General features: G+C 36.2%; 3 protein-coding genes across 4 annotated transcripts; 1 reads left to right on the top strand and 2 right to left on the bottom strand.

Moving 5' to 3' along the window:
* Positions 1-4057: 4057 nt before the first annotated feature.
* Positions 4058-18414, bottom strand: LOC138692271 (uncharacterized; the record flags this gene model as incomplete). Its single annotated transcript, XM_069815432.1, is given in 3 exon segments — positions 4058-4668; positions 15729-15780; positions 18280-18414. Coding segments are annotated over 2 exon segments (629 nt in total), but the record flags the coding sequence as incomplete, so codon positions are not given.
* Positions 18415-40715: 22301 nt separating this feature from the next.
* LOC138692270 (zinc finger protein 239-like) lies at positions 40716-54965 on the top strand. 2 transcript variants are annotated; one of them, XM_069815430.1, is made up of 5 exons: positions 40716-40864; positions 43594-43719; positions 45763-45897; positions 46984-47054; positions 53987-54965. In XM_069815430.1, the coding sequence occupies exons 2-5, from the start codon at positions 43594-43596 to the stop codon at positions 54735-54737; spliced, it is 1083 nt and encodes a 360-aa protein (XP_069671531.1). In that variant the 5' UTR covers positions 40716-40864; the 3' UTR covers positions 54738-54965. The 2 variants fall into 2 exon arrangements, with proteins under 2 accessions (XP_069671531.1, XP_069671532.1); XM_069815431.1 differs by lacking the exon at positions 40716-40864 and adding an exon at positions 40876-41017.
* Positions 54966-61200: 6235 nt separating this feature from the next.
* Positions 61201-68441, bottom strand: LOC138692269 (uncharacterized). Its single transcript, XM_069815429.1, has 3 exons — positions 68311-68441; positions 66505-66982; positions 61201-62725 (listed from the first exon to the last, which is right to left on the bottom strand). The coding sequence occupies exons 1-3, from the start codon at positions 68387-68389 to the stop codon at positions 62620-62622; spliced, it is 663 nt and encodes a 220-aa protein (XP_069671530.1). The 5' UTR covers positions 68390-68441; the 3' UTR covers positions 61201-62619.
* Between the last annotated feature and the right edge of the window lie 570 nt (positions 68442-69011).

Below are 69011 nucleotides of genomic sequence, written 5' to 3'. Positions count from 1 at the left end.
TGCGCCCTTATCTAAAATTCTTCATGAAACAAAGACGCAAATAATACAGCAATCAGAGTGCTAAAAGAACTAAAAAGCGTTGTCACGGTAAAACAAAGTATACAAATGCAGTACACACAAGGTGATTTGTAAAGAATCATAAAAGTGAGCAATTCTATGACCCTAAGTAGTATTCAAAACGAACCAATCTATACTAAAAATAAATCCGTAGCCGAAATTTTTCTGGTAATTTTCGATTTTACAAAAATAATTGGTCCTAACCTATATAATTAACCACCCTGAAACCGAAAATCGCATTTTTCAAATTTTTGTTTGCATGTCTGTCTGTATGTTTGTTACCTTTTCACGCGATAATGGCTGAACAGATTTATATGAAAATTGGAATATAAATTAAGTTCGTTGTAACTTAGATTTTAGGCTATATGCCATTCAAAATACTTTATTTAAAAGGGGGGTTATAAGGGGGCCTGAATTAAATAAATCGAAATATCTCGCTTATTATTGATTTTTGTGAAAAATGTTATATAACAAAAGTTTCTTTAAAAACGATTTCCGATAAGTTTTATTCTTTACAAAATTTTGATAGGACTGATATTTAATGAGATAAATGAGTTTTAAAATTAAAATAACACCAACTAAGACGGTGCAATGAAATAACAAATGACTTCGTCTATAAGGGGCCTTGGGCAACAACAATCGAAAAAGGGGCCGTGGACAGCAAAAATCGAAAGCTATTAAACTATTCCTATGCTCAGAAAATTTGATAGGCTTTTTTGTACATTCGTTTTCTGTATTTCTTAAAATAATATTTATGTACACACTCATTTTAATCTCAGAGAATTAATGAACAACGAGAGTGTATTGATTTAGTATGCAGTAATAGTACGTTAGCTAAGCAATCCATTATTTTATAATTCAAATTTTAACTATGCTCAATCGAATCGTGTTAAAATACATAAAATAGACTATATATGCAATAAATGCAATGCAAAATAAAATTGGGTAATAAGCCAAGCAGATTATGTTGCGCTGTTGTAAAGGTTGTTGCTTCTGAGATTCAAGAGCCCCCACAACAAATTAAAAACTTTCTTATCGGAGTACATCCGTTATCAACGCACTTTTTATATAATATAATATAATCTATACTAATAATAAATCTGTAGCCGAAATTTTTCTGGTAATTTTCGATTTTCCAAAAATAATTGGTCCTAACATATATAATTAACCACCCTGAAACCGAAAATCGCATTTTTGAAATTTTTGTTTGCATGACTGTCTGTATGTTTGTTACCTTTTCACGCGATAATGACTGAACCGATTTATATGAAAATTGGAACATAAATTAAGTTCGTTGTAACTTAGATTTTAGGCTATATGGCATTCAAAATACTTTATTTAAAAGGGGGGTTATAAGGGGGCCTGAATTAAATAAATCGAAATATCTCTCTTATTATTGATTTTTGTGAAAAATGTTACATAACAAAAGTTTCTTTAAAAATGATTTCCGATAAGTTTTATTCTTTACAAAAGTTTGATAGGACTGATATTTCATGGGATAAATGAGTTTTAAAATTAAAATAACGCCATCTAAGACGGTGCAATGAATTAAGAACAAATGACTTCGTCTATAAGGGGCCTTGGACAACAACAATCGAAACAGGGGCCTTGGACATCAACAATCGAAAGCTATTAAACATAGCCTATAGAGAATGTTTCTGTGTTTGTATGAAGTAGTATCAGAAGCTAAATTAACCGAAATGTATAATTAATTATTATTTCACCATTGGAAAGTGTAGTTTCTCTAGAGGGACATATTGCTATAATGTTATTACAGTAACGTCTGAGTAAATCGAGGACAGGTAAGATTAAAATAGCTTCTTATGCACAGAAAATTTGATAGGCTATTTTGTACATTCGTTTTCTATATTTCTTAAAATAATATTTATGTACACTCATTTCAATCTCAGAGAATTAACGAACAACGAGAGTGTATTGATGTAGTATGCAGTAATAGTACGTTAGCTTAGCAATCCATTATTTTATAATTCAAATTTTAACTATGCTCAATTCAATCGTGTTAAAATACATAAAATATATATGTAATAAATGCAATGTAAAAAAATTGGGTAATGAGCGAAGCAGATTATCTTGCGCTGTTGTAAAAGTTGTTCCCTGGATCAAACGTCCTATTTTAATTATGTAATTACTTTAAATTTATTTCTAACAGGTGCAGCGGAGCGCACGGGTTCGGCTAGTATAATATAATAATAAATATGTAGCCGAAAATTTTCTGGTAATTTTCCCTTTTCCAAAAATAATTGGTGTTAACATGTATAAGTATTCATCCTGAGACCGAAAATCACTTTTTTGAAATTTTTGTTTGCATGTCTGTCTGTCTGGATGTTTGTTACCTTTTCAAGCGATAATGGCTGAACGGATTTCGATGAAAATTGAAATATAAGTTAAGTTCGTTGTAATTTAGATTTTAGGCTATATGGCATTCAAAATACTTCATTTAACGGGGCCTGAATTAAATCGAAATATTTCGCTTATTATTGTTTTTTTTTTTTTTTTTTTTTGTGAAAAATGTTACACAACAAAAGTTTCTTTAAAAATTATTTCCGATAAGTTTTATTCTATGCAAAATTTGGTAGGTCTGATAGACTTTTAAAATAATAATACAATACGTTTTCACCGCCGCCTCAGATTGTAGCGTTGTTGTTTCTGCAGTAATTCCCATGTGCAAAATATAAAATTTTTGAGTAGGAAGAAAAAAACACATTTATTCATTCCATGGCAATGGTACATAGGAGATCGTGAATTCTTACATTTTCGAAAGAAATAAATATAATTACATATCACTGTTTATGCTGTATCACTATTTAAGTTATTTGAAGGGTTCAGAACCATAGTGGGCCAAGCGCCATTTACTGAAGACGTAGAAAACAAGGGTTAAAATTAAGTTATTACCATAATTCAATGGAACCATATAGCAAGTAATATAAAGTTTACACATTAAAACTAAATGATATGTCAATCTTCATTAAACTATAGTTGTGTGTAATAACAAATAAGAAACATGTTAAAGGAATTGTCATTGCACCAAATGAGTGTCTCTGGACCAAAATGATCGCAATTTAATTATTTAAATACAATTTCAATTAAGTAACATATTAAACGATTTATCCTTCTAACAAACACGAATGTTCCCTGGATCAAACGTCCTATTTTAATTACGTAATTATTTTATATCTATTTCTAACAGGTGCAGCGGAGCGTACGGGTACGGCTAGTAAAATAATAAAACTAAGACCACCAGAGATAAATTGTGTATCACATTTCAAAACAATAAAATTTTGTAAAATATTCGGATGTATAAAGTCCGAAAAGTCAACAATGTAAAATCAAATATAAAACAACAAATGTAACCTCCGAATGTAAAGGGTCCGGAGGATAAGTAAAACGGGTCAATAAGAAACTAAATCACTTTGTCCAGTCCTGTATTCGATAAAAATCTCAGAACTGCATTTGTAGAATTAAAATCATTTCCAAGAGCGTCACGTACAGTGTGCCGAATTGTATATTGTCGACGGTCACGGTAATATTTCCTGCAATGCAATAAAATATGTAAGTGGTACACAGCATAAATCACACTCTGGCTGAGGCTCGCCACTTAGGATATACGAAACTATGAAGCACGAACGAATTCTAATGTTATAAGCAATGAGGCCACGAACCAATATAACTTGCGTGATCACACCAAAAATTTGTTGTGAACAGGGACTAATTTCGAAATGTCGATTCATTTGACGAGGAAAAAAATTGCATGTCCTTCATTAAATACTTTTCTGATCATAGACCCATAGTATCCATTTGTAAACCATACCAAAAATAAAATACTGAAACCAATAATAGGTGAAGTTTAATTCCCGGAATTGGTGACGTATTCTACGTGCTGGTGTATCTGTCATACAGTTCAGCTTCAGCCATTTTCTTTAAAGAATGGTATTAGCATTTGTTGTCACATATTGACATCCTGACACTCACCTGACACTGAGCATTTGCAGCCTGATAATGGGATTCTATCTCTCTAATGTCTTCCACTGATTCTAGAATTGTCTCTATCTTTCTTTCCAGGGTTAGGAGGTTCTCTCGCATGCTATCAAATTGGGATGTGGTCAGATTTTCTTGTGCCTTTAATTTCGAATCCAGAGTCGAGTGCAGCTTAGTTTCCAAGAAGTGCATTTCTTCCTGTAACTTGGCTGTCCCATTATCCATTTTGTCGCTCAGTTCTTTCAATTTACTTTCTTGATCTTTAAACTGCTCACGGAGACTGAATTCCTGGATCTGAAACTTAGAAACCAAGAGATCCGACTTATCGTCTCGATCTTTGACAACAGTCATGAACAGACTGTCGAGTTTATTGTCCATGAATTCCAACTTAGTTTCCTGTCTTCTCTGCCAAGCGTCGTTGCTTAAGCTCACGTTGATGAAAGCATCGATTATAGAATAACAGTCTTCCTGTTCCCTTTCGTGTACAAGGGAATTCTTCAATTCATCTTCTCCTGATGTTTTTCCTGGCGTAAAATTTCCCTGTTTCAGCGCTGATGACAAGAAATGTAGAAGCAAGAGTTGCGGAACGGCAACATCTTGTTGCGTCTGCATCAACTGTAACAGAGACAGTAGCAAGTTAGAACGATATCAAATTTGACAGTTATTGAGAGTTTGTAAATTAATGGTTCAGTGGCAAGTGCCATACATACATTACACATTCACACTGCGGGGATAATTTCATCTCAAAAGATATCCAAGGGCTGAAAATGTAACTCAAAGACTACGATAACTATTAAAGTTAAATGACAGGATTTTATGATAGATAACTAAGTAGCCTAGTCACAGTGGCGGCTCTTGCATATTTTTTAAGAGGAGGAAAGAAATTAACAAAACTAAATGACACCTTCTTGAATGAAACATGCTACAAATTTGCATACATGTAAGACCAGGTAGTGTTGGGGTTGGCCTACCCTTCTGTATAGCAATAATCTTTTCTTGTAAACTGAGTTTCCTAAATTGTCCAAAATATATTATGATTTCACTTCCATTCATTGTTGAATAATTGCGCAAATTAACAATTACAAGGAAATTCACAACCTCGTAGCATTTTTCGAGCACACTACAGCATCACACGTGTTGGAAGAGACTAGCTACTAACTCGTAACCGGAACCGTTTTACGGAAATGGAAATATGAATGGGAAATACTTAATCTGTTAGGAAAGCGAGAACACTGCACCCACCCACGTGGTCTGTGTTGCCACATGTACATTTTACAAGTTCAGTATCACATACTTTTGATGAATGTCAGTTCTTGTAAAGTCATACTATCATTATTGTTCAAAGCTGCCGGTGGCCGATTAATTTTTTATGTTAAAAATGATGTAGTTTGGAGTACCTAATTTCAGTTTCAAATATATTTGTACAAAACTGACAACTTGGCTGTTGCCCTGTCTAGTAAAAAATGAATAGAAGTGAATTTCAGGGGCCAAGTACGTAGAACTACTTCCTCTTTATTTTACATAAACTCGACTTTAACTTTCAAATATCCACGAAAGTTTCAAACCATGAATATTAGCCTATATAAAGTGCAATTAATAATATTTTTGATTTATAATTTAAAAAAAAGTTTACATGGTGTCTTTCATAGCGTTGCGTTAAAACTGTTTTTGTTGTGTCTTCTCCTAGATGTGTTATAGTTCGGTTGAATGTAAGATCGTTAGATGGCAGCGGTAGCGAGCTTGCTGCACGACCAGTCGGTTTCTATTTCCCGCCCATGCGCTGATTCAGAGGATCTCCCCCCTCTCCGTTCATTTACGTGCTTTAAAACTCTGCTTCTTTCTCTGGCCGCTAGTGCGCTGTTGTCTATGTGTGTTAACTGCAGTAGAGGAGGAATGGAGTGCCTTTCCTCTACACAGACAATCTCGCATCTTTCTCACAGTTTTCTACAGCACATGAGCGCGCGTCGTTTAAAACTCAATCAACCGAGTTTTTCTTATAGCTGTGAGCTTAAAAATTATCGAATCTTCCTCGAATTTCAAGGCACATATTTTATTTGGTATTTACTTTCAAAAGAAGAAAATGTGAGGAGGACGTTCCTCCCTTCCCTCCCCCGAGGAACCGCCACTGCCTAGTCATCTTATGCAGAACGCTTAGTAACATGTGAGACCAATTCATTGGAGCAAAGGAGGCACAAAAACAATACATTTCCCCCATTTGATCTTGGGTCCAAGTTAGTCATGGTAGTCATGTGGAGCTACTTACCGTTACAGTAATTGCTCAAAATGCCTCTTTCAGTCTGAATGCAAGTCTAATGTCTCGTGTCGTAGACTGTCGTATTCCTTCAAAAATACAGGTGTTAGTTAGTGGGATTTAAAAAGGGAGCGTCAGCTACTCTGGCTATTTGCGCCCTTATCTAAAATTCTTCGAAAACATAAACAATACAATAGACTGAATGCTAACACGAAACTAAAACACGTCACAGCAAAAACGACGTATGCAAATGCAGTATCAACAAGGTGATTCTTAAGAAATTATAATAGTTAGCAGTTCTCAGACGCTAGATAGTATTAAAAATCAATAAAATAATAAAATAAATACCACCATAGATAATTATTTGGCGCACTTCAAACAATAAATTGTTATAAAATTTCCGGATGTAATGTCCGAAATGTAAATTATGTTAAAAAAAAATATATATATAGCAGAACAAATGCAACCTCCCGATGTAAAGGGTCCAGAGGATATCTATAAAAGGTCAATAAAAAAAATAAACTACCATGTCAAGTGCTGTATTTCATAAAAATCTTAGAACTGCATTTGTACAATTAAAATCATCTCCAAGAGCATCACGTAGAGTCGGGCGAATTCCATATTGTCGACGGTCACGGTCATATTTAATACAATGCAATAGAATGTGTTCGACCGTAAGTGGTACATGGCATAGATCACACTCCGGCTGAGGCTCACCACATAGGAGATGGCCATGCGTCAGATGACAGTGGCCAATCCTCAACCGGGTGAATGAAACTTCGTGTCATGATGCTCTTGTGGACGAATACCAAACTCGAACAGTATCCTTTATATTTCGTAATTTGTTTCTCTCTTGTGCAGATCATTCTCCTTCCCATTGCCACCATAATGTATATTTCAGGTAATTTTGAATATCTTGCCACCACTCACGCCAATACACCTCAGATCATTCATAGCACCGTCCCTTGCTGCAGCATCCGCTGCCTCGTTACCAAGAATGCCAACATGGCCTGGAATCCACACTACTCCAAGCTTAGAATCATAGCTTAGGAGAGTATGGAAAAGTTCCTGGGTTCTCAACACAAGCGGATCATTTGAATTCAAAGACTACAGAGACTGAATGGCGCTTAAAGAGTCGGAGCAGAAAGGAATCTGCCCCGGGATTGTTTAATTAAAAACAATAAAGCTCTGTAAAAAGCGTAGAGTTCAGAAGTGAAAACACTTGGTTATTGGCTCAATTTATATTTAAATATCTGTCCATTAGCAACAAAGGAACAACCGACACGATTATTTACCCGGGATCCGTCAGTAAAAGTTAAAGAATAATTTGGAAATCGTGGTAAAGGTTCACTGAAACTAAGTCTATAAATAAAAGCTGGTGTAAAATTCTTTAAACTCCTACAGGTGTATTTCAGAAAAATTTGCAGTGATTTGCGATGCGCTGGCGAAGTACTTCAGTATTAGGAATGGGTTATGAATAAAAATTGCTTTGATACGTCCCAACAAATAAAAGTTCTATGAATTTAGGTGTGGAGAACGCGCAGGCCAGCCATATCATACCTAGTAAACAGGTTGTTGACAAAGTTTGTGTGTGCAGTTCAGTTGTATGGGAATAAGGACACAGGCGATACATGTGTACACGGAATTTTTCATTATTATTGTGTTTCCTATTCACTTATTAAGAATATCCCACATGTTACGGAACAACCTGTATAAGTATCAAACGAACTCGAGGTTCTGAGCTGTGTTTGGACATGGGTTTGCGTTCCCCCTTGGGCTGATTATCTGGTTGGGTTTTGAATTGAAACTTCTCTATACAGGGTACGAGTCCACACTGTGAAACAAAATTTTGTGACGAACGTTTTAAGATTGTTACTGCTGTACTGTGTACGTTTATGAGATAAACTCCTCACAGTACAATAGTGATAGCTTTGATACCTGAAGAATTAACTTATCTCCAAACCTTATGCAGGAGATTCTCTTGGAACCGAATCCGTTAAATAAGTTACAAAATTAAAAATGTAACGCGGATTCGTTTCACACCACTTTTAAAATCAAGCGCACCCTATATAAGAGAAAATAAAATGTCATATGCCATTGAAGAACGTGTGCTTATTAGAGTTCGAACATCAGAAGGGATATCAAGATATTACAAACTTCATCCTACGTCACAGGCATCCAACAATACGTAGAAGTTAAGCGTGTAAACTAAAATAATCGAATTCGTTAAAATCGGATAAGATGCCAGAATATGTTTGGTTCGTGTTTGCCGAGTCTTTGTAGAACCGAGGATGTGTTTGCGTTTGTTCAATCTTTCCCCTTCCTTCCATAATGTTAGGTGCCTTTTTCCTTGTTCCTCCTCTCCCTGCGCCTTTATGTTTAAGCTACATAAGGATGTCAGGCAGATATCTTGCGAAGTTACGCATACAGTAATATGTACAGACACACGAAAACACACCCCAAAGAAATTCTGAACACACAACTCTATTTCAGAACACACACACTCTTTGACTCTACACTATACCACACGAACGAACCCTCACAGGAAACATAACAAGAGGCGCCAAGACCAACAACGACCAGTTCTGAGGATGGCCCATAAATAGGTCGAAACATGTAAACGAGGTACGTTGAAATTTAACACAAAAAAGTCTTATCATACATATTCCGAAAACAAATAATTTGTTAACGAGTTCGATATTATTAGCTAAAATAATATAAAGTATGAAAATGAATATTGTATTTACAAACATGTTGGATATTATAACTGAAAATGAAACTATTAATTTCAGTGAATCATATAACTTGTTTTCTATGCGGATGACGTGAATATGTTAGGAGAAAATCCACGAACAATTAGGGAAAACACGGAAATTTGACTTGGAGTAAAGCGATAGGTTTGGAAGTAAACCTTGAAAAGACAAAGTATAAGATTATGTCTCGTGACCAGAATATTGTACAGTTACCCTTAAAAAGAATGAGACGATTCTTGGTCGTCGGAAGTTAAAGTTCTACAGCGCGGTTCACTCGATATCGACGTAGGGATACATAACATGACAGATAGTACAAGAATTGTTACAAGGACCACAACAAGGACAAGGACCAGAATAAGGATCACGAAGAAGACTGCCATTTAAGGCCAAGATTTCACAACATAGCTCGAGTCACAAAATATCATTGCTTCACTGTACCGAATGGCAAATGCCTGCTAAGGGATCTACATTCTGGACTGCTGCTGTCACTGTCTTGTCTCGGTAGCTCATATAGTAGCGTGTTGGTTCCGCTGTATAATCGAAACGTCTCGTGTTCGATCCCGGGTAAAACTTTTTTTTATTGAGGTGTAATTAATTTGTTCAGAGTTCCTCGACTGTCTAATTTGTTGAAAAATATGAATAATTTATGCCCAATTTCTGGGTTTTACAAGTTGGCTGAACCTCGTCAAAAAAAAAAAAACTTACTTGGAAGTTAAAAGTATTCTTCCCCAAACAAAAATCATAAGAAACAAAAAGAGACCTGTCAACTTAAAATCTTGTCCACATGCCATCAGCTTCTATTACAGATCTAAGTCGATCCGGCATGGATGTCACGAGATTGTGAAATAAGTTCTGATCCCCGGCGAGATCTTCCCAGGTGTCAACAACTTGATCCCACAATTCGTCTCGATTTCGAGGGCATCGGTGGGCATAGGGAATATCCTTCTCTTTTTCAATTCCACCCATAAATTTTCGATGACATTCAAATCAGGTGACTTCGGAGGCCAATTAATGATTTCGATCTCGGGTCTCCTTTGAAACCATCTTTGAATGCTTGCAGCATAGTGCACGGGATGGCTATCCTGCTGGAAGAGCAATGTTCCTTCGGGAAAACGTTCTCGGGCGGAGGGAAGGAATATATTTTCCAGAATGTGCTCGTAAGTTCCCGCATTAAACCGGCCATAGATGCTTCTATAACGCCAGGTCCATCGTAAGACATCCACCCCCAACACGATATGCTAAAGCGCCCCGATCTTTCACGTCGGTGCACATAGCGCTGGTCATGTCGGAGACCATCCTCACGATAGACACGGACAGGACCTTCGTAATCACTCGAGAAGGTTGTTTCGTCGGAGAAAATTACATTTCTCCAATCGAAATCCACTCGATTGGTAGCGAAGGCAAGACGGTCGACAGCTTGTGCTTCCCCCAATATTTCCATTTGCGCAGCCCTCCGGCTCCTAAAACCGTGGTTCCTCAACCTGCTGATCACAGTCTGTGAAGAGCCGGGAAAGTTAGATACTGCTCTTATTTCGTTAGCAGTCAGAAAGGGGTCCTGTCGAACTGTCTCGAATAAGAGAGCATCCTCTTCCAATGAAGAAATCCGCGGACGCCCAGGAATAGGGCGATTTTCGACCTCCCCTAAATTTTGGTAACGATAACACACCTCGCGGCTGTACTTCCAGGAACACCGACCAAACGGCCAGCAGATCTAGCCCCATATCCAGCCTCAACTAGAGCTATAACTCGCTGTCTCATGTCACGTCGGTTCGCCATTACGATGAGAAATGAGGGATGACGATTATACTTTAGTGTAGACAATGACTATTTAACGTGATATAGAATTATTGAAATAAGAGGCATCTTGCATAGTAAGAGTTAATAAATCAACCCTAAATTAAATATCTAAATAACAGGATATAACAGGAAGTCCAACTGTTGCGAAACTAATCAAATTAAATCTAAGCTGAAGTAGCACAGCCATTGATAAATGTTTTGTACACAGAATTAGACTGAATTCCTATTCGACAGAACCTATAATCAATGGCTTGCCTGAACATGATAAACAAATCCTAAGTGTTTCCAATGTCACCGAACAATTTCAAAATATTAATTTAAAAACTAGGAAAGGATCGCAAATGTTGTATCTAATGATTATTTACATTTATGTCTACAAAATGAATCTTGGAAAAACGTATATGATACTGGTACTACTGATATTAAGAGTTAATGTATTGCATTTTTCACTTAATTTCATAATCACTTCAGTGGATTTTCTCCACTCAATGTTGTGAAAAAATTCAAAAGTAGATAACGCAGGGACTTCAAAATCTCATGTATTAAAAAGAAGAATCTATATGTAATGAGTTGCAATGTAATGATCCTCATGTTCTTAAATACTGCAAGGAGTACAGTGTAATTTATCAAAAATTATGAAAGAGGGAAATATAATATATTTGAATAGAAAACTACAAAATTCATATAATGCAATTAAATCTATTCGGAATATTATTAAATTTAAACTTGTAGATATCCTAAGAAAGAAAATATTTTTTCACTAAAACCAAAGATTATAAAGTAGAGGATCCCAAATCTATTTGCAAATTCTTTTAACGTATTATAGTATATAGTACAGAAATATTATTGACAACTTAAACATTCAAGATTTTGCAAAAGGTACTGCAATTGGTTACTTAACAGATGCATTTAATAATTAGTATTAATATATGTAATTAGTCAATAACTGCAACAGTGCTTTTCCATTCAATCATAACATGAATAAAATTGAATGCATACTAAATTAAACACTATTGCAAACACGTAGATAACATAGTTACAATTAACTGAAGGTGTGAGAATGAAATAATCTAAAGCCATACTTTTAACAAAAATTGTTTTGTGCGAGTGCATTTCTTACACATATGGGAAAGCTATTAATAAAATATTGTAATAATTACTCAACAAATTACATAGCCTAAGGACTCTAAACCTTTGTAAAAGTTTGTCTATTATTATATATATTTTTATAATTTCATTTTAATTGTTAGTTTTTAATATATATGCATTTACATTGTATATGTGTGTGTATAAATGCATTCATTAGATTAACGTTTATAATATTATAACTTGTAATTTTGTATTGTTTGCGATCATTAACACTTAATCTCAGGACTTTGTAAAACTCTATTTCAACGTTATTTGGACAAAAAAAAATCGTTGTATAGACTAAGAATCGAACTCGCACTCTTCTACACAACACGCAGAAGTCTTACCGTCTGAGCTATTGAAACGACATGAAAGCTTTCCTTTCTGTGTGGAGTGTCGATCTAGTCATGAAGGTCCATTGTCGATTTAACTACACGATTTACGTATATATTTATCTTTCATTTACGTAATATTATCATATTTTTTGCAGTTTTTGAAGTCAATTTCGGAACGATGCTAGTAACAAACCAAATAGTCTGAATTTAAGTAACTCAATATTCGTTATCTTGTGTATCAGTGCTCTGGTCTCCGATCATGCGCAGTGTCTCACATCTGAGACTTAGGAATATTCAATCGTCTCATCCTTTTTCAGGGAAACTGTACGAAATGGAAATATAAAAAATGGAGATTTATCCTTCGAAGAGATGGAAAAATTCAAATATCTTGAAGCAACAGTATTATAAACGACACTCGGGAGGAAATTAAACGAAGAATAAATATGGGAAATGCCTGTTATTATTCGGTTGAGAAGCTTTTGTCATCTAGTCTGCTGTCAAAAAATCTGAAAGTTAGAATTTATAAAACAATTATATTACCGGTTGTTCTCTCTCACTTTGAGAGAGGAACAGAGATTAAGGGTATTTGAGAATAAGATTCTTAGGAAAATATTTGGGGCCAAGAGGGATGAAGTTATGGAAGAATGGAGAAAGTTTCACAACGCAGAACTCCACGCATTGTATTCTTCACCTGACATAATTAGGAACATTAAATCCAGACGTTTGAGATCGGCAGGGCATGTAGCACGTATGGGCGAATCCAGAAGTGCATATATAGAGTGTTAGTTGGGAGGCCGGAGGGAAAAATACCTTTGGGGAGGCCGAGACGTAGATGGGAGAATATTATTAAAATGTATTTGAGGGAGGTGGGATATGATTATAGAGACTGGATTAATCTTGCTCAGGATAGGATCAATGGCGGGCTTATGTGAGGGCGGGTTCCTTAAAAGCCATTTGTAAGTAAGTAAGAAAGAGCGATATCATAACATTTGAAATTATGCAGTGTCTCTCAAGATGAACAATAGATGTATATTTTGTATTACATATGTAACATGTATAACATGGTTGGAATGACAATAAATTCCTCGGCACTTTCCTTGCAGTTTTCCTTGTCGGACATTTTAGGGAAATGGACGAATTTATTTGTGGATATTTTTAAACGTAGGACATTTTTAAGAAGAGGACTTGCTGACAGTGGACCTTTTCAGGTAAGGACATTTTTATGGCATGGACGAATTTTCTATGTGGAAATCTCTAATCGTTGGGCATTTTCGTAGAGACAACCTATTGCAAAGTGAACCATATCTCACTTAATCCTCATCGACCAGATAATTTTTTTTTTCAAATGCATAATTGATAGAGAAGTAGTGTCAAAACCACTAGGTTTGTTGCCTACGCATATAAACTGAACAACATGAGAGGAAACCAAGTGGGAGAAAACTACTAAATCAAGATTCAGTGGTGATGCCATCAGAATGAGAATAAAGAAAAACTAGTCAAAAACTAAAAGCCTAAGGATTAATGATAGATTTAGGTGTCCTGAATTTTGTGAACTGCCGAGATCATATTTGCCTAATGATGAGGTGAATGGGTTATTGCTGGAGTGAAGTTTCTGGTAGAATTGTCCGGTAGCTTGGAGCAAATGAGAGTGGAGATAGTCGGCCTGTAGATCTTCATGGATTTGTGTAATAGTGGTGAACCAATCGCAGGCAGGAATGATGCGGAGAGCTCTGTTTTGCGCTGTTTGGAGTGGCTTGAGGGTAGTACGAGGTGCATAGAACCAGGCGGGAGAAGCATAAGTCAGAATAGGAAGAATTAATTGCCGATAAAGATTTGTTTTCTGTTTTAGACTTAGCACTGGAGATCTTAGTAACGAAGAGATTTGAAAGGTCCGAGCAGTAGCTTTAGCAGTAGTGGATTTGATAGACCAGATAACGTGCCATGAAAACTCATCGCGTGACTCATGTGACCTTCGCCATCTGTTGAGAAAACATGACACTACGCTGCCGCGTAAGAATTGTAACTAAACCCCATTTCAGTTTTGTTGATAGGCTTTCCCCACTACTCACACTCTCTACCATCAGTGAAGGGGAAGATGCTACTGTCCATTTCACAAACATTCGACTAATTGACTTTCAACACAGTGACAAATTTCATTATTTAAGATTTGTACCAGTAATCTTTATTTCGGAAGTCTACACTAAGCGTTTGTATTTAATTTTCATTGCTGTTAAAATCAACTGGCACATTAAAAAGCTACTGACAGCAGAAGATAAATGTTTTCTTCACCGCTAGTTGCTGCTCTACGGCAGACAGAATGGGACAGTCTACACTGTGTCGTTCCCCTCTAAATGCATACTAGAAGCTAACATTCCTTCATTTAATAATATTATTAGTTGAAAATATTGTATGAACGGCACTAAAATATACCCAAACATGTAATTGTCAAACATCTGTATGGCTGTATTTTATTATTTACTTAGTACTTTATTTAATATTTTATTTTCTCGTGTGTCCAGCTTGGGGGGTGCAGGTATAAGAGGTAACAGCTACCATCTCTGTCGCTGACGGACTAGGTGCAAGTAGAAGGGGAAAGAAATGCCTTCGCATCCTCTCAACTTGTATGAAATGTCGTTTACATGTAATTTTGTTCCCAAGATACTGGTTATCAAATAGAGAGTACATTTTTCGACCGCTCTATATTGTTGCCGAGCAACTATGATTTATTTTAATATTATGTGAACAATATAATTATACTTTCTACTGGTAGGTGGCATAGTAAAGACAATCATGATTTAACAACATATTGTGATTTAGTTACATGCATATTTCTGTGGATGTTTAATCATACTGTTGTATTAAAAAATTAGCTGTACTTACACAACTAAATAAAACTTTGCAAAATATTTTCTGTAGTCCTTACGTAGTTAAAGCACGAAAGGAGGGGATGAGAGGTCAACGAACTTTGGCGCAAATCCAAAGGAGCACGACAAAGTCGCAGTTCAGAAGCAAACTTCGGTTTTCGACAAACTTGAACCGAATACAGCGCAACCCTAGTGCTTATTGGACAAAAGGATTATTTCTTGAAAACAATGGTTTAATAGTTTATATCCTCTAATTTCATGAGAATTTTTTATGAAAGCAGCAGTTCAATATTTTTGTTGTTAAATAAATGTTTACTGTCTTAAAGTTAGATTAATCACTTTGTATCTGAACAGAGAAAATAAGAAATTTCGTATAAACGGATTTCATAAAAAAAAAAACTATTAAAGTTTTATTCAATGTTGTGTAAATTAAATCTATTCTTTAAATAATATTATCTGCTTACTTTCTTCAATAAGCCACAAAAATATTATTTAAATCCATTTTCTTATTTGAAACAGAGAAGACTTATTATGAAACAATACTTACTGTGTTGTTTATGGCCATGACAGTGCAGTGGTCGAAGACAATTTGCGTAAAACTGAAAACACAAATCATACAAATTTGAGTATATAATCGCCGAACAACCATAATGTAGTAAAAACGTTGGGTATTCTGAGTGAATCTACGGACCAGTCTGGGTATGTTTTACACTGAAATTCAAAGGTATCAGACCTAAGATTTTACGATCGTTTAAGCGAACATTCCAACCACGAGCTAGGTTAGACCCAAAGATATAAAAAAATTGACAAACTTTGGAAAAGTTCTCAATAATACCTTAATTGGGCCGGTTAAAAAGTGTCAGGGAAAATGATTAAGTAGATGAAGCATAAATTGTTCTCATTACTAACAATATCAGTGGTTTCCAGCTAAACCCAGTGTTGATTTACAATCAGTAGAGTGGTATGAAATATTGAATTCTATAAAGCGGGTATATTTTGTAAAATTGGCAACACTGACTATGATCTTTGCCATCTATTCATAAAAGTAATAACTAAAGAAACCACACATCAACAAATTACCGATCACTATCGATTAGTCAATTTAGAATTGAGGGGAACAAACGGAGAATTTAATGTCTCGATAAGGAACCCAACATAAGAATAGTTGTAAAAAATCAAAGCTAAAATTCAAACGTTAATGTAACATGTATTGTGATATCCAGGAGGAAACAAAAGAATTTTCAAAGGATTACCATTAGGATGCAGGCAGCTTGGAATACCAAGATTTCGAAATTCAGCTAAATTAGAAAAAAGACATGGTTATCGGAAAAAGACCTGTACAGATAGAACACGATGGCATTTTATGTTACTTCAGCAGCGAAAAACTTTCATAGGTTGGGAAAAAAATTAATAATAATAATAATAATAATAATAATAATAATAATAATAATAATAATAATAATCTATACTAATAATAAATCTGTAGCCGAAATTTTTCTGGTAATTTTCCATTTTCCAAAAATAATTGGTCCTAACATATATAATTAACCACCCTGAAACCGAAAATCGCTTTTTTGAAATTTTTGTTTGTATGTCTGTCTGTATGTTTGTTACCTTTTCACGCGATAATGGCTGAACGGATTTCGATGAAAATTGGAATATAAATTAAGTTCGTTGTAACTTAGATTATAGGCTATATGACATTCTAAATACATTATTTAAAAGGGGGGTTATAAGGGGGCCTGAATTAAATAAATCGAAATATCTCGCTTATTATTGATTTTTATGAAAAATGTTACATAACAAACATTTCTTTAAAAATCATTTCCGATAAGTTTTACTCTTTGAAAAATTTGGATAGGACTGATATTTAATGAGATAAATGAATTTTAAAATTAAAATAACTGCCATCTAAGGTGGTGTAATGAAATAAAGAACAAATGACTTCGTCTATAAGGGGCCTTGGTTAACAACAATCGAAAGCTATGAATCATAGCCTATGGAAAATGTTTCTGTGTTCGTATGAAGCAATATCGGAAGCTAAATTAACCGATTTGTATAATTAATTATTATTTCGCCATTGGAAAGTGTAGTTTCTCTAGAGGGACATAATGCTATAATGTTATTACAGTAACTTGTGAGTGAATTGAGGACAGGTAAGATTAAAATAGCTTCTTATGCACAGAAAACTTGATAGGTTATTCTGTGTATTCATTTCCTGTATTTCTTATAATAATGTTTATGAACATATCCATTTTTATCTCAGAGAATTAACGAACAACGAGAGTGTATTGATTTAGTATGCAGTAATAGTACGTTAGCTTAGCAATCCATTATTTTATAATTCAAATTTTAAGTATGCTCAATTGAATCGTGTTAAAATACATAAAATACATATGCAATAAATGCAATGCAAAAAAAATTGGGTAATGAGCCAAGCAGATTATGTTGCGCTGTTGTAGAAGTTGTTCCTCCTGAGATGCAAGAGCTCCCACAACAAATTAAAAACTTTCTAATTCGAGTACATCCGTTATCAACACACTTTTCCATAATATAATATAATATAATATAATATAATATAATATAATATAATATAATATAATATAATATAAACATAATAATAAATCTGTAGCCAAAGTTTTTCTGTTAATTTTCGCTTTTCCAAAAACAATTGGTAATAACAATTAAGAAACATGTTAAAGGAATTGTCATTGCGCCAAATGAGTGGTCTCTGGATCAAAATGATCGCATTTTAATATTTTAAATACAATTTAAATTAAGTAACATATTAAACGATTTATCCTTCTATCAAACACGAATTTTCCCTGGATCAAATGTCCTATTTTAATTATGTAATTACTTTATATTTATTTCTAACGGGTGCAGCGGAGCGCACGGGTACGGCTAGTAATAATAATAATAACAGTATATACAATCGAAGGAAAGCACTCAAGTACCCCAATAAATGCCTATAAAATTATTTCACTGTCACATAGACCTATTTTACAAAAGATGCATTTGTGATTTATGGGATTCCGTTTTGTTCTTGACGTGAACTTTAAGTTGAACTGGTAGTTTTTGGGTACGATATTACTCACCCAACGGATTCCTCCGACAAGAAACAAGAGAGATCTACAAGTACTTTCTCTGGAGCTCAGACCGGAGTGGTGGGATGAATAAGAGATCTTCTCGAGCTGAATGAAGTCATGCTATCAGGCGGTTCGTCTTATCAGTGGAGGGGTTAAGACCACACCCATTAGTGCTATGCTTTTTATTAAGCTTCCAAGAAGTGTTCAATTCCATTCCCTTGTAGTAGAAAAGACTTTAGTTCTCTTAGTGCTGCCAACCCCAGAAATTTATTCCGAGTTCTAGGAGAGTGACATCTGGAGTTATAGGGATAATTTATCCCAAATCCCCAAATTCATTTTTTTTTTCAGAGATTTCTTTATTTTCTCTTTAAAACTAAATATAATTTATTGCATTTCAACTTCTATTTTGTGACTTTCCACTTTAAGGGGAGTTGGTCATTATCGCATGCAAAATAATGGTAAAAATAGCCTATCTTCTAGCAGTCATAAATGTAATAGTCTACTATTTATCAGTGGTCTTTCATTTTTGTTAGCTATGTGTGTATACATATTAAGCTTTAAAATGAAAAAGAATGGTGACTCTAGAGTAAATCTGTATCCTACAATTATTATTTTTTAATTAAGCACATTTTTTTTATAAATTCACTACATGTCTGTGATTAGGTACACTCTATTCACTTATTATAGCACATATTGAATTGAAAATTTGACCACTTACTGCTAATATATACTAAAACATACCGTACTAAAATTATTCATATATCTGTAATATTATGGGCATAGGGCTTATAGTAATCATCACCGTCAATAAATTAAAAAACATCGAAGATTAGTATAAACCCTATGCCCATAATACTACAGATATTTTAATAATTTTAGTAGGGTATGCTTACGAGCCCTTCGTCCAGCTTCCAAAAGTTTACGCCGCACTATTGTGACGTGAATATTCGCCCCAGTGGTAGCCATTAACTCGTGGGTTAAGTCGACAGCAGTTAGTGTAGGATTTAATTTACTTTTCCTGACAATTAAAAGATCATCTGCAGGTGAAGTCTTCCTTTTCCGGCCACAGTTTCCTTTTTTCTGGGGTGTGATGGATCCAGTCTCCCTGTATCGTTTTATGATCGAATTAACAGTAGCCAAACCGATGTAACATTCTGCAGCAATTTGCCTCTGTGTCATAGAAGAATGCTCTGCTAATGTTATAATTTTAGACCGTTTTCGTGGAGTTGTATCCATTTGTGAAGACGATGCTTATAAGTACAAAACGACAGGCAAAATGTCACATATTATAAAAAAAAATAATGACAGACCTTCAACAATGAAATTACACGTACTACAGATGTCAATTAAAGCGGTGTGAGCAGCTGTGAGGCCAACAATGACAGAAAATGTAAAAATATGTCGTGTTCGGGTTAATTTGCACGCTACTGTAGGTTAATAACTACGTTACATATCTGCCATTTGAATAATACTTACAAATGGCTTTTAAGGAACCCGCAGGTTCATTCCCGCCCTCACATAAGCCCGTCATCGGTTCCTATCCTGTGCAAGATCAATCTTTATCATATCCCACCTCCCTCAAATCCATTTTAATATTATCCTCCCATCCACGTCTAGACCTCCCCAAAGGTTTTTTCCCCTCCGGTCTCCCAACTAACACTTTTTGTATGGATTCGTAACAAGCTGATATTACGGTGATGGGTTGTTAGCCCTTCGCCAAACCCCCAAGCTGGAGGACCACCCCTTATCGGCTGTCCACGACTGCTTATTCAATATATTTGCAGCTACCCTCCATATCTGGAGGCCGTCTCCTCTATCCACAACCTGAGGACGCGCCATGCCGTGGTAATAGGGACCCACAATAAATAATAATAATAATAATAATAATAATAATAATAATAATAATAATAATAATAATAACAATGCACTTAGTTAATACAGTACGTAAGAACGTTCAATATAAGTATAAATTCACCGAGTTTATTTAAGTTGCAATAAATACTCGACATTCATTGAATCTTCAAAGCTCAGATAATTTCCTTACATATCTTACCATTACACGCAATGTGTCGAAACATTCATTCATTCATTCATTCATTTACTCCATTATGTTTATTAATGATATATTTATTTTTCATATATTTAATTTTACTATTTTTTCACTTTTAATTTATTTTTGTATTTCTTAATTAATATATTCATTTACTTATTTATTCATTCCTTCATTTATTTGCTTATTTCATTAGGCTACCTATGTCTGTGCGTGCGTGCGTGTGTGTGTGTCTACCTGTAAAACCCAACCTTAAGTCCGCAAATATCAATTTCCTCTTTTTTACTGTATTGATTTTTATTTTATTGACCAAATATACACTCTAAGACAAATTCTGGAGAAAACAGGAGAGAGTAGGATAGAAACACACCATTTACTTATAGACTTTAGTACTGCTTATGACAGTGTGAATAGAGCTGGACTCTATAATGCTATGGAAGAACTTGGATTTCCCCATAAGCTCATAAGATTAGTGAAGGCCACCATGGAAAATAGTCAATGTTGTGTGAAAATACAAACGGACCTCTCTGATAAGTTTACTACCAAGGATGGACTCAGACAAGGTGATTCTCTTGCATGCCTATTGTTTAATATATCATTAGAAAAGATAGTGCGGGAAGCAAAAATACAAACAAGAGGTACCATCTTTTATAAGTCTGTCCAAATATTAGCCTTTGCGGATGATATTGGCATAATAGCGAGGTCAGAAAGAGATCTAATGAAAACCTTCAGAAATCTAAGAGATGCAGCTGGGAATATGGGATTAAAAATTAATGGAAACAAAACCAAATACATGGTAGTCAAAAACAAAAATAATAATAAAACTTCTAAGTACATTGAGATTGTTGATGCCAAATTTGAGACAGTCCAGAGCTTTGTATATCTTGGATCACTAGTTAATAGTAACAATGATATCTCAGAGGAAATAAGTAGAAGAATACAAAGCGCCAATAGATGTTATTATGGGCTGTAAAAACAAGTTAAATCAAGATTGCTATCTCGTGGCACAAAATGTAGACTATATAAGACCCTAATAAAACCAGTGTTGACCTATGCATCAGAGACGTGGCCTCTTAGCGAAAGGGATAAATTTAGATTGGCCGCATTCGAAAGGAAGATATTGCGAAGGATTTTTGGACCTGTAAGAGATGGTGAAACTTGGAGAATAAGATATAACAACGAATTATACCAGCTTTATGAGTCTCCCGATACAATAACATCCATTAAGATTGCTCGTCTGAGATGGGCAGGGCATGTTAAGAGAATGGATGAATGTGAAATACCTAGGAAGGTGATGGAACATGGGATTGCTGGAGGAAGAAGAGTTGGAAGGCCAAAGCTACGATGGATAGACTGTGTTATGGATGACATTAAGAGGCTTGGAGTGAAGAACTGGTGGACGGTGGCTAAAGATCGAGACCGATGGAGAAGAATTCTTAAGGAAGCCGAGGCCCGATCCGGGCTGTAGCGCTATGGATGATGATGATGATTTTTATTTTATTGGGTTATTTTACGACGCTGTATCAACATTTAGGTTATTTAGCGTCTGAATGATGTGAAGGTGACAATGCCGGTGAAATGAGTCCGGGGTCCAACACCGAAAGCTACCCAGCATTTGCTCGTATTGGGTTGAGGGAAAACCCCGGAAAAAACCTCAACCAGATAACTTGCCCCGACCGGGATTCGAACCCGGGCCACCTGGTTTCGCGGCCAGACGCGCTGACCGTTCCTCCACAGGTGTGGACAATACTGTATTGAAAAGAGGAGAAAATACTGAATATATAAAATAATCATGTTTCTAGGACAAAAATTGCATTTTATTGAATTCTCAAAACTTCATTTTTAAATTAGACATTTTGAGTAAATTGCATTCAAAGTTGAACTTACAAAATTGGACGCTAATATAACATGTTTCAACATCGTTGGCAGCCTTGGAGCTGTATTTTAAATGAAGTAATCAAACAGATGGCCTCAAGATCTCAAAATCGATTTTTGTTTTTGTCCTTCGCTTTATTTTGCTCTACTGAAAAATTATATGTCCCGCGCCGTGGCGTAGTGGTCTAAGGTATCCTGCCTAGGACTCGCGTTACGGAATGCGCGCTGGTTCGAGTCCTCATGGGGGAAGAAATTTTCTCATGAAATTTCGGCCAGTGTATGGGGCTGGTGCCCACGCAGCATCGTGATGCAAATGGGGAGCTACGATAGGTAAAGAAATCCGGTTACGAAAGCCAGCTATAACGGCTGGGGGGGGGATCATTGTGCTAACCACACGATACCGCCATTCTGGTTGGATGATCGTCCACCTCTGCTTCGGCATGTGGGCGTGAGGCCAGCAGCCGGCTGGTCTTTCTGGGCCCTTCACGGGCTGTAGCGCCACGGATTATTATTATTATTATTATTATTATTATTATTATTATTATTATTATTATTATTATGAAAAATTATATCTGTCGATTCAAGATGGGGTTTTCCAGGTACACTCACATTTACTTATTTATTATTATGCAATTTATTTATATAAAACAGTAAAGCATTGCAAACTCTTGCAAGTAATATAGTAGAAAAATGGAAAAAAATTGCAATATAAATGTGTCAGTTTCATATTAATCTATTAATGAAATTAGAAAGGAAAAGAGTTCGGCCGGCACCGCGGATCGTGTCCCGGTATAGCTCAGATGGAAAGAGCGCTCAGCGCGCATAGATGAGAGGTCCAGGGTTCGATTCCCGCGTGCCGAAATGAAGTTTATTTCAAATTAATAGATATTTACAATACGGCTACTTATAGTCAATGTTTATTCAATGAGGACGGCGAGGCCCAATATATGTTTGTGTAAGTTTCATACTGTACATATTAAATGAAGCTATTAAAATATAAATATTTTAAAATATATTTTGAACTAGCCGTACCCGTGCGCTCCGCTGCACCTGTTAGAAATAAATGTAAAGTAATTACATAATTAAAATAGGACATTTGATCCAGGGAACATTCGTGTTTGATGTTACTTAATTTAAATTGCATCCAAATAATTAAAATGCGATCATTTTGGTCCAGAGACACTCATTGGTGCAATGACAATTCCTTTAACATGTTTCTTAATTTTTATTACATGCAACCATAGCTTAATGAACATTGACATCATTTAGATTTAATGTGTATACTTTATTTTACTTGTTATAGGTTTCTATTGAATTATGGTAATAACTTAATTTTAACCCTTGTTTTCTACGTATTCAGTAAATGGCGTTTGGCCCACTATGGTTCTGAACCCTTCAAATAACTTAAATTATATTATATAATATTACATTACATATATTATATTATATTATTTTATATTATATTATATTATATTATATTATATTATATTATATTATATTATATTATATTATATTATATTATATTACATTACATTATATCAGAAGTTACTGTAATAACATTATAGCATTATGTCCATCCAGAGAAACTACACTTTCCAATGGTGAAATAATAATTAATTATATAAATCGGTTAATTTAGCTTCCGATATTACTTCATACAAACACAGAAACATTCTCTGTAGGCTATCTTTCATAGCTTTCGATTGTTGCTGTCCAAGGCCCCTTATAGACGAATTCATTTGTTTTTTATTTCATTACACGGCCTTAGATGGCAGTTATTTTAATTTTAAAACTCATTTATGTCATTAAATATCAGTCCTATCAAAATTTTTGAGGGAATAAAACTTATCGGAAATTATTTTTAAAGAAACGTTTGTTATGTAACATTTTTCAAAAAAATTAATAATAAGCGAGATATTTCGATTTATTTAATTCAGGCCCCCTTATAACCCCCCTTTTAAATAATGTATTTTGAGTGCCATATAGCCTAAAATCTAAGTTACAACGAACATGATTTATATTCCAATTTTCATCGAAATCCGTTCATCCATTATCGCGTGAAAAGGTAACAAACATATAGACAGACATACAAACAAAAATTTCAAAAAAGCGATTTTCGGTTTCAGGGTGGTTAATCATATATGTTAGGACCAATTATATTTGGAAAATCGAAAATTACCAGAGAAATTTCGGCTGCAGATTTATTATTAGTATAGATTAATTCAAGCTAATTGATATGTTTGTAATTGGGTTCCAAACCATCGAAAAGTATCCTATTGATTTTTTTGTATGGGAGATACATTGAAGTATTTGGGTTTACGACAGATAAGCGCATTGCAAAAACTATTAGCAATATGTTTGGGAAAATTCATATTCTTGATGAATAGAACTCCCCAAATCTAAATAAAAACTGAAGTCTAAAACATTAATACCTCTGATATAATATCGATTTGATAATTCTTTTCAGCTCCTGTAACATGTAATTACGTTACATGTATTATTTATAGGACTATTAAAACACAATTTATTAAATTACTATTATAAAGTCCACACCTGTGGAGTAACTGTTAGTGCGTCTGGCTGCGAAATCAGGTGGCCCGGGTTCGAATCCCGGTCGGGGAAAGTTACCTGGTAGAAATTTTTTCCGGGGTTTTCCCTCAACCCAATACGAGTAAATGCTGGGTAACTTTCGGTGCTGGACCCCGGACTCATTTCACCGGCATTATCACCTTCATTTCATTCAGACGCTAAATAACCTAGATGTTGATACAGCGTCGTAAAATAAACCCAATAAAATAAAAAAAAAACTATGATAAAAGTCCCGAGTTTCGACACGCTGCCTGTAAGAACGAAAATATATCCCGAAATTATGAGGTTCTGTTTTAGGTATCATATTTAATAAATCTCCCTTATAGACCACAGAAATGCCCCTGACCCGTGACCTTGGTACTCAATAAATATGGAGCAGCAGTGCAAGATCCGAACCTCTTGACCCGATTATCTTTGCGCAGTATTGCTGTTTACAGGGTCCAATTTTTCGGCGTTATAATCAGGGTATTCCCCTATTTCTTTAATAGTATTATGCCGAGTTGATATCATGTGATTGTTTACAGTGTAGACATAAGATTGAGACTATGGGAATAACTTCTGCGGGACGAAAGACAATATTTTCAGTACGATTTACGTTGTCATAACCGTTATCATCACCATCATAATCATCATTATCATATATGACAACGGCACTTATACCGGGTGCGGAAAAACGACTGTTCGAAAAGCTTATTTAGTTTCCTAGGAGCCTAAATTTCTAAGTGAGAAATATTAGGTTGGTGCATTATTCTGTAGAGATTTTTCATAAGTTTATCAAAAACATCAGATACACATAAGAGACAAATTAATCATCAACAATATATTCTCCTTCACTATTTACAACAGACTGCCAACGCTGGAGTAGTTTTTCGATTCCACGCCTGTAAAAATCGCGTGGTTTTGAGTTAAAGAAGTCGTCAAGCCATGTTCGGAGCGCATTTTCATCCGGAAAGTAAGTTCCTTGAAGGTTGTTCGATAGAGAGCGGAAAATGTGAAAATCTGAGGGCGCAAGATCAGGTGAATAAGGTGGGTGCGGAATGACTTCCCAACCCAACCCCAGGATAGTGTTTTGCGTAAAGTTAGCTGAGTGCAGGCCGGCGTTATCGTGGAGTAGCATCACTTCACGCAGTTTTGTTGGTCGTTTTTCTTGGATTGCGTGTGCAAGACGTCTCAGTTGGTGGCAATAAATGTCGCCAGTTATTGACGTGGATCATTATGGATTAATGTGTTTAAACGATCTTTATCAAACCCTGAGGATCTTCTTCAACGTGGAGTGTCCCTAATGTCAAAACAACCCGAAAAACCATTTTCTTGTTGTGCTCTCTCCGATAGCATTGTCCCCATATACGACGCAAATGTTTCTGGCTGCTTTCGCCCCTCTATTGAACTCAAAAAGAAGAATATGTCGGAAATGTTCCACTTTCTCCAATTGATACTCCATTTCTTAGCATCCACGGCTCCACTCACTACCAAAACTTCAATATGTAAACTCAAGCATAATAACTGAACTTCAAATAAATAAAGACAATCGATAAATAAACTCATAGCAACCGAAGTACCAACACGCGAAACAAAAACGTTACGAACTTATGCACAAACTCAATAAATTAATAGTGGCACTTTGTAACTTTGGAGTGATCATATGATGTACTGATAAGACTGTTATGGCAAAAGAAAGTAAAATAAAAACCGTAGCCTATGCCAGGTTTGCCACCCATTTCAATTTCGTCCTTTTTTCCGCACTTCTACAATGCCAGACAGAACGCTAATTGCCCCGATTTTTTTCTGGCTTTTATAAATTAATTCATTAAAGCCGGGTTCGAGTCCCGGTGCCGGAGAGAATTTTTCTCCGCTCCACCCATCCCTTATAATATGATAATGTAGAATTCCTGCACGGAAATATCATATGTACTTCGGTGCATCACAATAATAATGGATTTCAAACAATTGGTACAAATTCATGTATGAGTATGTTAAAAAGTTAAGTGAACAATTTCCTCTAAATTCACTTAATTACACGGAATGCAGCTACAACAATTCCATTGCACAAGGCAAATTTTTTGCGAGGATTTATGTAGTTGCATGAATTTTGTAAAAACTGAAATTATAAACTGCCTTTCATTAGAAAAGTTTGCACTCTGCTAACACAAATCTTGAATGGTTTACACGTAAATAATTCGATTTCCCAAGTGCTTTAAATTCTCAAATGCTCATAAAAATAGACGTACTTTAATGTAAACTAAAATCGGAGCAATTGATTCTATACGTGGATATAATACATGCCTAGATTATGGTTAAGATACTTTGAAAGCAATAAAGGTCCATGGAGCAAATTACATAATTGTTTGTCTCTGGAAACCTTATTAATTTTATCTTTTGCACAGTGATTTAGAATGTTACAGAAGATTTTCACAATTTGCACAAACATAATTTTTCATTTGCACATTTCTGCGACACTTTTTAGCTTAAACACTGCATTATACGTCTTATTCTATCTTCCCTTATCATAAAAATGTCCTTCATGCCTATGACATTGGTATTGACTAAATATGACGCAACAGTACAAGACCGGAAACTCTTGACCCGATGTTTTGCATAGTAGTGTTATTTACATTACACAGGCTCCAATTTATCGCCGTTATACTCATAGTAAGGGTATTCCCCTTTCCTTTTTATTGGTCTTATGCTGACACAGAAAACTTCTTGTGACTGTATACAGAGCAGTCATAAGATTGAGACTATGAGCTTAATTTCTGCGGTATGGAAAACAATACTTTGATAGTACAGATCTGTCGCCATCATCATCATCGTCATCATCATCATCATCATCACCTAGCGGATATAGAAAAAGACTGTTACATAGACTAATGTTTGTGAAGTTAGTGGGGTTTAAAAAGGGCGCGTCAGCTGCTATGGCTATTTGCGCCCTTATCTAAAATATTTCATTAAACACAAACACAATACAATAACCAGAATACTTACAATAACTAAAAAACGAGGCAAACAAATGCAGTTTCAACAAAGTGGTGCATAAAAACAATAAAAGTGAGAAGTTCTGAGACGCTAAGTAGTATTTAAAAAGAAACAACAAAACAATAAAACAAAAGCCATCAGAAATAAATTGTATGGCGCATTTATAAAATGCACGGATGTAAAAGATCAGAATGTCAAGTTATGTTTGTGGAAATTGCAACACCAAGAACCATACATGTGACTGAAATGAAATTGATACCACAGATTAGTACGTATGATTAGAATTACAGAACTGTACCTGATCTGTGACCTCAGATTTCAGTATGGTGTGAAGTCTCCATGCGCTGCAAACAGAGCCTCTAAGCGTCATGGCATGGAATCAAAGAGGGCCTGGATATGTTCCTGGGGAATCTTCCTCGACGCAGTTTGTATGCGAGTCCACAAAGCGTCAAGAGTGGATGCTGGAGGACCATGACGAACAAGTTGCCGACCAACCATATCCCAGACATGTTCGATGAACGACATGTCTGGCGAACGTGCAGGCCACGGAAGCAGTGATACCCGGCATTGTTCGAAGAGGGCTTGCACAATCTTCGCCACATGTGGCCGGGCATTGTGCTGCTGAAATATGGCATGTGGAGTTGCCTGAAGGAGAGACACTACCTCGGGCTCTAAAACCTCCCTAATGTAGCGGTTGCTGTTCAGATTTCCCTGAATACGTAGGAGGCGAGATCGCATATTGTATCCAATGGCGCCCCAAACCATCACGCTAGGCGTTTGTCCGCTATGACGCTCAACAATGTAGGCTCTCAGATTGCGTTCACCACGGTAGCGTCTAACACGTATGCGGTCAACATTGTTAGTTAGTTAGTGAGGTTTAAAAAGGGCGCGTTAGCTACTATGACTATTTAATTTATTTATTTATTTAAATCCACCAGGCTTCCAATTACAGGTGGCTTACATAGATACATACACAAAATACATAATAAGAAAAAAAAACAACACAAACGAAAGAAAGAAAATACATAACGGTAATAGATGCTAGAATATAGTATTGCAGTTAATATAATGCCAAATGTCAATATAATAATGCAAAATTATTTAAAAACTAGAGTAAAAACATTATAATACACTTCTTCATAATTTAAATATTTAAGGAAATACAATTCTTTTTAATATTGTATGAAATCTTTTAACTGTTAAACTGAAATCTAATTGAGAATCACAGTTTAAAGACAGAGAGTTGTAAGTATTACACATAACAAACAATGGAGAGTTCTTGAAGAAAACAGTTCTAGGAATGGGAATAACAAAAGGTTGCCTATGACGTAATTGTTTTTATGCTCGACCATGCCGAAATGTAGTAATTATACACCTGGTAGCAATCTTTAATGCATGTCATTAAAGTACACCTACTCATTAAAGTTCAGGTGTTTTCAGCCAATGACAACTCAGCTTACAGGTGTTCAGCCAATAACGACTCAGCTTTGTACCGTTATAAAACCGCAAGTATAGATTATTCTCGGATATGCAATCGAAAGACAATTAGCGAAAAGTCACGGAGGCTGGAAATCCAATACTGTCGCAGAAGGTTATGTTCTGTTACTATAATAATTACCGTTAATTGTAAATAATATTCAAATAAATTCAATTTGTCATCTCGTTTTCAATGTCGAATTCAATAATCAAAGTTATACCAAGTTTAACGGATTACACAAGGTCAATGACATTATTGTTCCTCGGAAAAAATCAATACTTTCGCGTCTGCGCACATCTCACAATTCACGACCTAGAACAAGGTCACTTCCGATCTTGTCAGATACAAATAAAATGTATACATCTGAATACTGTAATTTAAAGTTAGAAATATGGTCGAGCATAAAAAGTCGTATGAAACTCGCCTATAATGGTAATTAAGAAGCTCGTATGAAAATTATGAAACTCGCTTGCGCTCGTTTCATAAACATCCATGCTCGCTTCTTAACTACTATCATTACAGGCTCGTTGCATAATGTACTATTTTTTTACATTGAACTGAAGGAATTTAAGAAAATCACCGTTATTCAATATACCGTTATCAGTCTTATAGAGTAAAATTAGACTATTTATTAATCGTCGAGATTTTAAAGTTTTATAATTAAATTCAAAAAGTAACTGATTATACGAAATTTGCTTGTCATAAGACTACACGTGATGTTTTTTAAAATATAAATAACGTAAAAATCCTTTCTGTATCCTTTCTATTTGCATCTGATGGGACTGGAACTGAGGTGACCATATTACAGACGCATACTCTAGCTTACTCCTAACTAGAGTTTTATATAGAGTATATTTTTTAATTCCTTTGTACTCGTATTTCTGATTATAAATCCAAACTTTCTATATGCATCAATTACCACGTGATTTAAGTGCATTTTAAAACATGAGTTTGGTGTAAAATAAATACCCAAATTCTTAAATGATTCTACTCTAGGTAAACATTAAAAAAAAACAAAAAACACAAACAATACGACAAGCTGAATTCTAACATGAGCTAAAAAAAACGTTGTCATATTAAAAACGAAGTATACAAGGTGATTCATAAGAAATCATTAAGAATGAGAAATTATCAGACCCAAAGATGTGTCTAAAAGACACGATAAAATAACAAAACAAACACCACCAAAGACAAATTATACGGCGCATTTCAAAACAATAAAATTTTGTAAAATATTCGGATGTAGAAGGCCCGAAATGTCAAGTATTAAAAAAACCAAATATAAAACAACAAATGCAACCTCCGGAGTTAGTTAGTTAGTTAGTTAGTTAGTTAGTTAGTTAGTTAGTTAGTTAGTTAGTTAGTTAGTTAGTTAGTTAGTTAGTTAGTTAGTTAGTGGAGTTTAAAAAGGGCGCGTCAGCTACCATGGCTATTTGCGCCCTTATCTAAAATCATTCACTAAACACGAACACAATACAATAACCAGAATGCTTAAAAGCACTAAAAAGCGTTGTCACGGTTAAAACGAGGCAAACAAATGCAGTTTCAACAAGGTGAAGCATAAAAACCATAAAAGTGAGAAGTTCTCAGATCCTAAGTAGTATTTAAAAAGAAACAACAAAACAATACAACAAATGCCACCAGAAATAAATTGTCTGGCGCATTTATAAAATGCACGGATGTAAAAGGTCCGAATGTCAAGTTTGTTAAAATCATATACAGTAGAACCCCGATTATCCGTCACCCTATTAACCGATTGTTGGATTATCCGTCTGTCATTGTCTCCTATTTTTGGTACAGAAAAAAATATTGGGTACTACACAATACATTAGTACCTATTTTTTTTATAGAGAGTGATATTACAAGCCTTTGCCCTTACACATTATGATCTACTGTTCGAGTGTCCTGTTTAATTTCTCTGCAAAAGTCTTCCTGAGGTGCCAAAAGAATACATGTTGTGCTAAGTATCGAAGAGAAGTGCATATAATTGAGTGGTTTTGGAAAAGAGGAACTGAGGTTCATCTCACATCGGAATACGAGATTGGAGTTACAACTGTGCGAGATTTAATAACAAAAAAGGATAAAGTGTATAAATTACTTAAATCTATAACATGAGACCTAGGTCTATACTTTTCCTATCTTTCTACAGAAATCCATCATAAGAAGTATCGTTGACCCTTAGAAATCCGTCATTGACATTCATTCATTCATTCATTCATTCATTCATTCATTCATAGTGTTCTGTCACTGGAAACCCAACATTCTTCTGTCTTTCCTATCTTCTGCCTTTCTCTTAGTCTCCGTATAGCCTATGATCCACATATCTTAATGCCGTCTATTATTTGATCTCTTCTTCTGCCACGAACTCTTCACCCGTTCACCATTCCTTCCAGTGAATCCTTTAGTAGACAGTTTCTTCTCAGGCAGTGACCCAACCAATTCCTTTTTCTCTTCCTGACCAGTTTCAGCATTATTCTTTCTTCACCAACTCTTTCCAACAGAGCTATTATACTTAAAACTTCTGATCCACTACCTAATGTGTTAAAACACATGACCACGGAGAAAATTACCGAAACTACATTATGCAACACTTAATTTATGAAAGTCTTCTATAGTACGGATTATCCGATTTTTTCGATTAACCGTTCAGCCAACCCCCTTCATTACCACGGATAATAGAGGTTCTACTGTATTAAAAAAATGTAACCTCCGGATGTAAAGAGTCCGGAGGATAAGTAAAACGGGTCATTGAAAAACTACATCACCCCGTCAACTCCTGCATTCGATAAAAATCTCAGAACTGCACTTGTACAATTAAAATCATTTCCTAGAGCGTCACGTAGAGTCGGCCGAATTCCATATTGCCGACGGACACGGTCATATTTTCTGCAATGCAATAAAAAATGTTCCACCGTAAGAGGAACACGGCATAGATCACACTCCGGCTGAGGCTCGCCACGTAGCAGATGGCCATGTGTCAGATGACAGTGGCCAATCCTCAACCGGGTGAGTGAAACGTCTTCGTGTCGTGACGCTCTTGTGGACGAATCCCAATCTCGAACAGTATTCTTTATTCTTCGTAATTTATTTCCCTCTTGTGCAGACCATTCGCCTTCCCATTGCCACCATAATGTATGTTTCAAGTAATTTTTAATATCTTGCCACCTCTCACGCCAATACACCTCAGACCCATTTATAGCACCGTCCCTGGCTGCAGCATCCGCTGCCTCGTTTCCGGGAATGCCAACATGACCCGGAGTCCACACTACTCCAATGCAATAAAATATGTTGCAACGTAAGTGGTACACTACGGCTGAGGATCGTCATGTAGGAGATAGCCATGTGTCAGATGACAGTGGCCAATCCTCAACCGGGTGAGTAAGACTTCTTCGTGTCGCGACGCTCGTGTGTGTGTGGAGCCAGTGAATAATAATAATAATAATAATAATGATTTATTTAACCTGGCAGAGTTAAGGCCATACGGCCTTCTCTAACACTCAACCAGGAGTAAAGACTGCGTTACAAAAACACTACAAATTAACAAATTACACTACAATTTTACACACAAAACTGAATAAGATAATAATAATAATAAAAAATAAACAACAAATAAGAAGAAATCAGACATAATATATAACATACAGAAAGAAAGAAAAAAGCATAATAATATGTGAACAGCAGGTCAAAATAAATGAGGCATACAAAAAGAGACAATTATTCATAATAATAATAATAATAATAATAATAATAAAGAGGAATAGTAATAATGATAATAATAATAATAATAATAATAATAATACTAATAGTAGTAATAAAATAGTGCAGTACAAAGTATACAGTGAATACAATATTTCTAAGTACACACAATAAGGAAAATTAAGATTATATATAGCTCAACTTATCACATTAGAGATATAACATTATCGGAAAATATGAAAACAAAAATATAAAATAAGTTGAATATCATTAGAACATAAAAAAAAAATGTGAATACGTGGAAACATGCAATACAACACTTGTCATAATAGTAAGTTAGTTTGGCAACTCGTCATAAGATAATTTTCTAACTTGGATTTGAAAGAATTCAATGTTCGGCAGCCCTTGACTTCAGGCGGCAGAGAGTTCCAGTGACGAGAGGTAGCAACAGTGAAGGATGAGGAATACAGAGACGATGCGTGAAGTGGAATTTCTAGCGTGTTATCGCGTTGTGCTCGAGTATTAATATTATGATGGCGAGAGAGAGTATGAAATCGAGCGAATAAATAATAGGGGGATGAAGAGTGCATAATTCGATATAAGAGAGAAAGTGAGTGCAGATTTCTCCTCTCATGTAACCTAAGCCATGATAACTTCTTGAAAGAAGGTGAGATATGATCATAGTATCGAACATTACAAATGAAGCGGACGCACGCGTTATGAACACGCTGTAGTTTCTGAGCGGAATCAATCCTGAGATCACTGAACAAAACGTCGCAATAATCGAAGTGAGGTAGAATGAGTGTCTGTACCAGCGTCTGTTTTAATTTAGATGGATAATGATACAATCTTTTTAGTGAATGGAGAATAGAGAATGCCTTCTTACATGTATATTTAATATGCGTATCCCAATTTAGATTAGATTCGAAATGTACTCCGAGATTTTTTACGGTAGAGCTAAACGGGATGATTGTTTTATTCAGTTTCACAGGTGGAATATTCAGGTCGTTGACTTCAGGAATTAATCTACGGTTCGCGAACAGAATAGCCTGTGATTTACATGCGTTTAGGTTAAGCCCAAATTGTTGAGACCAGGAAGAGATGGAATCAAGATCTTCATTCAGACTATTAATGCTATCGTTTAGTGCGTCGGGACGGGCTGAAATATACAATTGAACGTCGTCTGCATATATTTGATATCTGCAGTGCTTAAATGAGTTGGAAATTCCATTTATATAAATAGAGAAGAGCAAGGGGCCTAATACTGATCCCTGAGGAACTCCTGTGTCTACAGTATGCCAGGATGAGAAACGATTATTAGATATGACACGCTGCTGGCGGCCAGTAAGGTAGGAGTACATCCAGGTGATAGCACTATCAGAAAGGTGTAGCGTTTGTAGTTTAGTCAATAGTAGATCGAAGTCAACAGAATCAAAGGCTTTGCTATAGTCCAATAAAACTAGTACAGTAGCCTGTCGTTTATCCATGGCTGCGCGTATGTCCTCAGTAACATTCAACAAAGCAGTAGAAGTGCTATGGCCATTTCTGAATCCTGATTGTAAAGGGTCTAAAAGATTAAATTCTATTAGGTAGTCTGACAACTGCTTATGAATGATGCGTTCCAGAGCTTTAGATAAAACGGGAAGAATGGAGATTGGCCTATAGTCTTTTGCAGAAGTAGGTGAATTTACTTTAGGAAGTGGGCGTACCAAGGCTGTTTTCCAGAGTTGCGGATAAACAGAAGTGATAATTGAAGAATTGAAAATATGAGTTATTACGGGAAGCACGACATCGACTAACTTATTGATAAAGACTATGCTTATGTTATCAGTGCCTTGTGCTTTAGATTTAATGCTTTTAAGAGCCCTTCTTACTTCAGAATCAGTAATGTGCGAGAAGAAAAATTTTTCGCGAGAAGGTGGAGGATTAGCTAGGAGAGCATTAATTGTATTTCGTTTTGACTGTTTTTCAGGTCGTATAGTGGGAGGTGAGGTAAAGTATTCATTGAGTTTATCAAGCGGTATGTTTATAACTTCAGCTTCTGATGCTTTCTTCCCTACTCCCATATTACGTAAGTTATTCCAAAGACACCGAGGGGGAATGGACGGGTCGACGAGACTCAGGGCGTGACGGCGTTTAGCATTCCTAATGCTTTGTGTGGTTTTGTTTCTAAGTTTTTTGTAGTTGTTAAAGTTTTCGGCAGATTTGTTGTGTCTGTACTTCCGGAAAGCGGCGTCACGTGACGTCATAAGATTACGAATACTGTCATTCAGCCATGGGGCAGGTCGGTGTGTGACACGTCTCTTCTTTAAAGGTGCATGTTTGTCGAATAATTGTATTACCATGTCATTAAAGGTGGCAACTTTTTCGTCAACTGTGATTAAATTAAAAATAGTATGCCATGGCATTTGTAGGGCGTCAGGAATTAGTTGGTCGTTGTCAATGCCTTTTAGATCTCTGCAAGTAATTACCTTAGCTGCATTTTTTGGGCACTGAAGAGAGTACTCGGCAAAAATAAGATCATGACCAGATATTCCCGGAACTGGTAACTGTCCTGAGGTTAGAATTCTATCAGAATTATTCGTAATGATTAGGTCAATTAAAGTATCAGAAGTAGGTGTGTGGTGGGTAGGATTGAGTGGAAGAATTGTTAGATTGAAAGTTTCGAACAAATTACGCAGTTGATTAGTCCCATTTGATCTGACAGCCAGAAGATTAATATTAAAATCCCCCATAAGTAAGATATGTTCATATTGCGGTAAAAGATCGGCTAACGGGCTTTCTAAATCGGATAAATGTCCAGCTTTGGGAGGCTTATAAATAACTGCTAAGAGACATTTATGAAGACTTGCTTGTATTTCTACGAACAAATATTCGGGTCGTAATGCATCGCCTTGTGATTTTAGAATAATTTTAGGGTGCAGATCATTCCTAATATATGCGCAAACTCCACCCCCTCGTTTGTATAATCTGTCATTTCTACATAACGTATAGCCGTTTAAGTGAACGAGTGAGGAAGACAACGAGGGTTTTAGCCACGTCTCGCTAACAAGAATACATTGGACATCTATATTAGTGAAAATAGAAGAGAATTCCTGGAAGTGAGGAGTAATGCTTTGACAGTTTAAATGTGCTATTTTCAAAGATTTGGGGTCAGGTGAGAAAGACTGCTTTAACATCTGAGAGGTAGACAATAGAGGGGTTGGGGAGGATGACAGACAAGTGGATAGAGTTGTGGGAACAGGTTGTCGACAGTGAGGAGGGTCGGGGAGGCTAGAAGCGCCATCAGCCTGAGGGCATGCCACAGAAAGCGGGACGATATAGGCAATAGTGCCAACCTAACTAAAAATAAACTAAATTTACTGAGGTAATGTAATGCAACTAAATATAGTATTACTACAATAATTAAATAATTAGTATTAAATTATTAAACTATTACTTTCTTAATATAACAACAACTTATGAGGAGTTGCCTTGACTTACTAATTATGTATCTCAGCCATACGGGTGATCCTTCTTTTCGTGTCGCCGCTTTTTACAATGATGACGCCGTCTTGAGTCCACACGTTGGTTTGTCCAAATTTGGTAATCGCTTCGCGTAAGATGTTGTGGCGAGTTTTCGTCAAGTCTTCCCGAATTGTCCAACCAGAATTTTTTAATTTTCTTTTGTTTCGGAAGACCTCGCTTCTCTTCCTATAACTAGCGAATTTCACAATTATTGGTCTGGGTCGATTCTCATCTCTCCTACCAACTCTATGACTTCTATCAATGTCGGCCAGACTCAAGTCCACCCCTACCTTCTCCGCCACACTAATCGCTAACACATCGGTGTCCTCACCATTGTTCTCACCTACACCAAAAATACGCAGACACTGGCGTCGCTGATATTGTTCTAAATCGTCCAGTTTGTACTCTAGCTCCTCGATCCGACGATCTTTTTGCTCCAGAGCACTTTTGAAGTCGCTAATTAAGTCTTTGTTGAAGTCAAGATTTTTTTGGAGTTCCACCACCACTGCACTCGTCACCGCGTCCTTGATCGTGTCGGCGAGAACTCGTACCATGCCCGCGTCTTGTAGCATGTCCCGTAGCGCGTCCTTCACCACTCGTTGCACGGTAGATTCAATTTCCTCGATTTTTGGGCCACGGGGAGACATGTTGATGAAATGTAAAGACAAATGAAAAGCTTAGTACAAAGAAATAAAACTGTGCTAAAAATATTTGGCCTGTGTACAGACTCACCTGCTAAAAATCACCGTTTAGTCAAGAGCCTCACTCGCGTGGTTATTCAATAGAAGAGGGTCGTACGCAGAGACGAGCGGGTACTGGGCAATGTAATGTGACCACAGCACGGGATGACCGCCATCTTGTCCGCATGGCTGTGACGAATTCTACTGCTCCATCCAAAGTGTTGAGTCGACTTTAGAGTACTGCAACGGGTGTGGACCTGTCTGCGTCAACGGTTCGTCGCCGTCTTTTGATTGCTGGACTAGTGGCTCGCATGCCGTTGCGTCGGCTTCCATTGTCCAGAAATCACCAACGCTTCAGTCTGCAAGGGGCACGTGAACGCCGTGACTGGCGTGCTGAGTGGCGAAATGTAGTGTTTTCGGACGAGTTCCGCTTCAAATTATTGTCCTGCAATGATGGCCGCAGACGCGTTAGACGATACCGTGGTGAACGCAATCTGAGAGCCTGCATTGTTGAGCGACATGGCGGAGAAATGCCTAGTACGATGGTTCGGGGCGCCATTGGATACAATATGGCGTAACTTACCCTCCGAGATTTTGAGAGTACGCTCTGCTCTTTTGGATGTTATCGCACTTCCTTGAGTTTGTTAATCTTCTACATTAATAGTAGTTCATTAGAATATGGAATTATTCTTTTAAAAATTTCGAAGAATGTACGTTTAGCCATTAGAGCATTTTAATAGGAGTTTCATACAATAATAGTACCATATCTTTATAACTTTAATAAAAAAACGCCAAATTCGCGCAAAACAAATATTAGTTGTATCCCAAAACATTTGCCTGTCGCAAAGAGGCCTTAAAGCTGCATCTACACGGTTCAATTTTCCGCGCGTGTATGCATACAATCTGGAAAAATTATTAAAGAATCAAGTTTAAAACGCGCGTTCAATTAAGATGCGTGAAGATTTTGTATCTACATGTTGCGCCGTTTTGATCATCATCTTCACTACGTATATATAGACACACACACAGTGTTTCAAAAATACGGGGCATAATTTCAGGTATGTATTTCCCACATGTAGACAATCAAAATAGTTCATTACAACATGTGTCCGGAAATGCTTTATTTCCGAGTTATGGCCTTCACAACATTGAAATTCACCGGAACGTTTTTCTTTCCGCAGGTCGTTGCCGTCAAAGGAGACATTAAGAGGGCACTCTGAGAGTTCATTCCGAGGCGAAGGTTACATTCAGTGTTGTGTAGGCGTTAGACTGTGTGACATGTATTCAGAGATGGCAGAGATACACTTCATGTACGGTAAGGCGGACAGCAATGCTGCGCTGGCTCGTCGTTTGTACCAGGAGAGGTACCCACAGCGACAATGTCCAGATCGGAAGACATTTGTACGTCTCCATTACCGTCTGTGCGAGTATGGAAAATTTAACTCTCCTGCTTTGGGAAGGGGACGACCAAGATTCTACGACCAAGAAGTACAGGAGGAGATTCTGGAGGCTGTGAACATGACTCCTTGTATCAGCACACGAAGGGTAGCGTTGCAAGTCATTGTTCCCCATACAACTGTCTGGAGACTGTCGAAAGAGTATCAATTGTATCCTTATCATTTGCAACGTGTACAGGCCTTGTCACCAGCAGATTACCTGCACGAATTAGGTTCTGTCAGTGGTTCTTGCAGCAGTGTGGTGTAAATCCGAACTTTCCTGCCTTAGTATTATTTACAGATGAAGCACAGTTCACACGAGATGGCATAACAAATTTCTACAATCAGCATGTATGGGCGTATGAAAACCCACGTGCAACTGTTCCATCTCATCACCAGGTGCGGTTCTCCCTCAACATGTGGGCCGGTATCATTGGTGATCGATTAATTGGACCCCATGTAATTGTAAACAGACTTACGGGGCAGGCGTACACAAACTTCCTGCAAAACACCATACCTCATGTTTTAGAAGACATTCCACTGATCAATCGTCAACACATTCACTTCTTGCATGATGGCGCTCCTGCACACTTTAGTCGTACGGTTCGCCGGTACTTGGATCGAAGGTTTCCTGATCGATGGCCCAATTGCTTGGCCTCCACGCTCACCTGATCTGAACCCTCTCGATTTCTACTCGTGAGGCCATTTAAAATCATTGGTTTATTCGTCTCCGGTGCCTGATTTGGAATCCCTTCGGAATCGAATTGTGGCATGTTCTGGAGTTTGGGATCGTATTCGCAGGTCAATGAGACATCGATGTGAGGTCTGTATTCAAGCAGGAGATGGACAGTTTGAACATCTTCTGTAATGACAACGACCTGCGGAAAGAAAAACGTTCCGGTGAATTTCAATGTTGTGAAGGCCATAACTCGGAAATGAAGCATTTCCGGACACATGTTGTAATGAACTATTTTGATTGTCTACATGTGGGAAATACATACCTGAAATTATGCCCCGTATTTTTTAAACATCCTGCATATACTTACTTATAGCTTTTAAAGAACCCGGAGGTTCATTGCCGTCCTCACATAAGCCTGTCCTTGGTCCCTATCCTGTGCAAGATTAATCCAGTTTCTCATCATATCCCACCTCCCTCAAATCCATTTTATACATTATCCTCCCATCTACGTCTCGGCCTCCCCAAAGGTCTTTTTCCTTCCGGTATCCAAACTAATACTCTATATGTATGTATGCATTCACCCTTACGTGCCACATGCCCTGCCCATCTCAAACGTCTGGATTTAATGTTCCTAATTATGTCAGGTGAAGAATACAATGCGTGCAGTTCTGCGTTGTGTAACTTCCTTCATTCTCCTGTAACTTCGTCCCTCTTAGCCCCTAATATTTTCCTAAGAACCTTATTCTCAAACAACTTTAACCTCTGTTTCTCTCTCAAAGTGAGAGTCAAAATTTCACAACTACACACAACATCCGGTAATATAACTGTTTTATAAATTCCAACTTTCAGTTTTTTTCAACAAACTGGATGACAAAAGCTTCTCAACCGAATAATAGCAGGCATTTCCCACATTTATTCTGCGTTTTATTTCCTCCCGATTGTCATTTATATTTGTTACTGCTGCTCCAAAATATTTGAAATTTTCCACCTCTTCGAAGGATTAATTACCGGTACCAATTTTTAAATTTCCATTTCATACTATGTTCTGGACACGAGACGTAATCATATACTTTGTCTTTTCAGAATTTACTTCCGAACCTATCTCTTTGTTGCTTCAAGTAAAATTCCCGTGTATCCCTTAGTAGTTTCTGAATTTTCTCCTAACATATTCACGTCATCCGCATAGACAAGAAGCTGATGTAACCCGTTCAATTCTAAACCCTCTCTGTTATTCTGGACTTACCTAATGGCATATTCTAAAGTAAAGTTAAAAAGTGAAGGTGATGTATATTAATTAATATTAAATATTCAATCTTGCGTGCATTGCTTGAATTTGTAAAGTTGAAAGGAAAGTTGAACCACGTAGGTACACCTTATGTGTTGTCGGGCAGCCCAATTTATGAAAAACAGCCCAATTTTTTATAGCTGCCCAGCTGTATAAACAACAATCCTTGCGCATGCAGTATGCAAGATCACAGAAGGCCGTGAATGAGATGGCGTGCAAACGTGTTCTCCCAATCCAATGTTTGTAAGCTGTGGTGTTTGATTCATTAGTCTATTCTACATTGGCCATAAAGGAACTTACTACAGGCGTCATAATATTAAGACCGATTTCGACGATTTCACTGATAGGTAATATAAATTAGAAGTTAAGGTACGGAATGCCTTACAGGTATACCGTGTGGTCACTTTAAATACAGAATTGTGTTAACAGTACATATTGTGTACAGTGGAAGTGATGTAAGTGTGCAGATAGATGGGGGCATTGGAATACATTGAAATAAGGTGAATATTACTTATGTCCCAGCCACTATAGGAACTTCATAAAATACCTTGAAAATGCCTTGGATTTATAGTATTAATTAGTATAAATTGATGTGTGGGAGAGCTGTAAGCCCACTCAACCCGCCCTAAATACGTACCTTACTTATATACGAAAATCGTTGTGCGTGATTGTAGGATACGGCCATATTTTGTTAATGTAACAGAGGATTCAGTGTCGCCAACATAGCAATAATACTACACACCTAATCTAACCTAACCTCTCTCATAATACTACACACCCAATCAAACCTAACCAAACCTATCACATAATATACACCTAATCTAATCTCACCTAACCTAGCCTGTCACATAATACTACACACTTGTAGTAACATTCCTCATATTTAGTATAATTTCGTTTGCATGTATTGAGGGCCCTACTGCTGGTGTCGGTAGCCATCTAGTGTAAGTGTATCTTAATTCCAGAAATAAAATATGACGATTTTCGTAATAATTACATTTAGTTCCTTCAATCTATGTCGTGTGATATATTAAATTTGTTATTGTAGTAGTAGTAGTAGTAGTAGTAGTAGTAGTAGTAATAGTAGTAGTAGGTTTATTTTGCCTAGCAGAGTTAAGGCCATGAGGGCTTCTCTTCCATTCAACCAGGTTTCAGTAATATACATGAAATACAAAATTAGATTACAAAAGAACACCTTAGAAATTACATAAAATATAGTGGAAAATTACAAATAGTCAAGATCAGGTACACAATATAAGGACAATATAAAATAAAGTAGAAATCAGTTACATAACATAAGTGGAATATACACACATACACACACACACACAATTTATAAGACCTAAAATGCTCGAGATAAATTCGATGATTAATTCATTGAGATATAGTATACAGTTGATATATTAATAGGAAAATACATGTGGGTTACAAGACATAAAATGTTGATTAGCAAAGTCGTACTAAATGGCATACAAATACAAATGATTAAGTAATATATCGAGATAATAAAAAAAAAAAAAAGAAGAGAGAGGAGAAAAATAAACAACTTGGTCATTTAAGACTATTTAGAAACTTCCGCAAGAGTCTAGTTATGTTCAATAAAAACATTTCTAAGTAGGGTGTACTTAAAAGATTTTAGACTCTGACTGCTCCTGATTTCCTGTGACAAGGAATTCCAGGAACAGGCTGTGTGTATTGTGAAGGAAGCAGAGTAGAGAGATGTTTGATGATATGGAAGTGATAGAACAAGGTTATGCTGTGAACGTGTATCACGGTTGTGGTGGGATGCTAAAAGTTTGAAGCGAGGAACTAGGTAAATAAGTGTGGAATATCTAAAATCTGATACAGTAAACATAGTGAATGAACTGAATGTCTCTCCTGTAAACGAAGCCAAGATAATTGTAGTAATAGTACAATGAGAATTGAAATGTGTTGTGCTAGTATTGAAAATTGGTTTATATCGCCACATTGGCAGTGATAAAAGAGTGCAATATTCGTTCAGTGGCCGGTGGATACTCTATATTCACCAAATAAATAAAACATTTATTACGCGTTTTGTAATTAAGTGCATGGCTCATTAGAAAATGAGGCTGAAATTCTGGTTGGTTTGACAACAGAGCTTCGCCGACTCACCTACGAGGACACACACACGAACTTGATCTAAATAGCAGCATTTCGTCCCTTGATCACTGCAGAAGCGTTGTCAGATTTCTTCAAGGCAGAAAATAACGATACGTGTTAATCTAGTTGGTGGTATTTTTTTCCAGGAAAGCTACACCAATGGACTGCCAATCAATATTGCAGTAAAATATGTGAAAATGTTAATTACTTCGTCCTATTCTGAATCAATCAATCAATCAATCAAACTCCGGTATCTCCTCATGAGGAGCATAGGACATTCACAAAGTTCCTCCATCGGACCCTATTTGTAACCAACTTCTTCACTTCGCTCCATGTTTTCCCCTCCCTAGCAATTTCCTCCAAAACTGTTCTCTTCCATGTATTTTCTGGCCTTTCTCTTGTTCTACTACCCTGTGGGTTCCAATCCAAAGCCATTCTTTCTACTGCTCCATCTTCTTTCCTGATTGTGTGCCCTATCCAATTCCACTTTCGTCTTTTAATTTATATTGTGATTTCTTTCTGATTTGTTATCTTCCATAGTTCTGAGTTTGTGATTATATCTGGCCAACTAATTTTCAAAATTCTTCGTAAACATCTATTAACAAATGTTTGCAGTTTATTTTGTATAATTTTACTTGTTTTCCATATCTCACAACCATATAATAAGACTAATTTCACATTACTGTTAAAGATTTTAATTTTTGTAGATCTAGATATAATATAAGATTTCCATATTGGGTACAACTGGACAAATACACTATTTGCATTTTTTATTCGGTTCTTTACATCCTCAAAGGCTCCACCATCCTTGTCAATTATACTACCCAAATATTTAAATTCTAGAACAGTATCAATGTTATTATTATTTATTATAATTTTATCTGTCTTTTTACTATTTAATCTCATTTCTCCTATTCTGAATAGACTTTTATAATCTGCTCATATTTCTAAATAGATGTCAATGTCTGACTCCACACTTCTGGTTGCAATGGATGTCATCAAGATTGAACCCGAAGCTGATCTGTTGGCCATGCAGTTAAATGATTGCACATATACAGAAGAACAGAGGCCTTCATTGGAGGTAAATGGAAGAATACAATAATGCTTATTTTCTTTGTAAATGTTAGAATTCAATTCTAATAATTTTTTCTTGTTTATCATGAGTTTAACTGTAATAATTTGCTAGTGGTTATTACTTTGCCTTTATATCGCTCTCACAAGCAATACACTAAATTGGTGTCACGTATTTCAGGGACGTGTTCCTAACATCAAAACAGTAAAAAGAAAGTTCATATGAACATGGGTCTGAAATTCATATATTTCAAGACAAAAGACAAGACAAGACAAAATTTAATGTTACAAAAATTGCTCGAAGTTGCTTTCTCCTGCTTCGATGCATCCCCTTAGCCTGCGTTCCATGCATTGGCGCATTCTGTTGAAAATTCCTGGAGTGTTTCGTATTTAATAAAATCCAGTTTGGATACGCTCTCTCAGAATATCAACATCAGACACAGGAGTCGCCTAAACCAGAAACTTTAAATGTCCCCAGATGAAGAAATCCATTGTATTCAAATCAGGTGATCGAGTAGGACATTCAATGAATCCCCTTCGACCAATCCATCTTTACGGAAATTGATCATTCAAAAAATTATGAACTTTTATTTTTTATTTATTTTATTGGGTTATTTTACGACACTGTATCAACATCTAGGTTATTTAGCGTCTAAATGAAATGAAGGTGATAATGCCAGTGAAATGAGTCCAGGGTCCAGCACCGAAAGTTACCCAGCATTTGCTCGTATTAGGTTGAGGGAAAACCCCGAAAAAAAAACCTCAACCAGGTAACTTTCCCCGACCGAGATTCGAACCCGGACCACCTGGTTTCGCGGCCAGACGCGCTGTCAGTTACTCCACAGGTATGGACTCTTATTGAAAAAGTCATGAGCAACACATTGCTATAATTTCAATTTCAACAATGTAACAAAAACGATTATATGATCATAATCTACAGACTTTATAGTATATATTGATATATTGTGACGTCATTAACTCCTATCATAAGACCACAGGCAATGTTTGCAAAATGGTCGACAACGATGGTTCATTTCGACAGCATGCAGTCATTAAATTCCTTGTCAAAGAAGAAAGATCTGCTCCTGAAATTCACCTCAGACTTCAGCGTGCATACGGAGATGTGTGCATGGGCGCCAGCAGCGTTAGGAGATGGGTGAAACATTTCGAAGATGGGAACACGAGCATCCAAGATGAGCCTTGTAGCAGCCGCCCTCGAACTGCCTCAATGGAACGCAACGAGGAAAGAGTTTATGAGTTCTGTGATGAATTTTAGTTGTTTTTCTTGAACCTGGACAGACCATACATGCTGTCTGCTATATTCAGACAGCTTTAGAGCTCCATCGTGCATTGTGTGAGAAACGCCCTGGAAAAAAGATCATCTTGCAACATGATAACGTGTGGACTGACACTGATCGTGTCACCGTGGAGAAAATCAGAACATTTGGGTGGAAAACTCTTCCGCAACTCCCTACAGTACCCACTTGGCACCCTCCGACTACCATCTTTACGGTTCTGTAAAGGAGCAGCTGCGAGGCCAATGCTACGAGATGCCGGAGAACATCCGGAAAGCAGTGCATTAGTGTCTTCGGGCAGATGAAACGGACTTCTACAGCAAGGGAATTTTCAAACTTACAGAACGGCGGGAAAAATGTGTGCAAAGAAATGGAGAATATGTTGAAAAGTGACAGAAAAGTCTGTAGATTAAGATGATGTACCTGGTTTCTCTAAAAAATAAAAATTAAGATTTATAATAATGTGTTGCTCATGACTTTCAGTATGACCCTCGTAATATGTTAACAATAAAATATAAATATAGGTTGGAGTGCAGGAGACTTCATCTCACGACGTAAACTGACCCACTGAATACTGTACATCTCGGTCGACATAACACACCTCCCTCAACAATTGATCGATCGATCACTTCAGAACAAAACCCAGGGATGTTACAGAAATAATCTCTCTCTATACCCAGATTCTTCGCTATAAGGTATGAAAGTCCTTGCTAATAAAATAAAACAAATAATGATTTTATATTGTCTCTATGATGCAGGAAGGGACTTCATCAAATCCTCAAGGTGATGGAATAAAGACGGAGTATGAGGACCCCAGCTATCATCTCAATTCAGAAGTGAAAATAGAGGAAACTCCACTGCCAGTTAACTTTTCCATCAAATCTGAAGCCGAGGTGAGTGGAGTTAACTGACTCCTGGCATGGTGTGTGTCAGCACTGTCCCCATTTGGAGTTTGATTTGTTACGGGAATCTTTTGTATGGAATTGCTCTGTTTTATAAAATATAACCTTTCATATTCTCGGCACATAATCAGTTAGTTCTTCAATTTGAGAAATACCCTGGGGTTCCTTGGAACACACTTTAAGAAATATTTATTTACAGTAATTAAGGATTGCCAGTAAGTAAATACAACATTTAACCTGCAACCTGGGACATATTATTTTTGTCACACTGTCTTGGATGTGGGGTATTTTTTACCCAGTTCTAGAAACCAGGCGCTATTTTCATGTCTGTGTGACATATGACAATGAAATTAAGTTTGGAGGCACATGAGATAATATTTCATAATTAAAAACAAAAAAATATATATTTTTGTGGAAAGGAAGGCTTTACTGCCATCAAATTTGTATTTTGAGAAACTCCTCGACACTTTTTTACACTCTGTTAATAAACAAATAATGGAAGCAATAACTTAATCATTAACAAAATTGAATATCAGAACATTGAACGGTAAACAATAATGCATAAATTAACCTCAAAATAAATTCCACTGTTACAAAACTTTTACCAAATATTTAGATTGAATTTAGGCAGTTGTGACAAACATAATTTCTGCAGCCTCCTCTGGATCTATATCACAATCATTGTCACCAAAGTCACTTTCTTCAGCTTCCAAAGTATTCTGCATCCAACCACTGAACTTCGGATCATCAGCCCGCATACAGTCCTACGATGGGGATGTCATGTTTACCTTTAGAGAAGAAATGAGATAAATATGGAAAAACTAACGTTACCTGCGATATGGGGTATAATCTACCCGAGCCTGAAATTAAAGCGGTTTCGGTTATAATTACTCACCTACAGGAACACAACAGTTACATCTAACAATGAATAATCAACTGCCGTGAAGGTACTCCGTAGCGCTCCTGTGTTGGGTGATGAATAACAGAATTAACGAAGGATTTTAAAATGGCTTGGCTAGAATATACCCCACATCCAAGGTTACGGGTTAAATTGCACAGTACTAAAACTGTTTTCAGGATGTGGGCACAGTGAAGGAGGAGCAGAGCCTGGAGGTAACGACGGAGGAGGCTGAATTCCTGCCTGAGAGGTGAGTCAGGGAACCGGTCACCACTTCATCCTTTTTCTTTCTAGTTGGTTATTTAACAACGCTGTATCAACTACTAGGTTATTTAGCGTCGATGAGATTGGTGATAGCGAGATGGTATTTGGCGAGACGAGGCCGAGGATTCGCCATAGATTACCTGGCATTCACCTTACGGTTGGGGAAAACCTCGGAAAAAAACCCAACCAGGTAATCAGTCCAAGCGGGGATCGAGTTAGTTAGTGGGGTTTGAAAAGGGCGCGTCAGCTACTATGGCTATTTGCGACCTTATCTAAAATCTTTTACTAAACACAAACACAATACAATAACCAGAATACTTAAAAGAACTAATAAGCATCACGGTTAAAACGAGGCAAACAAATGCAGTTTTAACAAGGTGAAGCATAAAAACCATAAAAGTGAGTTCTCAGACCCTAAGTAGTATTTAAAAAGAAAAAACAAAACAATAAAACAAATGCCACCAGAAATAAATTGTCTGGCGCATTTATAAAATGCACGGATGTAAAAGGTCCGAATGTCAAGTTTGTTAAAATCATATACTAAAAAAATGTTACCTTCAGATGTAAAGAGTCCAGAGGATAAGTAAAACGGGTCAATAAGAACCTATATCACCCTGTCAAGTCCTGTATTCGATAAAAATATCAGAATTGCATTTTTACAATTAAAATCATTTCCAAGAGCGTCACGTAGAGTCGGCCGAATTCCATATTGCCGACAGATACAGTCATATTTTCTACACTGTAATAAAAAATGTTCCACTGTAAGTGGAACATGGCATAGATCACACTCCAGCTGAGGCTTGCCACCTGCGGGGATCGAACCCGCGCCCGAGTGTAACTTCAGACTGCAAGGCAAGTGTCTTAACCAACAGACCCACGCCGGTGGTTTCACTTCATCCTTGATAGACTTTCATTAATTAATTCATTCATTCATTTATTCATTCATAGCAATTTCCTTCATTTTTAAGGTTTGTTCATTATCTATTTTTAGCAGACTTTTCTCAATCGACTGCACCATGTTTTTTCCTTTATTCTATACTCTGTTTATAATAACAATGTAGGTTACAGAGTGTTTCAAAAGTAATGGTCAATAATTTACAAATGAGAAGTACAAACTAACCCAAGCAAAAATGCTGCAATACATATAGGTCCGCAAATGAACCATTGTTGAGATAATGCAGATTTTCTGTTGAGATTCCTCCCTGACTAAGAGCACATGTGCAGACATCCCTAACTGAATTATATCTAGAGCATTTGTTCAAAATGCTGTCCATGGAATTGAACACAACGTTGTGCTCCTCTCTGTAGTGAGCTGCGAATCCTCCCAGACAGTTCTGGATCATATTTTATTTGCTAAAAGACATGTTCAGTCCGAAACCGCAACTCCTGAACTGAGAAATAATGACCTGAGAAATGTAAACAAGTCTTTTTACATGATCCGAAGACAGAAATTTAATCGAATTTAAATCTGGTGGTCTAGGAGGCTATGGTATAAGCACAGTCTAGTATATATTGTCACGATGCTCAACACGTAGTAAATATGCATCCATAGATAGTTGCTAACCACTGTGATCGCTACTATTGTCTCCTCACAGACAATGCGAAATAGTTAGTTATAGGTAGACCATGTACAAAAAACAATTATGGCGGAATCCTTACCTTATTTCCTTCTCCCACACTCGCTGTGCGAACCCCTCCGTGCATTTCCCTCTGTCGATCACCAATCAGAGTCTGTCTCTGAACTCAGGTCGGCAGCACTAGACCTGCTACTGTCGTCACTCCCATTGGATAACGGTATGATTACGCTGTCTACTGCTGCATCAACCGTACACTCCTGGTCAAGATATTTGTCTTCTATTTTCCTCACATGCTCACAACATTTCCTCCATTTTTCGGACGGATATTCATTCATAAGTTTTACGACTAAACTTTTTTTCTCGCCTAAGGATGTGCTAATACTTTGGCTAGCTACTTGACCTTTTATGTCACCCCAAACCAGCTCGATCGAATTTAAGTCGGGATGATATGAGGGAAGCCGAAGGGGTATGTGACCATATTTCATGATGAGTTCATCAACTACGTATCTTCATTTGTGATGAACTCCTTTCACTATCTTAAGAAGCTGCGACCTCGTGTGTGACTCAGTGAAGTCAATTTCATGTTTCCTCAGCCACTCCACTATTTGTGTCGAGGAGTTGCTGTGGCAGACCTCTTATCTATCTCCACATTGTGATATTTAGCGTTATCCATCACAATAACGATAGGAGATTCTAATTTAGGAAGGAGTTCATTTTCCATCCGTCTACAATAATTATCCGCGTTCATGGAGGTATGATAATCCCCATGTTTTTGTCCACTTTTAAACACCAACAATGCACCTTCCATGAATCCCTCTTCCCCTCCACCATGTAACACTGTTAGTCTTTCCCCTTTTCCTATTTTCGTTAGAATGCCTAATTCCTCCTCTGCCTGCCAGCATGATTTCACAGAGTGTGATTCTTGAATGTAAGTTTCGTCTACATAAACAATATATTTGCCTTCCCTCCTATGTTTTCTTATTTCTTTCAAATAACGTGTTCTCCACACTGCAATATCTGGTCTTTCTACCAATACTTTTCTATTATTTTGGCACTTTTTCCATTTGAAACCAATTTTATTTCATGTCTGACGTAGAAATTCTCGTCCACAGTCAATAACCTGATCTTCCTTCAAAGCCGTTAACAGTTTTCCAACTGTTGGACATTCTCTTTCAACGGCATAAAATCCACGAATTTTTTGCCTTATGGCACAGACTGTAAAATTGTCCACTTTTACACTTTTCTTTCTTTCCCCCTTTTTTCCATCGGGTGTAGAGAAAGATAGAGATCCCTTTGCTAAACTCTGTATTCCTTCCTTCACAATTCTGCTGATCACTCTTTCCGAAACTCCAGTGGCTTCACTTGTTACACGTGCAACATTAATGTCCATCTTGTGTTCTTCTTTCTGCCTTTTAAAGAACTGATGCACATTATATAACTATTTCGCGGGCCTGGCCTCTTAGCGGCCTACCAGATTTAGATGTCGAAGGCATCCTAACCTAAAAGTACTAAAACTTAAATGCAAACCACTATTACTTTTATGTATTTATTTTACACTTCACTTGGTCGCGACTGTATGTACTCACTACGAAATCAGCACTGACCTCCGCCTACGTGTTCATCATGATCACGAGTTGCGGGAGGGGAGATTTGCGCATGCGCATTGCAACTGCATTTACAAAGTGGTAGACCTATAGTTAGTTAATTAGTTAGTTAGTTAGTGGGGTTTTAAAAGGGTGCGTCAGCGGCTATGGCTATTTGCGCCCTTATCTAAAATTATTTACAGAACAGAGACACAATACAATAATCAGAATGCTTAAAAGAACGAAGAAACGTTGTCACTGTTAAAACGAGGTTCACAAATGCAGTTTCAACAGGTTGATGAATAAAAATCATAAAAATCTCAGCCCTTAACTAGTATTTAAAAAGAGACAGTAAAATAATAAAACAAATGCTACCACAAATAAATTATCTGGCGCATTTCTAAAATACTCAGATGTAAAAGGTCCGAATGTCAAGTTTGTTAAAAAAAATTATATATACACTAAATAACAAATTTAACCTCCGGATGTAAAGGGTCTAGGGGACAGGAAAACGGTCAATAAAAAAAATTAAATCATCCTGTCAAGTCCAGTATTTGATAAAAATCTGAGAACTGCATTTGTACAATTAAAATCGTTTCCAAGAGCGTCACATAGAGTCGGCCGAATTCCATATTGTTGATGGACACGGTCCTATTTTCTGCAATGCAATAAAAAGTGTTCCACCGTAAGTGGAACACGGCATATATGACACTCCGGCTGAGGTTCGCCATGTAAGAGATGGCCAAATGCGAAATAGTACCAGCACAGTCTATTGTTCCTAGTACCCTCATTGTCTGTAATGAGGTGATAGCAGCGATCCTAGTGGTTAGCAACTATCTATGGATGCATTTATATTACATATTGAGCTTTGTGACTGTATATACCAGACTGTGGTATAAGTCCTCCTCTGCATAAGGGAATGTCCCATGAATGGTTAATTTGCGGGCCAATGTGTATTGGAGCCTTTTTGCTTCTTTGAGTTTGTACTTTTCATCTGTAAATTATTGGTCACTTTTCAAACACCCGATATACTAATTCCTAATCCTCTCAATTGAGTTACAGTTACCTGTAATAAATTGTTTCAAAGTTCCGGATATTTGCTTAAAGCACTGCTGCGAATTCTAACATTGGATCAATAAAATGTTGGCATAATGGTGGAAGATTGAAATCCTTTACATAATAGACTTACTTACTGGCTTTTAAGGAACCCGGAGGTTCATTGCCGCCCTCACATAAGCCTGCCATTGGTCCCTATCCTGAACAAGATTAATCCATTCTCTATCATATCCCACCTCCCTCAAATCCATTTTAATATTATCTTCCCATCTACGTCTCGGCCTCCCTAAAGGTCTTTTTCCCTCCGGCCTCCCAACTAACACTCTATCCATTTCTGGATTCGCCCATACGTGCTACATGCCCTATGCCCATCTCAAACGTCTGGATTTAATGTTCCTAATTATGTCAGGTGAAGAATACAATGCGTGCAGTTCTGTGTTGTGTAACTTTCTCCTTTCTCCTGTAACTTCATCCCCCGTAGCCCCAAATATTTTCCTAAGAACCTTATTCTCAAACACCCTTAACCTATGTTCCTCTCTCAAAGTGAGAGTCCAAGTTTCACAACTATAAAGAACAACCAGTAATATAACTGTTTTATAAATTCCAACTTTCACATTTTTTAACAGCAGACTGGATGATAAAAGCTTCTCAACCGAATAATAACAGGCATTTCTCATATTTATTCTGTGTTTAATTTCCTCCCGAGTATCATTTATATTTGTTATTGTTGCTCCAAGATATTTGAATTTTTCCATCTCTTCAAAAGATAAATTTCCAAGTTTTAGATTTCCATTTCGTACAATATTCTCGTCACGAGACATAATCATATACTTTGTCTTTTCGGGATTTACTTCCAAACCAATCTCTTTACTTGTTTTCAGTAAAATTCCCGTGTTTTCCCTAATCGTTCGTGGATTTTCTCCTAACATATTCACGTCATCCACATAGACAAGCAGCTGATGTAACCCGTTCAATTCCAAATTCTCTCTGTTATCCTGGACTTTCCTAATGGCATATTCTAGAGCAAAGTTAAAAAGTAAAGGCGGTAGTGCATCTCCTTGCTCTAGCCCACAGTGAATTCAAATTCAAATTCAAATTTATTTACAATTGACATTTGAATTGAATACATGTGAATAGATACTCGAAATGAGCATAATGCTCGTGCTTGGGTACAGTCCAGTAGTCTACATAAATTTTACAGGGTTCAAATAATAATGCTGATGATATAAATAATAATAATAATAATAATAATAATAATAATAATAATAATAATAATAATAATAGAATAATCATGACAGAAATGATACAAAGATTGTAATACAAAATAATTCATTAATAATAATAATAATAATAATAATAATAATAATAATAATAAAACAAAAATATTTACAATAATAAAATAAATACTAAGACGGATAGAATAAAATATAAAACCACTAGCGAGAGTTAACACAACTTAAATAAGCATATAATAACCGGAAAAAATGCCAAACTCGAAAATCAACAGAAAAGTTCGTTGTATCGCAGACGACAGCAACCGCTGTATTGACATTGTGTTGTGCATTAATGGTAGTAGGGGGGAGCTGAAAGTCTACGTAACTGCCGTTCTCTTCGAATCTTCTCGTAAAATCATGGGAAGTTAATGCTGCAAAAACAAAATGTCTTCGAGTCAAACTGTTCATTATTACCAGGATAAATACAAATAATACTGAAATATATTAATCAAGTTTCAGTTATAAATCTCCCCTTTTGTGCAAGAGGTATCATATCAAAATATTTTATGAATGGTGGGGAAAATATAAATTTCAGTAACTTTCTAGTGACAAGTACAATCAAGTGTATCTGTGGCGATGCTAAGGAATCATTTATTGGAGATATACACTGTTATTAATTAAGAAAATGATCTATTTATATTTATTACAATGTTTTATCTTATAGGGTACATGCATCAGATAAATACAATAAAAATTAGTGTCATATAATGATAGTAACACTTAAAAAAATTATAATAAAATTTATCAAATATCATACAAACATTTTCAATTTATTTTTAAACTTAAGAATGTGTAAATTGCTTAGGTCTGGATTATTTTTCAATACTGAATTGTATAGTCTTGGTCCATAATTCCTACTGTGTCTTAATCCAGCTGTAGTGTGGCATTTAGGTTCTGCCAAAAGAGTTGGGACATTTCTTCTGGTGTTATGTATATGTTTTTCAGTTATAAAATTCATTCGATTTTTGTGAAAATAAGTTAGTAATGTATGTTTATATATTTGCTCAATTTTTAGTACTTGGAATTCAGAATAAATAAATTGTGTCGGATAATCAAGTGGTTATGCAGACAAATTTTGATGATAGTCTTTGTCATTCTACCCCATCCTATTATTCCGTATTGGATGACTGATTGAAACAAGGCTAGAATTGGAAACGCATCTGACAGAAACTGGTCTATACGGACTCTGCTGTACGTTTCACTGAGACACATTTTAATTAATCGAACTAGTTTCTTGGTAATACCTAATTCAATAAGAATATCATATAAAACTTCTCTCTTAACCGAGTCATATGTCATACGTAATAGACTACATTCATTATTGGTATTACTTATTTACTTACTACTTATTTAGTTTATCTCGGTATTAATGCTTCTTTTACTGCCACGAAGTTTCTAACAGTCACTAATATCGCATTTTGATTCCAGAAGTCTGAATACTGACGACAGTGAAACGCGACCGGTGAGCACAAGTCCTGAGAAATCTGCCTGGGATGGTACTGTGAAGTCTCAGGATTACGACCAGTTGCCTAGAAGAAACAAGTTGCAATCGAGGTCCCGCAAATGCAGAACCAAGAGGTGCCTCAAGTGTGATATTTGTGGACTGGTCCTAAAGACTGCTGCTAAGTTCAGCATACATTTCCGCGCACACACCGAGAAAAGAAAATCCAAATGCGATATCTGTGGGAAATCTTTTTCTCAGTCAGGAAATCTAACCGCACACTTACGAACGCACACAGGCGAAAAGCCATTCAAATGCGCAACGTGTGGGAAATGTTTCGGGAGATCGGGAAGTCTCAAATACCACGTGCGAACTCACACGGGAGAAAAGCCTTTCAAATGCGACGTTTGTGGGAAATATTTCTCGCAGTTGGGAACCCTGCGAGTCCATTTACGAGCACACACTGGCGAAAGGCTATATCGGTGCGTCTTCTGTAATAAATGCTTCTTACACTCGGGAAGCCTGAAAATCCATATACGTAGCCACACAGGCGAGAAGCCTTATGAATGCGATACTTGTGGGAAAGGTTTCACGACATCTGCGACTCTCAGAGATCATGAGCGTATTCACGCGAAAGACAAGCACTACAAATGCTGCATTTGTGGGAATATTTACTCAACGTCGGGAGGCCTAAGGTACCATGATTGTAAGTACAAGGCGAAAATCATTAGAAATTGAAAATATTTGAGTAAAATGCCTCTGTATCAAGAACTCTGAAATATAACAGTGCGCATATTTTTCAAGCAGTTCAAATGCAATGTTCCTACGCATGTTTCTTACAACCACACTATTAAACATTCTCTTTAGCAGTTTTCTTGAGTTTTGAAAAGTCGATCATCTGTGATGATTATTGGATATATGTAACATACTCTGTGTGTACAAGAATAAACAGCATATAAACTATTATCTGTGAAACCTTTGGGGGATGGATTCATTCATTCATTCATAGTGTTCTGCCCAAGAGCAGGTTTTTCACTGCAAACCCAGCATTCTCCAGTCTTTCCTATTTTCTGCCTTCCTCTTTGTCCCTTCATATGATCCATATATTTTAATATCGTCTATCATCAGATATCTCCTTCTGCTCCGATCTTTTCTCCCGTTCACCATTCGTTCCAGCGCATCCTTCAGTAGAGCTTATCAGCACAGCATGGCATTACGTCGCCGATACAGTGATGGTTCTCCCGCTTCACAATACAGGCTCTCTATCCGACTCGTTCAGAAGGCCCCTGTAGCGAGTCGTATCCCATGATGATGCATAGTATGTAAAAGACGTAATTTCGATTTAGTTGATAAGTCATAAATAAAACAGTCATAATCCAGCTTTGACCGTATAAGAACAAGACAAAGGCGTAAAAGCATTGTATGGTCTGCACCCCAGCGAACCCCTGACAAAAGGCTTAAAATATTTAAGGACTTTTCACAACGACTTCTCAAAGCACGTATATGCTACTCTCACGTTAATTTATAGTCAAATATAAGGCCCAAAAATCTGGCAGTGTACATTATATTGCAACTCCATTCCATTAAGACGTAGTTCAGGATGTGGATGCAGTCCACGATGGTTGTAGAAGTGGACACACTGCGTTTTAAGAGTGGAGAATTTAAAGCCATTGCGAACAGCCCATTCTGATGGCATGTTGTTGATCAGTTGCAACTGTCGGTCAATAGATGGAAGATATCGGGAGCTGTAATATAAACTAATTCATCGATGTACAGTTTCCCTAGAAAAGGATGAGACGATTGAATATTCCTAAGTCTCAGATGTAAGACACTGCGCATGATCGGAGACCAGAGCACTGATACACAAGATAACGAATATTGAGTTACTTAAATTCAGGCTATTTGGTTTGTTACTAGCATCGTTCCGAAATTCACTTCAAAAACTGCAAAAAAATATAATATTACGTAAATAAAAGATAAATATATACATAAATCGTGTAGTTAAATCGACAATGGACCTTCATGACTAGATCGACACTCTGCACAGAAAGGAAAGCTTTCGTGTCGTTTCAATAGCTCAGACGCTAAGACTTCTGCGTCTAGTGCAGAAGAGTGCGATTTCGTTTCCTAGTCTGCACAACGATTTTTTTTTTTTTGTCTAAATAACTTTGAAATAGCTAAATAACGTTGAAATAGAGTTTTACAAAGTCCTCAGATTAAGTGTTAATGATCACAGATATTACAAAATTACAATTTATAATATTGTATACGTTAATCTAATGAATGCATTTATACATACACACACATACAATGTAAATGCATATATAGTAAAAACTAACAATTAAAATGAAATTAAAAAATATTCCTAAGCCACACAGACAAACTTTTACAAAGGTTTAGAGTCCTTAGGCTATATCATTTGTTGAGTAGTTCTTACAATATTTTATTAGTAGCTTTCCCATATGTGTAAGAAATGCACTCGCACAAAACAATTTTTGTTAAAAGTGTGGCTTTGGATTATTTCATTCTCATCCCTTCAGTTGATTTTAACTATTTTATCTACGTGTTTGCAATAGTGTTTAATTTAATGTGCATTCAATTTTATTCATGTTATGATTGAATGAAAAAGCACTGTTGCCGTTATTGACTAATTACATATATTAATACTAATTATTAAATGCATCTGTTAAGTAACCAATTGCAGTATCTTTTGCAATATCCTGAATGTTTAAGTTGTCAATAATATTTCTGTACTATATACTATAAGACATTAAAATAATTTGCAGTAGATTTGGGATCCTCTAGTTTATAATCACTGGTTTTAATGAAAAAATATTTTCTTTCTTAGAATATCTACAAGTTTAATTTTAATAATATTCCGAATAGCTTTAATTGCATTATCTGAATGTTGTACTTTTCTATTCAAATGTATTCTACGAGTATTTCCCTCTTTCATAATTTTTGATAAATTACACCGTACTTATAGTATTTAAGAACATGAGGATCATTACATTGCAACTCAATACATATAGATTCTTCTTTTTAATACACGAGATTTTTAAGTCCCTGCGTTATCTACATGTTTTTACTTTTGGATTTTTTCACAACATTGAGTGGAGAACATCCACTAAAGTGATTCTGAAATTAAAGTGAAAAATACAATACATTTACTCTTAATATCAGTAGTACCAGTATCATATACGTTGTTCCAAGATTCATTTTGTAGACATAAATGTAAATAGTCACTAGATACAGCATTTACGACCCTTTTTTAGTTTTTAAATTAATATTTTGAAATTGTTCAGTGACATTGGAAACACTTAGGATTTGTTTATCATGTTCAGACAAGCCATTGATTATAGGTTCTGTCGAATAGGTTCTGTCAGTCTAATTCTGTGTACAAAACTTTTATCAATGGCTATGCTACTTCAGCTTGTATATAGGTGGGAAAATGACTCTACGACTAAAGTTTCCAGTTTGAAGGAGTGAATTTAATTTACTTTTACGGAAAAGTTCCGAGAGATAATCTATGTTTATGTCACTACAGATCACATTCCATATCAGATTTCTAAAGTCTTTTCTTTACAAATTCAATGTTGGCTATAAATATTAATAAATAATGTAAGAAATATGAATGATTGTAGTTAGAAGTCTGATTTACATTATAAAAAGCAAGAAGTTACATTCCGCTGCAAGATTCGAACTTTCGATGTTTGGTTTTGTCGTCCAACGCATAAGCACGGACCTATTCAATGCTTATATTAATAACCTAGAATTTAGCTGTAGCAATGTGGTGTCATAACTTGGGATTTGTTTACTTAATGTAATTAGATTTAATTTGATTAGTTTCGCAACAATAATTGGACTTCAGTTATATCCTGTTATTTAAATATTTAATTTACGGTTGATTTATTAACTCTTACTGTGCAAGATGCCCCTTATTTCAATAATTCTATATCACGCTAAATAGTCATTGTCTACACTAAAGTATTATCGTCATCCCTCATTTCTCATCGTAATGCGAACCGACGTGACATGAGACATCGAGTTATAGCTCTAGTTGAGGCTGGATATGGGGCTAGATCTGCTGGCCGTTTGGTCAGTGTTCCTGGAAGTACAGCCGCGAAGGGGTTCATCGTTACAAAATTCAGGGGAGGTCGAAAATCGCCCTATTCCTGGGCGTCCGCGGATGTCTTCATTGGAAGAGGATGCGCTCTTATTCGAGACAGTTCGACGGACCCCTTTCGGACTGCTAACGAAATAAGAGCAGCATCTAACTTTCCCGGTTCTTCATAGACTGTGATCAGCAGGTTGAGGAACCGCGGTATTAGGAGCCGGAGGGCTGCGCAAATGGAAATATTGGGGGAAGCACAAGCTGTCAACCATCTTGCCTTCGTTACCAATCGAGTGGATTTCGATTGGAGAAATGTATGATGGTATGTGGACAAGATTTTAAGTCAACGGGTCTTTTTTTGTTTTTTTTTATGATTTTTGTTTCAGGAAGAATACTTTTAACTTCCAAGTAAGATTTATTTATTTTTTGACGAGGTTCAGCCCACTTGTAGACCAAAAACTTGGGCATAAATTATTCCATATTTTTCGACAAATTATACAGTCGAGGAACTCTGAACAAATTAATTACACCTGAATAAAAAAAAGAGTTCTACCTGGGATCGAACACGAAACGCTTCGGTTACACGGTGGAACCGACACGCTACTATATGAGCTACCGAGACAAGACAGTGACAGCCGCAGTCCAGAATGTAGATCCGATAGCAGGCATTTGCCATTCGGTACAGAGAAGCAATGATATTTTGTTACCCGAGCTATGTTGTGAAATCGTAGCCTTAAATGGCTGTCTTCTTCGTGATCCTTATTCTGGTCCTTGTCCTTGTAACAAATTCTTGTTCTATTTGTCATGGTACTTATCGTTATACGTCGATATCGAGTGAACCACGCTGTAGAACTTTAACTTCCGACAACCAAGAATCGTCTCATTCTTTTTAAGGGTAACTGTACAACAGTTATCCACACAGTTATGCACACAGTGGGCAATACCATTATTCGCAATGCGGAATAGAATAGCGCTTAATACAGACCCCTGCGGAACGCCGTTTTCTTGAAGATTTTCGTTAGAAAGTTAGGTGTCTACTCGTACTCGGAAATAGCGCTCTACCATAAACTTCACAATAAAAGATGGTAGACTGCCACGAAGTCCTCAATCATGCAGAGAGAAATATAGCGATGAAAATGAAGCGAGAAGAAAGAGGGCTGAGTGGTAATAAGTCGATAAATGTGCGAAAATAAAAGCACGATAGCCACCATTGCATCCCCCGGTCACCAACTTGACAGAACCCATAACGACCAGCATATTTGTAGGAAGTTATCAAAGTCCGGATTTAGTTAGTGGGGTTTATAAAGAGCTCGTCAGACACTGTGGCTATTTGCGCCCTTATCTAAAATTCTTCAGAAACAAAAACATAAACGATACAAGAGGCTGAATGCTAACACGAAACTAAAACACATTGTCACAGTAAAAACTAGGTACACAAATGCAGTATCCACAAGTGATACTTGAAAAATTATAAAAGTGAGCATTTCTCAGACGCTAAGTTTTATTGAAAAAAAAAAAACAAAAACAAAAAAAAAACAAAATAATACAACAAATACCACCAGAGATTATCTGGCGCATTTTAAAACAATAAAATTTTATAAAATATCAGGATGTAAATGTCCAAAATGCCAGGTATGTTAAAAATATATATAACACAAGAAATGTAACCTCCGGATGTAAAGAGTCCGGAGGATATATATAAAAGGGGTGAATAAAAAACCAAACCATCCTATCGTTCGATAAAAATCTCAGAACTGTATTTGCACAATTAAAATCATTTCCAAGAGCGCCACGTAGAGTCGGCCGAATTTCATACTGTCGACGGACACGGTCATATTTCCTGCAATGCAATAAAATGTGTTCGACCGTTAGTGGTACATGGCATATATCATATTCTGTCTGAGGCTCGCCACGTAGGAGAAAGCCATGTGTCGCCTGGATTTATGTTTACTAAAAGTTAATATGTTACGAGAAAATCTACAAACGATTAGGAAAAACACGGGAATTTTGCTGCAAGCAAGTAAAGAGATAGGTTTGGAAGTAAATCCCGAAAAGACAAAGTATATGATTATGTCTCGTGACGAGAATATTGTACGAAATGAAAATATAAAAATTGGAAATTTATCTTTTGAAGAGGTGGAGAAGTTAAAAAATCTTGGAGTAACAGTAACAAATATAAATGATACTCGGGAGGAAATTAAACACAGATTAAATATGGGAAATGCGTGTTATTATTCGGTTGAGAAACTTTTATCATCCAGTCTCTTGTCAAAAAATCTGAAAGTTAGAATTTATAAAAACAGTTATATTACCGGTTGTTCTTTATGGTTGTGAAACTTGGTCTCTCACTTTGAGAGAAGAACATAGGTTAAGGGTGTTTGAGAATAAGGTGCTTAGGAAAATATTTGGGGCTAAGGGGGATGAAGTTACAGGAGAATGGAGAAAGTTACACAACACAGAACTGCACGCATTGTATTCTTCACCTGACATAATTAGGAACATTAAATCCAGACGTTTGAAATGGGCAGGGCATGTAGCACGTATGGGCGAATCCAGAAATGGATAGAGTGTTAGTTGGGAGGCCGGAGGGAAACAGACCTTTAGGGAGGCTGAGACGTAGATGGGAAGATAATATTAAAATGGATTTGAGGGAGGTGGGATATGATAGAGAATGGATTAATCTTGCTCAGGATAGGGACAAATGGCAGGCTTATGTGAGGGCGGCAATGAACCTCCGGGTTCCTTAAAAGCCAGCAAGTAAGTAAGTAAAAGTTAATGTTGCTACTCGGCATAGTTTATAAATACAAAAGCCGTGACCCACTCTTTTTACGTCATTCTTGTCGTTCGGTATTTTCCTTCAGTACCATCCTCCTGACTGTCACTCATAAATGAGCGTGTGGTTTACAAGATCCAATATCTAGACCTTGTGACTAAGTTCTCTTTTTCTATATTTCGGAGTCGTGTGAATCAAGTTCAAAAACATTCTTAACCGACACCACATCCACTCAACTACACTCTGCATCATTCTTAACTTTTAGTGCATAAAAATCTGGATTCTTGGTAAGGCCCTAAAACGAAATAAATCCATTATTTTTTTCTTCATTTTCTTTATTTTAAAATAAATACAACAATATTCGGTTTATTTCTTAAACGACAAGTAAGTATAATGATGTTCTTTAGTGTTATCCATAACATAATTTATGACACTGGTCACAAGTTTGGAATTTACATCTATAGTAGTTTACTTCAAGACAATGTGTATGAAATAATGTTTCTAAATTTCCGAAAGAATACTACTATAAGTAACTACATAAATTATAATTTGATTGTTAAAATATTTCTTAGTGTTTGTCAATTATTTTCTCCATATATTCCTTATAATTGTCCCTAGTTTATTTTTAATGGCTGGTTATGGTTAAGGACATCGGTTGACATCGGACCGTGCGGCTTTTATGACTTAGATTCAGAGCAATGTTGGGATAACAAAAATTATAAGAATGAACGTAACCGCGTCTTTGCGAGGGATTTCTGTCAGTGGATAAGACTTTACGTGAGTTCGAAGGCTATTGCCCATTTGTCTCACACAGAGGTCACATTTTCATTGAAAAAACTTAGCAAATTTTGAACAGCCTTTGTCCTTCTGTCACTGTTTTCATTAGTGATGTAAGACTTTCAGAGTTTATAAAAGCGAAAATTTAAAGATTTATATTCATCTAAGTTTTAAAATAGAGTGTGAATTGGAATAGTTATCTATGTAACTTGTGTGTAAAGTGGAATATTTTTGTGCGAGGGGATAGAATCTGAGTACAGAGCGTAGGCAATTGCTGAAATTACAACATTACAAAAAAATCCAAGCTTCACTTAAGTTACGTACACGATCTTACCTTGTCACAATGGAAACGAAATTCTATCAGCATTAATGTTATATAATACAGTTTGCCATGAAATGAGCAGTAAAGTACGATCACTTTATATTTCACTGTGTTCAGGAAAAGCCTATTTTCAAGCTGAATATTTCTTAAGAAACCCCTACTTTTTATGGTATATACCAAAAAAATAGTTATTTATGCAACTAGTGTGCAAAGTGGAACTTTTTTGCGCGAGTGGAAAGATTCGGAAATTACACGAATGCAAAGAAAAAAAGTCCATGCTACCCAAGTTACACACGTTGCGTACATAATCTTATTTAACGCCGTAACAAAAAAAATTGTCTCTATATAAACAGAATACCAGTACTATTAATGTTATACAATACAGCAGGCCCTGAAGCGTGCGATAAAGTAACTTTATTTCTCGATATTTTACTGTTTAGAAAGCCTACACTTTTTGTTATGGCGGTAAATAAAGTTATTTTAGAACTTCTAAGCACGTTATGACTTGTGACCAGTGTGTTTTTGTAAAATAATTTCGTATTTTATCTTAATTGTTTCAAATCAGTCTTCTTCAAGAGTATTTGTAAGCATTCTCAACAAGTTTTCGTTAAAAATAATTCTTAGTGGTGCATCTTCATCTTCTTCTATAATCATCAACATCAAATGGATATGGATAACTACCAAAATCATCGTCATCGTCATCATCATCATCGTCATCGTCGAAGCCCCCAAAACCATAGCTGAAAAAGTGCAAGAAACGAATGAGTCTTACATTTAAATTATTCTCATTTATACAATGCAACTTCATCAAGATCTCAGTGACAGTGCGTAATTCCAGATGGTTAAGAGATTCATGATAGAAAAGAATCAACGAACCTTTTTTCCTGTATGCACTTGAGTTTGCGTTTGTTTTCTTTCTTGTTAACTCTTGCTCCTCATCATTAAATTGTACCATTGTCCTTGAGTAAGTCTGTGCAGTATTTTAAGTAATACGTTTGAAATCTATTGGGAAAGGACTTAAAAAAAAGTTCATGTAAATGTATGAGTCGCCTAGAAGAAAATGCACTTTCCTAAAATTATGAAATGTGGGATTAAGATATGTTTCTGTGCAAACTTTTGCAGGAAATGTGTTAAGTTCCTCTTTTGGAGTCAAACTATTGAAATGATTCAGTTTGTTCTATCAATCAATTAAAACCAGGTAGCCAAGTCAAACTTTTCAGTTTTTTCAGTCAATAAAACAGTTAAGCGAGCGAAATGAGTCAATCTATTCAAATCATTTAGTTTGTCTTATCAATCAATTAAAACCAGGTAGCCAACTGAATTAATCTATTCAAACCTTTCACTTTCTTTAGTCAATAAAACAGCCCAGCGTGCGAAATGAGTCAATCTATTTAAATCATTTAATTTATTCAGTCAGTCAATTAGCCCAGACATTGAAGTGAGTCAATATATTCATTTCATACGTTTTATTGAGTCAATATTAAGCCCAGCTATCGAAGCGAGTTAATTTATTCTGATCATTCATTGGGTTGAGTCAATCTACTCCAATCATTTACTTTATTCAGTCAATCAATTAGTCTAGCTACCGAAGTGAATCAATATATTCAAATCATTCGGTTTATTAAGTCAATTAAGTCCTGTTATCGAAGCAAGTTAATTTATTCTGATCATTCATTGAGTTGAGTCAATCTATTTTATCATTCAGTTTGTTGAGTCAGTCTACTCAAGTCATTTAGTTTGTTCAGTGAATCAATCTATTCAAATCATTCGGTTTATTAAGTCAATTAAGTCCTGTTATCGAAGTGAGTTAATTTATTCTGATCATTCATTGAGTTGAATCAATCTATTTTATCATTCAGTTTGTTGAGTCAGTCTACTCAAGTCATTTAGTTTGTTCAGTGAATCAATCTATTCAAATCATTCGGTTTATTGAATCAATTAAGTCCTGTTATCGAAGCAAGTTAATTTATTCTGATCATTCATTGAGTTGAGTCAGTCTATTCTAATCATTCAGTTTGTTGAGTCAGTCTACTCAAATAATTTACTTTATTCAGTCAATCAATTAGCCTAGCTATCAAAGTGAATCAATCTATTCAAATCATACGTTTATTGAGTCAATTAAGTCCAGTTATCGAAGCAAGTTAATTTATTCTGTTCATTCATTCAGTTGAGTCAGTCTATTCTAATTATTTGCTTTATTCAGTCAATCAATTAGCCTAGCTACCGAAGTGAATCAATCTATTCAAATCATTCATTTATTCTGATCATTCATTGAGTTGAGTCAATCTATTCTAAACATTCAGTTTGTTGAGTCAGTCTATTCAAATCATTTACTTTATTCAGTCAATCAATTAGCCTAGCTACCGAAATGTATCAATCTATTCAAATCATTAATTTATTCTGATCATTCATTGAGTTGAGTCAATCTATTCTAATCATTCAGTTTGTTGAGTCAGTCTACTCACATCATTTAGTTTATTCAGTGAATCAATTAGCCTAGCTGCCAAAGTAAGTCAATCTATTCAAATCATTCGGTTTATTGAGTCAATTAAGTCCAATTATCGAAGTGAGTTAATATATTCTAATCGTTCAGTGTTTTGAATCAACTTATTCTAATCATTCAGTTCAAGTTAATCAATTCAAATCATTTAGTTTGTTCAGTGAATCAATTAGCCCAGCCAGCAAAGTGAGTCAATCTATTCAAATCGTTTGGGTTATTGAGTCAATTAAGTCCAGCTATCGAAGTGAGTTAATTTAATCTAATTCTAGTCATTCAGTGTGTTGAGTCAATCTACTCAAATCATTTACTTTACTCAGTCAATCAAGTAGCTTACCTACCGAAGTGAGTCAGTCTATTCAAATCATTCGGTTTATCGAGTCAATTAAGTCCAGTTATCGAAGTGAATTAATCTATTTTAATTGTAGGCTACAATGTACTGAGTTGATTTATTCCAATCATTCAGTCTGTTAAGTTAATCAATTATTCAAATCATTTAGTTTGTTCAATGAATCAATTAGCTTAGCCAGCGAAGTGAGTCGATCTATTCAAATCATTTGGGTTATTGAGTCAATTAAGTCCAGCTATCGAAGTGAGTTAATTTAATCTAATTCTAATCATTCAGTTTGTTGAGTCAATCTACTCAAATCATTTATTTACTCAGTCAATCAAGTAGCTTACCTACCGAAGTAAATCAATCTATTCAAATCATTCGGTTTATTGAGTCAATTAAGTCCAGTTATCGAAGTGAGTTAATCTATTTTAATTGTACAATGTACTGAGTTGATTTATTCCAATCATTCAGTCTGTTAAGTTAATCAATTCAAATCATTTAGTTTGTTCAGTGAATCAAGTAGCTTAGCCAGCGAAGTGAGTCAGTCTATTCGAATAATTCAGTATGTCGAATCAATTAATTAGCCCAGCCAGCCAAATAAGTCAGCCTATTCAAGACATTCAGTTTGTTGAGTCAATCATTTCATCTAGCCTACTAACTTTGTCGATCTATTTAAGTTATTCAGTTTATTGAGTCAATTCACTAATCCAGTCCATTATGGGTATATTTACGTGAACGACTACAAATATTATCAGAAAATGCAGGCTCTAAATTTTTAAAATCTTATAAGAAAATGAACTCACAATTGGACAAAAATTACAAGGTACCACAACAAGACTTATTAGAACTTAAATCTTTGATAAAAGTATAAAAAAAAAAGGTTACTAATAATATTTTTTAGAATTCACTTTTTACTTTAAATTAAATTTTCCAAAATTTGAAAATTTTCACGCATATTATTTCATAACTCCACAACCATTAAGATTGAATTCTGAAATTTTGTACACTGATTTAACATCCATTTAAGCAAAAGGTAGATTACAGTAATGCCCATTTCTTCGAAAATAGAAAAATCAGGTCACAAAACATTATTTAAATTTTAATATATTTTATATAGGACAAATAAAAAATTAATTGTATTAAAATAAACAACTCTACATGTCTGAGAATAGTCTATTTTTCAGAAATAAGTGTTAATTACATGCAGGAAAAATATTAAGATGTCAGAGAGATAACAATGTTATGGTTACCAAATGATGTAACTGCAGATTTTTTTTCTTTTTTTTTTCATACTTTGATAGAATTGGTTTGAAAAATATTATTAGTAATCTTTTTCATACCGTGCTTTTATAAAATATTTAAGTTCTGATAAGACTTGTTGTGGTACCTTGTAATTTTTTCAAATTATGAGTTCATTTTCTTATAAAAATTTTAGAAATTTAGAGCCTGCATTTTCTGATAATATTTTTGGTCGTTCACGTACATATGCCCTTAAGAGAATCAATCTATTTCAAGTCATTGATTTTGTTGAGTGAATCTAATAGCTCAACCAGCCACGAGAGCTTATCTATTCATTACATTTATTTCGGTCAGTCAGGTAATCTAGTCGGTCCACTTCACTTCAAACTGGTGCAGGAGTCATTAAGTTCAGTCCATTTACTAGACCCCGTAGTCACGCATATCATTACCTCCCCACATCGTGAGGTCCGTAGTATCCCTTGGGGCCGTCGTGCACGTCCTTGCCCTTCACATAGTCGCTTCCGAGCACGTGGTCCAGTATCGTCCTCTCCTTGCTGCTCAGGTCCCCCTTGGCAACGTACACGGGCCCGTGGGGCTTGTACTGCTCCTGGCCCTGCACGGAGTAGGGACGCTTCGCATAAGGGTCGTGGTGGACGAGATCCTCGACCCTGGCACCGTCGGAGTAGGGCCTCTTCGCGTAAGGGTCGTGGTGGACGAGATCCTCGACCCTGGCACCGTCGGAGTAGGGAATCCTGGCATACTGGCCGTGATGGACGTCCTCGCCCTTGGCAATGCTGGAGTGGGGAGACTTTAAGTACGGGTCGTGGATGTCTTCCGGCTTCTCTCTCACCACCACGATGACGTCAGGCCGTTTCTCGGAGTATCGGTGAGCGTAGTCGTCGGCTTGGTGGTGAAGGTGATCAACATCTGAAAGTGGTTCACTTCACTTAGAGTGACAGGTCGCAATGTCTTAACGACTTTATTGCCCTGAAGGGATCGGTGCTGCAAGGTCCACCAGATGAACGGCTTCGTGTTAGAGGTCGATGATCGTTCTTGTCGTTCCACATTTGTGGCGGACAAAGTAGATAGTCAACAAAAGTTCCTCAATGCTTGCAACTTTCTGAATATGCTAAGTACAGAGAATAAATCAGACTGTGTTGGTATTTCGGAACGCTTTTCGTAAATAAGCTTCTATCTCACACACACTCGCATTGACAGGTGTCCACACCGTGCGAGCGTCTGCATATACTGCCCAAATGAACCACTCCAAGTAAATTACGGTTTACGATACATGTGTCTATACACGACCTTGAAAACGAATGCCTGTAAGATTGCCTGTTTCATGTGAATTCAGTTACTTCAATAAATTGTACAATACCTGTATGAATTAACTACGGTTTCATAAATTTCGACACGAGAAAGACTTCTTTGGAAATGTAAACTTCATCTTACGATGTTGGATGACGTATATACGTCCGTTGATGTGACATATTAATGAATATTTAAATACTTATATAGTCACAATCATGCCATGGTATGAAAGTTCTTTGGAGTTTAGAAAATTTTTAGTTAATGTTTAATGTTAGTTTAAAAAGGACGCGTCAGCTACTATGGCTATTGCGCCCTTAACCAAAATTATTTGAAAAACAAAACACATACAATACCACAAGCTGTGTTCAAAATTTTGATCTGATAGCCTATTGGCTTTTGGACTATTTGTCATTGTGGCGAAAGAAAACAGTTCTAAAAGGTACTAAATACTGTAGTATAGTATAGTTACTTCATCATCACAGTTATGTTAAGACTTATGAAAATTGCACAAGACAAAATTCTTACCCTCCCCACTCCAAAAAAAAAAAAATCACGTTGTAACGGCACTAGTTCCAAGCCATGGGTTTATCATTAAATGTTAAGATACAGTTTGTCCAATCTTATTATGAAAACGGTGGAAGCCTTTTCGATGTTTAAGAAAATTTAGGAGTCATAACATAGTTTGGAGAATTCTAAGGAAGCAGTATACGCAAGAAAAAAAAAAAAAAACTGAGATCAGTGTTTGCACTCAAAGAAAAGTAACAATTAGAAAAAATAGACGATTTTGTTTTATTTTACTAACACATTTAAATTAGTGTTCAGCGACTTAACACGGTTTTCACTCACACTTTTATTTTATGCTGTATTCTATTGATACTTCAGAAGCTATTTTCAAAGAGAGCTATTCTACATGCAATACTGGCGTGATATATTGATATTCTCACCTGGTACCGGAGCTTTATAAGGTGGGTAGCAAGCTACAAGAGGTAGAAAGATGAACCATACTATGTTGTTAGAAGCCATGGTTGCCTTTTCCTCACTGATGAAACAATCTGGGACCTGGCTCTATATATACACAGTACCGCTAAGATACGAATCTATAAGGCGATTCTGTAAAAATATCTAAATTATTTCCGGAATTGCAAATGTTAGACATTAAATACGTGGGTAAATAGGAAGTACCAAGGTTATAACATAAAAGTCTTATGTCCGAGCTACTGGAGTGTGGGATATATGAAAGAAGAATGGAACTGTTAATGAATGAATTATCTTACTATTTCGTTAAAAGAAAATGACGTAGACTGACCTTAATTACGAGGCTGGCCGTGACGACATGAAAATTCAGTTTGTGTGTGCTTCCGTTTCTAAACAAAAAGTCTATGTACGTAGAAACAAAAAATGCAGATAATATCGGAGTAATATAATTACAGACCTTGAAGAGCAGTCAGTGGTGTGTGTACACTAGGTAAAAATGAAACCGACCTCTTGAACAGTTAATTTTTTTTTTCTAATGCCCACGTGCATCAACATCGGTTAGTGTAACCACCGGTTAAAATTGTCACCTAACCCGTGGTTAAGCATTTTTACAGTGGATCGACCTTGGTTACGACTTAAATAGGAGATTAACCACAGTAATCTCTAACCG

The sequence above is a fragment of the Periplaneta americana genome, chromosome 16 (assembly GCF_040183065.1).
Source record: "Periplaneta americana isolate PAMFEO1 chromosome 16, P.americana_PAMFEO1_priV1, whole genome shotgun sequence".
NCBI lineage: Eukaryota > Metazoa > Arthropoda > Insecta > Blattodea > Blattidae > Periplaneta > Periplaneta americana.
This window is presented reverse-complemented; position numbering and strand designations above follow the sequence as displayed.

Coding starts and splice junctions, on each gene's coding strand:
- LOC138692270 (XM_069815430.1), top strand. CDS start 43,594: ATGTCAATGTCTGACTCCACACTTCTGGTTGCAATGGATGTCATCAAG. Junction 43,720..45,762: donor AACAGAGGCCTTCATTGGAG/GTAAATGGAAGA, acceptor TCTATGATGCAG/GAAGGGACTTCATCAAATCC. Junction 45,898..46,983: donor CCATCAAATCTGAAGCCGAG/GTGAGTGGAGTT, acceptor AACTGTTTTCAG/GATGTGGGCACAGTGAAGGA.
- LOC138692269 (XM_069815429.1), bottom strand. CDS start 68,389: ATGGCTTCTAACAACATAGTATGGTTCATCTTTCTACCTCTTGTAGCT. Junction 66,983..68,310: donor TTATAAAGCTCCGGTACCAG/GTGAGAATATCA, acceptor AACCACTTTCAG/ATGTTGATCACCTTCACCAC. Junction 62,726..66,504: donor GGACCTCACGATGTGGGGAG/GTAATGATATGC, acceptor GCACTTTTTCAG/CTATGGTTTTGGGGGCTTCG.